Here is a 72,089-nt window from a genome sequence, read left to right as displayed (position 1 = left end):
AATATATATATAGTCCTTTTTATAAGTTTAAAACCCTATAAAACTATCTATTGATAGCTATTGATGTGTGAAATTTCTACCAAGTCCCTACAGGCTTCCTACGTGTGTGCCATTTGCCCGAATCACTGCTGTGGCGTTGTATATATTTTCAGCGATGCGTCAATGCATGTTCGCACATTATTAGTTCATAATATAAATATATTATAATATAGGGTGATCCTTTTAAAAGTAAACACTCATTTTATCGAAAAATTTTTTTTTTTTATGATGATGATGATTTAAAGTAATAAAAAAGTACAAAAACATAATTTTGGAAATTTTTATTTTTATATAAAATATAGGTAGCGTATATGATTAGTGTGACTTCTCTAGTTCCCTGGTATATTTAAGTGATAGACGCGTCTATTACTATGTTTTGTATTTATGGTTTGTTCGATGCTGCGTGTTTTGTCGTTTAATAATCCTTGTATAGTCGCTACTCTGATAATATATTTTATCTTTTATCTGTTGTCAATATTGGACGTTGTATTGTTATTTCGACTTGTGATTTGTGAAGTATTTAATGTAAACATATATAGTGTCAACGAATAACGATACTGATTGCATTCGCCAGTCGGTAAAATATCCCTCATTTTTGTTTTATTTTTCAGTCACATATTATTTGTGTTACTCTCTTACCCTATATTCTATGTTTTTTATTTTAGTAAGTATAGACATTATTCTTCTATTGCTACCTATATATATATATTTCTAGAGATAATTATTAGGTACAAGTTTAAGCTGGTTAAAGGTAGGTGAGTATCTATTTTATAATATATAAAAATATATAAGTTCAATATACCTATACTCGTACATTACTTCTAATTTCTATACAACAATCATAATGTCACATGGGGGTAAATATTGTGTAAACGATTCATCCTCATGAGGCTATATCACAAGGAAAAAAAATACAACAATCATAGAGAGGCGTCTGAATAGAATTGTCTATTCCGATAAGTCATTACCTATACATAACCTATAAGACGTAACATAGTTACCTATGAATAGACTTACTGCTTTCTGGATTTTACCTTGATGCGTTGCGTACCTGCATGTCTAATAAGCAGTTCGTCTTTTTGGCCCGGAAGTAATCAAGACTTGGCTTTCACAGTTCCATTACACATTATACCAATAGGTATACGATCGACGGCGCGAAAATGGTTGGTTGTACATCGAGATTCGGAATTTTGTCGAACTGAAAAATAAAATATTATATAAGCATTATGAGTTCAGACAACTAATTTAAAAAACTGATGAAAGTAAAATGTGTTGACTAAAATAATTTCGTAATATGTTATTAAAACTGTTATTTAATAAAAATAAATGTTTGATATTATGATAGTCATTTTAATAGTCTCTTATAATAATAATATAGTTTTCCCCGGGGCCTATGAAGCTTAAATATATCGTTGAAGAGTTATAGTACTACACTACTACCTACTATATTATTTTCAGTTGATTATCATTTTTATTTTTCTATGGACAAATAGTAAAATTGACAATGCTTTAAAAAATAATCATAATACATTAATACCTACGCAGTGCATAAATTACTACAGTATGCAGAAATAGCCGAAATAGGTATGCATGTTTATAGAAAATACAATAATTTATACACACAAATTAGGCATTTGATTGAAGTCTGTCTGTAGTCAAACTGTAAAAAAACGAAGGATTTATAATTTAAATTTTAAAAAACCTAAATATATATAATAATGGTTGACCACCTACTACCTAGCTGAACTTCTTTGCCTTTCCACCTAAACCAGTCCGCTCTGGCTAATCTAAGATTAGCAATATATATTAATTGTATATTAATAAATCGGAGAAAGTTTTTACAGCATTTAAAAATCTGCAGTGGCGGCGCCAAGATACTTTTCTAGGTAGGGCCAATGGGAGGCCAAAAATTATAAGGTAAGGTCACAAAAAATTAAAAATGAGCATACTATAATGTCTAAGATTATACTAGTGGTAGGTCCACTGGTAAGGCCAGGCATTTTCAAGTAGGGCCATGGCCCTACCTTGCCTATCCCTGGAGCTGCCACTGAAAATCTCTAAAATAACTAATAACTTACAATACGCTGTTTAATAATGAAGATTACTTTTAATTTATGTATACTTATAAATACTAAATCAACAATTTTATAAATCTATAACTGCAATTTTCCGTACAATTAGTCCAAACAAATTTGAAATTCTCCAATGTGATTTTTTTTCAATGGGTCCCAACTTGTTTTGCCTGATTTTTAAAAATTTTGCTCTAACAGTTTCATATTTTAGGTAAAATATCCGAAATATACCCCATCCGTAACGTTTATATACCCATGCGTCAGGATATTACGTATCACGATTTGCAAATCTGATAAAATACTGACAAAGGTTAAGTAGAAAACCGTTGTTTTATTTAACTCAACTCAAAATTGTTTTTTGGACGATGGTTTGTAACTATAGCTAGGTACCTACCTATTGAATTCCAAATAAAAAGTTTAGCCAGTTAAAGTAAGATCTTTACTAAGTAAAATCTTTTCTACATCTCGTTTTATTTTATATTATTTTACTTTCTCAAACAAACAAATTAGATTATTAAAATCATTTAGAGTAAGTAAGAAAACACTTCTCTTTATTTTGTAAAAAAAATAAAATAAAATTATAATTACAAAAAAAAAGGATTAAATTTCGCTAAATATGTTTTATATTGTAACGACTTTGGTAATTAAAACATATTATTTTTAATTATTACGAATTAAATAATTAAGTAGTATTATTATTCTCTCACAATTGAAAGTATATTCTTATACTGTTTTAACTTGAATTTTGTTTTGAAAGTGTAATTTATACTATGTAATGTAAGTATACCTGTACACCATACACAATACGCAAAGTAAATACAACTTACTATACTGAGAATTAAATAATTACCTAGTTTAGTTTGTTTTCAGGTTTTTCTCTTAGTAGGTCTAATAAACACCTCACTAACAAATTAATAAGGATTAATACCACAAAAAATGATAAATATAGTGGTGTGGTAAGGAACCAAAGCACATTCAGAACCCTAAGACACACACATAAAAATTTTTTTATTTTTAAAAAAGAATTTATAATTTTTCCGTTTATTTTATATAATATATATATACTATTATTAAACACTATACAGTGGCGTATTTATGATTTATTTTAGGGTGGAGATATAATTAAAATTGTCGATGTCAAACGTCTCAAAATTCTATTACCTACTGATAAATAGAAAAAACATAAAAAATATCTAAAAAAGGGGGTCAAGACTCAAGGGGAAGAAGATACATCTCCATTACCACCCCTCCCCGTAAATACGCCACTGGTGTCATACAATGATTTTTTTTTAACAATAAGATAAGCATATACATTGATAGATTTTATACTCATCTACATCACTGCAGCGAATCAAACATATGAATATTATAATATTATTGTATTCATTTTTAAATTGTTAGGTAATTAGGAAATGTATGTATAATATAATAAATGATAATTAGATAGGTACACATACTTAATTATGAGATAAAAAACAAAACGATTGTTTATAATTAAAAATCTTACGACTGTATTAATTAAATGGGCTGGTACAATTCTATATCGTTATGAAATTGATTATCATAATATGCATATTATACACGTCATTTAAAAACCATTATTAAAATCGATCGTAGAAAACGTAGGTATATACTTTTAAATTGTAAATTTTTATATTATTATCTATTTTTTATGATGAAATTCGCGTTATACTTGCTATTATACTATAAATATATACATATTATCACTGCACTTATTATAGACTTATTACGATATAACCACTAAGTCATTTATCGATAAAATTCATAGGCGTTTGTTTTCTTTTATTTCTGGGTGTATAACATATATAGGCATAATATTCTATATTACTTCCATCACAAATTTTGAGAAATAAAAGAGCTCTTTTTTTACAATGCAGATTCGACGAATGAAAAAAAGTCTAAACGACTCTGCTGATTGTTATTATAATGATGTTTTTCTCTTTTGGCTCCCGATCGCGGAATCGAACAATATGATGAATACATAATGTAGTGGTTTATTGTGCGTACGCGCGTGCGTGTGATGGCGTTCGCAGAAGACAGCTATTGTAAGCAGTACCTCTACAACGGTCGAGACCAACGTGTGCCTATATATATATATATGTATATGTTTATTTATTTATTCGATGGTCGTGGCGGAGGGTGACATATCGAGTATCCATCAGTTGCAGCAGTAACAATTTGCTGCAGACGAACGGCCCGCGTACACTGACTTTTGCTAATTATTATCCGAAGACGGCGGTGGTGTGCCCGGTCGGATATATGCACCGCATGCTGAGCGGTTCATTCGATAATATTATATTCCCTTCATTAGCTCATCACGGGCAATATCCGTTCTCTGGCGCGACGGTTTATATTTAATCGTTGTGTATGCGTGCGCGCGCGCGCGCGTGTGTGTGTGTGTGTTTGTGTGTGAGAGAGCGAGGGACAGAGAGGACGAGCGAGAGAGAATAACGGAGCCATACCTATAAGCGACGAGAGGGCGAAAGAGGAGACCCGCAGAGGCGGTCTTTCAGCCGCAGACATGTCATTTGCCGAGAGAGACTCCTCTGCTCGACGATTGCAATTATTGTTGTACGCGCACAAAAGAGTCTCGCCGGTCATCACGGGACTGGTCGAGGGACGAGGAGGAATCGGCGGCGTCGGTGTCAGTGGCTTCTGCAGTACCTCGCATAATAAAATATATACATGTACATCTGGCCATTATAATAATAATAGTAATAATATATATTATATGATATTATTATTATGTAAACTGTTATTTTAAACGTTCCTGTCAAACTCGTCCAACAAACTTCCAACAAACTTCATCGAACCCTCCACCCCTATACCAAACAACCAAGGAAAAAACAATGAATACCTATAAAGTAGTGCTGCTGCTGATGTTATTGTCCGTGGTTAGAGAAATATATTAAATTTATTTTTCCTTGTGGGATACGGACGCAAACCACAGATAAATTATATAATGCATAATAGTAACTACCTATAATATTATATACATATACTATTATGCATTGTGCATCATATAATATCAATACACGTATAACGAATTATATAAATGAATATACAGGTATTAATTAATTACAATTTTAATATTATGTCATATTAACTAATAATTATAGTTAATACTGACAGACACCATCCATAATGGTATGAATAGGTTATTGGTAATATTAAAATCAGTCTAAATACTTTTTTAATTTAATTTATGTATAGAGAATTCAAAATGTTAATATGAATGTAGAATGGTGAAAAGTTCTGAAGATTAATATTTTTCGAATGTTAACAATATAACTAAAACCGTTAGAGTAAAGATTGTGCAAAGAAAATTTATATTTTTAGATTTCTGTAATAATAACCTATGTAAAGAAAGAAAAAAAAGTAGAAATAAAGTATGAACTACATTTTCAAGCTTTAGTTACGAGGAACAAAATAATTTACAAATTTTGACTATGTATTTTTGATATTTTTTTGATTTCTGTATGAACAATTAATAATTATAGATGAACGTTCTAAAAATGTCCAAGCTTTCTAACTTACAATATTATAAATATTATTAACATATAAATCGAAAAAAAATAAAAATATTTTACCTTTACAAAAATGTCAGTGAATAGCACAAAAAACAAAAATATTTTGAAAGCTCTCTAAATCATGTCTAGAAGACTAGGAAATAGTAATATAAGTATTTTATTGAGATTTTAAGTTAAAAAAAAAAGGTAATTTTGACTAAAACTTGTGTTGCGTAAATATTTTTTCGTTCTATAATTTTTTTTTTTTTAGTTTATTTTTCGGCTATTTTAAAAAGAATTGAAAATTAATGACTTCTTAAAGTACAATAAAAAAATAAAAGCAATTTTCTATCAGAAACTACCCTCAACATTTTAAAACATTTTCTGCTTTAAAGCAAGATAAAAAATACCATAATTATTATAATTACAATATATTCGCCACTCAATTTTAAGTCTAAAAATGAATCAAATTTTAGAGAATTTTCAAGAAAGTATAAATAAAATTGAACATCAGATACAGATGTATACAGTGCCAATTAATTTTGAATGTAACAATAAGATAATAAATTAGGGTGAATTTCATTTTAACCCTTATTAACTACACGCGCTGGTGTATTCTGTACACCAATATTTCTATTTATCTTGTTCTACTTTGGTTCATATTTTTTTTTTAGTTATTCTCCTAATCTAACCTTTATTTATCATACATAATAGTTATTAATCTATATCAGTCGTCATTCATTATTTATAGCAGCACAAAAAAGCATCGTATCAAATTATTTTTGTATTTGTGAACGAAATTTTATATACAAGTATATAAAAGTATATAAAATTTCGTTCACCAATATATTTTTATAGATCATTATAATTAGATTTAAAACAAAATTAAGTAGCACATTGAACTTTTATAAAAAATAATCTCAAATATATAATATATATTATACAATACGACATTGATTTTTGTGTAAACCAAATTTGTGTATAAAATACACCACGCGTGTAATAATTGAAAAAAAAATTCCGCGAGTAGTTAAGGGTTAAACATTGAACTATTTGCTACGAATATATCATTTACGGTTTTTGATATTAAAATTTCTTTTTAATTCCACACTAACACAGTAATAAGACACCCAAGTTGTAGGAAGTATAAGAATGTACATCTTGATATTATTTCAAAAATATATCTTAAAATTACTAAAATACATCGTTATGCAACAGAAAAAGCTGAAATAGCATTAACCACGGCAAAATATTCAATAGAACTTTCACAAGGGGACCAACAGAAATAACTCATCAAAAAACGCGGAGAACATTTTCCGGATTTATTATATACACACATGACTATAGTAACCAGAGTCACATAAATAAGTTATATAGATTCGTTATTATTATATGTAATACACCTTGTAGGTTTTCGCCGTATCGCCGTGTCATCGTGTCGACTAGCAAACAGTAAACCGTTACAGACGCTAAAATCGTTTTATTAAAACATTTCGTGCTAAGCAAATAAAATTCCTAAGCCCAAGTTTTTATATTACACTGAATGGAAACTGTATTTTAATAAGCCAGCACTGACAGTGCTTATGTGTGAGAGATGGCAACGTTTTGATGTCACGGAATCCGATTTAAATTGAAATCCTCGAACCCCGCTACGCCAGCAAGACAGATGTAGTTATTGGTTTTCTATGCGTTTAAAAAAATCGCGGTAATACCGAACTTCTGTAAATACGTGCCAACTGTATATAGTAGTTAATCAAGCATCATATTCACCGTTGCAGTGTCTTTACGTGTGTGGTAACCTAACGTTAATGTTTGTCATTCTTTTTTAAAATAAAAATTCACACTGGTCAATTATTTGAAAGATTTTCTAAAAATCAATTTTTATTTTATTATTTAATAAAATAAATTCGGTGAAATATCCAGGTTGAAAAGATGTCTTTCGATTAAAACCTAATATCAACATAATTTCCATTAAATGAAATATTGTACATGTATCTGTTGAAGTATAGGCATGTAGGACAATAAAAATTGACTAGGAAATAAAAACCTAAGTACCTATATACAAATATAAATTTTAAATAATAGTGTACCTACTACGTTTACATTATTAAACCAGAGGTATCCAAACTTTTTTGCCCCGTAAACCACTTGCCAACTTTTTCCATTTTCGTAGACCCCTAAGATTAAATTTTTACAAATTTATCTAGGTGTTTTTCATAGCTTACAGTGCTTACACGGAACTGCTCACCTGAATAGGCTTTATTATGGAGTGCATTTTTTTAAAATAAAAAACGTGTTGTTTTTAATAATAATAATACCTTAATTTCTTTAATAATGACAATATTCAAATAATATTTTTAGCAATTAAAACGATAATAAATGCAAATAAAAATGTAGTAATATAGAAAAACAATCAAGATTAGTTTTTAAATATATATTTAATGGGAAGGATGAGCCTGATGCTTTGATAGTAAATTTTCAATATTTGGATTCAAATTAGTTGTTGCTTAAAACTTTGTTACATAAATGATACATAGGTAGGTTTTTGTACGGCAATGATGGAATTAAGCCGAACTTCAAATAATCAGTGCTATATTGTCTAAATTTCCTTTTAGAATTAGCCATAATTAATAGTAGTTATATTACACAATATATTATAACCTATATATTAGTAAAACAATTAACCGATTTATGAATTAGTAAAACTTAGAAAAATGGCAAACGAAGTATGATCGGCTGTCACGAATGAACTTAATTACTAAACGCACAGTAATATATTATATTTCAACCATCGGCGTTGACCGTTATCATGTTTATCGTACTTATTAGTGAGACCAAAAAATAAACGTAATCAACTGTAATGTGTAATATTTTGATTTATTTTGACATTCTGATATTCACCTTCGACTCCGTTAGTCGAAATCAACAATGTTCGTTATAATAATCGCTATCGTTCGCATCGTCACACACATATTATAAAATATATATAAATATTTATAAATTTTTTCATAAAAATTACGACACTCATTTTCGACATAACTTTCTTGGACCCTTATTTACACATGATGCACCCCCAATCTTAATTTTCATTGATATAGATCCCATGGGGTCGATATAGACCACTTTGGGAACCTATGACTTAAACAATATTTATTTTTGAGTTATTACGTTGAATTTAAGTTTAAATTGTACCTTGTCGAAATAAATGATAATGAGCGTATTATATTATTATAGGTAATATGCAAATAAATTGAAATATTTTTAATAAAACTCACATTATTATATAAAATATGTAAGTAGAGGTTTTAGATTTATTAGTTTTTATAAAATATAAATATTATTAAAACAATTTAAATGTTTCAAAAATCGTTTCTTTTAAGGAATATGAATTATAAATTTTATTTTAATGTGATTGTTTCGATATCTTACATAACACTATCTTGCTGAACAATAAATTATTTATAAATTTTGATCTACAACATAATATGCTATTGATGTGTAACTTAACATAATTGATTATAGGATGTTATACTAGTTAGACTTACAGCTTTGTAGAAAGGGGTTACTTGTAACTATATTCGTAAGATTATAAAATATTTTTCAACATAATACCGTCTTTCAAAATTGTAAAGGTTCATTATAACTGAGAATCAAAATATTTATATAATTTAAAATAACAATAGATACAAACGTAAAAATAATAATTAAATATAACTCAGATTTTTGGTAGGTAGAAATAATACATATAAATGAGATTAAAAAAAAAAATCCATAAACTATATTAATATTTAAAATAAATCCTATGCCTTTGAAGTTTGAATACTATGGAAAATATCTATATCAAAATGTATTACATGCAAAATGTTCCACAAAAAATATGTAAAATCATTAATTATATTATGATTGGTTAAGCTCTAAATGTTTATAGTAAATTTACTGATTTATAAACGATTCAATAAATCTGTAGTATCTACAAGAATTAATTTATATTTTGTAAATCGTTAATAAATTAGATTTTATAATAAATTAATATATACATAATATAAACGATATTTAATAAAATAAAAAAATGTTATTGTTTTTAATATTGTATAATATAGGTTTTGTCTATGAAATGCGTACCTCTTTATATAGTTCAATGAAGGGGACAAAGGGTCGAGTTTTTGAAATGTCCAACTGCCATCTGTTGTTAAATATCGTGTTCAAAGGGTAGTGATGTTTGTAGTTTTAAAGTACCTACAAGTCGAGTACTTGAACAATTTTCCTTTAATTTTCAAATGTTACGCATGATTAAATCCTGAACATACAGATTAAAAAAACAATAATCGAATTTTACCAGGTGACACATTATTAAAAATATATATGATATACCTACTACTATTATAATAAATGGTTTTAGTTTATCGCATCAATATTTTTTGACACAATACAATTTATGTTTCAATAAGTATTAATAATTGTATTTGAACATTTATCAGATTAAAAAATAATAACATGTACTCGTATATTAGCCCTCATAAAATAGGCATTAACAGAAACAACTAAAATAGTTATATTTTAATCGATTTGGTTAGTAAACCACTAAACCTAAATATTATTTTTTTATTTGTCTGTGAAACATTTATTTTTTAAATCATATACATATTATAATTTTTAATAGATATGATTATACGAATATTAATAGTATTAAAGTATATCTTTGAAACAATAGCCTTCTGGCTTGTTTCGTTAAAAGTGAATGACAACTCTCTGGTTAATGGTATCACTTTTTTTATTTATTTTCATATAAATTTATACAAGTATGTACAGACGTATGGGGCTGATACGCTAACGCGGCACCCAGGCTTGAATTCGGGCTGCTGCCCTGCCGGATACGGCATATGGTCACGATGAGCTGGAAGCTCCGCTCTATCGGCACTTTAGGGTCATATGCATAGAGGATGTACAGATAAGGGTACGGAGCCGACTACGGGTAGTGTCTAGCTATGAAGCGACTGCTATCGTGAATCTGACCCGAGAAGGCAAGCTCTCTAAAGCGGCCGTGGGTGAATTGGTGGGGGGAACTACCCGTATACTATGTTGTTCGTGGTCCGTCTGGAGAACGCGGACTGTTTTCTTGTTGTCTGGATCGCCGATTGCGGTGTCGTCCTGTACGGAAATTGTGTAGCGATGTCCGAATGGGATGCTCACGGTCCGTATGAGGAACGTTTGTTCGATGTACTTGTCGATGTTACTTTCGGACTGCGGCTGGTCGTTGTGTCGCTTCGGTGTTCCCTTTTTTCTTCTTTTCTTCGTATTAATTGAAAATACATTCTAGTAGAAGAAATTGTATTGGTTGAATACTGTAGTATGTGGTCGGAAATCGACCGGTATATAACCCGTGCGCCGTACCGACTAGTAAACTATCGTGTGTGCCGCCGTGATGTTTGTACTTCTCGTCGGTACGGGTCTGCGTGCTGTTTGCTGGGTTTTTTGGTTGCAGCCATAGGAGGGGTCTCATTATATTTGTCCTGACCTCCTCTATCCATGGCCGTATTTGTCAGGTTGTTAGTGTAGTTGGAAGAACTTATATTTTGTAAAACGGCTCTGACTACTGTAATTTCCTGTAGGGCGTGCTCTGATTGGCTGATATTGTGTAGTCCTGATAAGGAATGTTTTAGTGAGTGATATACTGTTACATCTTATATAGTTGAATTTTGAATGGTTTAACAAGAAAATATACTACCTTTTTAAGTGATTTAAAATATTTAATGATAAATTACAATACGATAATGAAATACAAATAGATATAGGTACTTTAATATTTATTTAAATATGTACATTCTTTATTTTAATTAAAATATTTAATTTAGTCGAATGTAATAACAATATTATTTAAACGATCATTATATGGTTTCTTATAATCTTTTATTTCATTCTATTTATAATTTCATAACATTTAGCTTATTATTCAAATAATAATATACAAGTGTCACTATAGTTTACTTGTTTATACGATCAACTTTCTATCATTATATATAAATCCGTTGATTTGATAGCGTTGCTAATCACGCGCGTAGCAACACTTCGTGGTTACATTCGATAAAAGAAAAAAAATAAGAGGCAAAATAAATAAAAACAAAACATAATTGACACAAAACGAACGGTAATCTGTGGGTTGAATGGTTATTTTGTGGACAAGAACAGGCGTGAGGGGAAATGACGACGTAGCAAATATAGATCTAATAAAGTTTTGCCGATCCGTCTAAGGCCCCGGAGGTGTTTGGTTTGTCGGTGTCTGGTTCGGTAACCGTTGTATATATACAGCGAGGATAGAGGAAAGAAAGGGCGAATAAGTCGTATCAAGACGAATCATTTGCCAAAACCTCGAGTGCAATATAAAATGGCCCGAAAAGCCTGTGCGAGTGGGTTGGTGTGGTGCGTATGTGTGTGCTCGTGTGTGTGCGAGCGCGCGTGTGGCGGCTGACAGACAGTAGCAGTGGCGAAGGGTACTTATTGAATCTGCAGAGAGTTTATGTACACAGCACCCAGGGGCCTATATACCATTCGTCGTGTAAACTTTAATGAAACCTCCCCGACGACTATATATTTTGTATTCTTTTTTCATCAACTCGCTGCCGTTAAACCCTTAAACCATTCGTTTATTAAAACTTCTTCATCTTTTATTCGATAGAAAACCGCTAGTCATTCGAGAAAAAAGTAAACAGAACCAAGTATAACTACCCTTTCCTTTTCCGGCTCGACTGCGGGTTCTCTTTTCTTTTCTCCTTGAACGTCCACCCTACCCCTACCACCCATTTACCGTTTCACCGCAATTTAATAACCATAATCTACTATATATTGTAAACTTATTGGAATTTTTTTTTCTTACGATACATATTTAACGGAGAAAATTGCTTTAAGGTATTTCAAAACGTAAACAGATTCACTGATTACCTCTTATTGTAATATCTTTTCTTATAATATGTCGTTTACAGTGAATATAATACAATATAATTTTATTAAATTATTATTAGATTAATATATTTTTTGAATACCTACAAATATTACATTTAATTATTTGATTGCATTATAATTTTTTTATGACTCATGGTATATAATAATATATTAGTGGCTTAGTATAATACTAACTATGCTATGACGTGGCACGCAAAGTATGTATTTAAGGGGCGCTATATTGTTTTTAGTTTATTACGTTTTATAAGATTTGATTATAAATAATGATATGGCTTATTATTAATAAATTTCTTTCAACAATTATAAAATGAAATTATTTACATGAGTTATATTCTATTGTTATAAATAATGGGTAGATGGCTGTTGTAAAAAACGCCTTTGTTAATTTATTTAATTCCCAAAACCACTACAAGGCTATAATAAACATTAGTTCATATAACTATATTATGTCTTTGCACTATTTTATACATTCCACAAAAATATTTATTTTCCTATTTTAAATAATTGTAACACCCTACATCTATTAAACATTCAAACATATATTCACGAAATGCTGAGCTACACAATAAGAAATCCTACAAAAATATAGCTTAGTCGTATACTAGAACACCTTCACAACTGGCGCCTTGGTCCTGATGAAAGTACTATAAAAAGCTATATTATTCATCAAACATATCAACCTGCAGTACAAATTAGTATAATTTAAATAATAAAAAACTAAAATTGTACTATAAAAATTAAATTAATATTCATAGTAATATTTACTTAAATTAAAAAAATTAAAATAATATAAAATATTGTTTTTATCTTTGTTTTTGGCTTTTTGCTAACATTTATCTATTTTAAATCTCAAAATAGAAGATACCATTTGAGAGTAATTGTAATCTTTTTTTTTTAATTAAATATATATTTCATTTATATATTGTGTATTTACACAATAAGTCAAAGCCCAAAATTAAATTAAAATTCAACACATTTTATAATAAATATTTAAAGATTTACTTATTAAACTATTATTTACAACTAAATGAGTAGTTAATTTTTCTGCTAAATAATATACTAAATGTTTTGTATAAAAAATATTGAGCTATTTAATATGTACAGACATTTTAGAAATAATACCATTAAACTTAATAACGGGCATGGGAAAATCAAAGTATTAAACCCTATAATATAAAAACTATTATAAATAAATGAAATCCCCCCCCCTAGCCACAGCATATAAGACCGAGATTTTCGCGCTAAACGTACCGCTTTCCTCGATCTAAATAATAGGTATTAAATTTACACCTGCCGGTTTGATCGCTTACAAGTTATAACGATTGAAAATACAATATAAATAAACACTTATTTTTATATTGATATACACATAATATACCAATATATTGTGGGAGATATTACATATAAATATATAATACTGACTATATTGTTCTATACAGCTGCATCGTCTGCGTTTACATCTCCTAAAAGAATTGAAATTTTTGATCGGTCTTGAGCGTAATATAATAAAATATTATTAGTAGGTACCTCATCAAGATGTAATAATATAAATAGAACATTTTTAAAAATATTGTTCATTTCAGTAGGATATATTTAATATTTTATATCATATCCATTAATGTCTGATAATATATAATAAAAGTACTTATAAAAGTTATCTCTAGCGCAAACAGTACCAATTTAATTTTTATAAGGTTTTTTTATTGGTCGCCCATCCCCTCTTGGAAATCTTGGCTCCGCGACTGCAGCACGGCCGTTTATAATTATATTTGTATCGAACCCCCAGACGATGGTTTAATTTCACGTCAGATTACTATATATACACGTAAGACAGACTGTGTAACACTGAAACAACGATGTCGCCGCCGCCGCCGCCGCGCCCGGCTCGCGCGAAAGTTTGCCAATTCGACCGTCGTCGGTGGCGAGTGTATCGGGGCGGGTATAGAGGCGTACGAATTTATTTTAATAAAATATATTGTAAAGAATTGACCCGTTGTCTCGTGTCGAAATCCGTTCGTCGGCGAGTCATGTAATCAACAGAAAACTTATTATACCTATTGCACATTATATGTGTGTGTGTGTGTGTGTGTGCGCGCGCGCGTACACAAAGTCGCAGTCGACGGTCGTTTTTATTATTATTGCAATTATTATTAACAAAAAAGGAAAACAGCGGCGCGAAAAACGTTTTCGGACGTGCCGTTTATTGGTAAAGTTGTGCGAAGCGGGGAGCGGGTATAAACGTAGTCGCTCTTTGTACAATATATATTAATAATGTACACGAGACTGCAAAGAATAAAAGTGAGATATATATATATATATACATGTAATAATATAATATATAATATTATAGATATATATATATATATATATATACACCTACCCACCGTGATGTGCGGAGAATGAAAAGTGTTGTGCGCGGCGCCGCGGCGGCGGGTGCAGCGTAGAATATTGTATGACGCGCGGAGGTGGTGCACGGCGGCAACACTTCGTTGAATATTAATAAATACACGACCCCCGTTAAATTAATAATAACGAGTTAAAAGTTACGGCGGTGCGGCTCCATTGTTGTGTATATAGCTCGAGTTTGCTGCAGCAGTCGCGGCGGCGCCGGCGATCTTCGTACATAAACCGGCGGCGCGTATATCCACTAAAACGCTGCTACAACTACACCGGTGTGGGTATAATAAACACACCTTTTACACCCTCGCGCGGCGTAATATATTATTGCTATATATATATATTATACGTATGTATACCGGGTGATCCGTTTAACGCGAGAAGCTCATTGCCGTTTTTGGAAATATTATACTTTGCATGGATTGTGCGGATTCTTCTTAAAAATCTGTACATTTTTTCTACTACTTTATCGTTACAATTGTTTTTATTTACAACGCGCGCGTATTCGTATCAAAGCAGAATATTTTCGGAGTATTTTTCGATACTAAAAAATCGAATTTTGGGCGAGTATGATACACCCATTGACATATTTATGTCTATGAATATACTTCATGAACTATGAGAATTTAACGCTTGTGCGACCGGCGTGCGGGGTGATTTGATCGGGGAAATATACCATGGAAAATGTCGTTATGATAAACTACTCGTGCGATATAATGTGCGTAGAATGTTATCATTCTGCAAAAGCGACGCAGAGAAAAACTTGAGAAATCTTAAATTCCTAACGAAACCAATGGCATATCAGAGATCTGGTCTGTACCCCTCCCATTGATTGACAGAATTTAAAATTCTTAAGGTGTAAAGCACTGATTGTATAATACTTTTTTATTGTGTTATAAACATTTTTATATGCTAACAAATTTGGATCCCCCCCCTTGTAAAATTCCTGGATACACCCCTGAACAAGACGATTGGCAGTAAGTCAAGTTAGTCAAGTAAGTAATTTTTTCCTTCCAAAAATGTCGATTTGTAACGACTTCAAATCGTTTGAAACAATTTTTTAAAAACGCGTTATTGGTGTATTTTTTTTTGCGAAGTATTAAAGACGAGCCGTGTGTTACGTTAAACGCATCACCCCGTATTTATGCGTGTATAGCAATAATAATAATAATAATAATACTAATACTAATAATAATATGCGTACCTATAATGTACACGGCGAGACACTGCAGCACGGGTGTGCGCGCGCGGATTTCAGCGAAAGGGTTAAACGCGCGCAGACGAAATATAATGAGTTTCGCATTGCCATTGTGACGACGAGCCTCACGCGTAGTCTATATATATATACGTACGTATTATAATATCCGTATACCGGCAAGTATATAATATAGTATCGCATCGGTGCCCTCCGCCGCGGCGACTTGACATTTCCTCTCGTCGTCATCTTCCGTCGCGTTCTTTGCCGGTGCGGTGTGTACGCCGTCGCACCTGCACCGCCCGCGGGTCGTCGTCGTCGTCGTCGTCGTCGGCAGCGGCGGCGGCGGCGGCGGCGGCGCTTTCTGTGTATTTTATTCGGCCCGGCCCGCGCTCGCGTTTAGTATATTAATATTACACCCACCCACACCTCTGGCGGCGGCTTGAGATATATACACCGTCTGCGGGCCGCCCGCGTACAACCACCGACACGCCGCACGGATCGCGTATATTTTAAATACTTGCACACATAATATTATATATTACCTACGTTTCATAGTTGATTGCATATGATATTATATTTGCACACTCGCAGGTATCTCCTATTGCATATTATGTCGCATTATTATAATATTATATTATATATACGTAATATGTGAATGACTATACGGCGACGATTATATTAACACTTTTGAACTCGGTGTCGGAGAAACTTTACATCACAAGAATCGCGATGGACGCGCGGGAGGATAGAGACGCGACGGGACATCAGACAGGACACAAAACGAACGGATACGCGTATGTACCTATTGTGTGCAATATAGTATTATAATATTAAAGTGATGTGTGTGTATGTGTGTATATATATATATATATAGGTAAGTACTATGATAACTGATGCGCGAGGGCATTGTGTCCAAAACTATACGACGCGTCGCTTATTTAATGTTATATATTATTTATGTATAGTAAGTCCAAATACGCAAGTCAAAATAACGTATAATATTATGACACTGTTGTCGAGAGACCGTTTTGTAATTATTGTATGACTCGGCTATAGGCGCCTTGTTCCGGACGAATTATATGATATATTATTATGCGTAAAGAATAATAATACACGTGCGACTATATAATAATATAATATACTAACATATAGTGACGTTCACCGAACACGTGACGTTAACGGTTATTATTAATATTATACGCGCGATAAGTCCGTGAGCGGAATGCTTATAATGTACGATAGGCATATAAAATTATTCGTCTGTAACAGCATTCGAATATGCAATTATATCATATTAGTGTAACATCGTGTCATCTTGAAGAAAGTTTACTGAAATGGGTTGTAACTAAACGGGACGAGTGTATGAGATATTAGCGCTGAACAGTATTTATTAATCGCGGAGTAGGATCATCAATATGTATTTATTCCTCAGGGGTAGATCCAGCCTCGTAGCTACGGGGGGCAAGGGGGGCAATACCCCCCCCCCCCCAAACCCAGTCGTTGTCCCTCCTAAAAATAGTTTTTATGACATTGTTTTTATATATATAATGCCCCCCCCAAAAAAAAATTTGGTTTGCCCCACCTGAAAATTTGGTCTGGTTACGGGCCTGGCCGCCTGAGCGGATCTAGAATATTTTTTACACGGAGTAAAATATAAAAATAGCGTATTAATAAAATTAAACTGATAATTTATCCAGTTATTATTTGATGAAATTGAGTGCCTCCCGACTAAGACTTCCGGCACAAATGCCCCGGTTTGGTTCCATAGATCTGCCCCCGTTTTATTCGTATGGCATTTTGTTGTCAATATTGATTCACCCACACTTATGTTTAATAATTATTAATAATACACCGTAAAAAATTATACCTGGTATAATATTATAATAGCAATTTAATAACGTCAATAACATAATGTTTTTTAATTCCTTTGCACTATTGCTCATAAATAAAATTGCATTATACCAATACTCATTTACTTGCATTCCTTTCTCATTTTAAGAACTCCTATTTATTAATTAACTTTGTAAATGTATATCATATTGATTATTGGTAGTTGGTTCATCTATAGCCTATTATACATATAAAGATGTGATATATATTTATGATCTATGTATGTATATATATATATATATAATGGTTTCGTTCGTATAATTACATCCAAATTTTAAAATATCATCAAAAACGAAATGCTGCTTCGTCCAGTAAACAATTTAACAATTATCTTAATAATAACGTAAAATCAATAAACAGAAAATAATCTGGAAAATCATTTATGATTTTGTAAATTTTTCATTTCTAATAGCCTATACTATCAAAAATATTAAAATCTAATGATATATGTATATATAGCATATTAATTATTATAAATTAAAATAATGACTATTTATTTTAGTTTTTTTGTTTTATTGAAACACCAGTAAGTTACAAATATTTACTATTAAGTATTTATATTATATATATATATATGTATTTTTTACGAATATAGGTAGATATTAAATATTATTATGTACGTATTATTATTATGATGTCTTCCATGACATCTAATGGCATATCCAATTACTGATGGCTTAATTTATATTTTGTTGTTCATTGTTGAGTTATTATAAATTTTCACAAGCCGTATAACGTAAACTATATTCAAATGTATAACTATAATATCGATAACACATACTATTTCAATTTGTATTATACCATATTTTATTATATTCTATACCAATACCAACACGCGTATGTGAATTTTTTTTTATTTAATTTGTTCACGTGTTATGTATTAAACCCAAAATAAACATACCTAACTGGTTACATCATTATACTATTAATATTATTATTAATTCATTAATTTTAAAATGCCACGACACTATGGTAGTTTAAAAATCAGTGTTCATTTCTAGGTGGATTTAATATTTATGACTTGAGTGATTTGAATTATAATATGCAGACTTTATAATATAATATAATTAGTGAATATAATTTTGAGTGTCAAGACTACTTTCAGTAACAATATGAACTTGACTAATCGAAATACGTACATTTTAATTAAAAAGATCTCAAAATGTAAAAAAATACAAAACTCAGAAAACTCAGAAAAGTTAAAAGTTATAAAACAATATATGTTTGAAGCTATTGTTTTACTTTTAATTTTTGTCAAGTGTTCTTCCTTAGTGATCAACCCCCTTGGTTGTTTTGAAATAATAATACTTCATTTTACCTCCATCCTGGACGGTTTTTGACCATTCTTTCGAGTCTTGAACATTTTATGTAGCTACTCTACAGTACAAGAGGCTAATTAGAAATAATATAATTATATTTCGCCATATAGGTCTCCTATAAACACCTCAAAGCCATGGCTGGCGTACCTGACGTATTTGTCTTTTATCATTTATAATATTATTAAGTACCACATATTTTGTAAATTTATTCTTATTTCCTTACAATATGATCCGTAATGTCTACATTTATTATTGTTTTTATTGCTAATCATAATACATTTTTCACCATAGTTTACTTAACAATAAACTTATATAATTGCATACAACATACCTATCTACATAAAATTATAATTATCCGAATAAAAATGTATAATATTAATTAGGGCATTAGGGTTAAATGAAATATTTATTTGACTTGAAATTGAATTTTCAAGCAAAATAATACAAATTGAAAAATAAGATAGTAATATAACTGTTACTGATATAGAATTATAACATGTATTTTATATAAAAGAACATTTTTTTATTCCTCTCCAAATAGTCTAAAGTAAAATTATTAATAATTGTTTTATTTACTTATTGCGTATTATTTTGTTATTACTTATTAATATATACGTTATAATAAGTAGGTACTTGGAAATAGTTGAGCTTTATTAACTTATTTCAAAAACTTATTAAATAATAATTAAAAAATCTCTTTAATTATTTTTAATAGCATACTATGTTGTTGCTATTATATTTATAACTATAATAATAATAATAAATTAATCAAATGGATTTTTAAAACGTTTAAGATATTACAGCAAATATATTATATTTACTTTGTTATTAATGTATTAGATATTTAGTTTTAATAATATTAGTATATTAGTTGATTGCATAAGTTTCTTTGAATTAATTTTAGTTTAAAGTTTTTTCGCATTTAATCATTATGTAATTAATTGTTAAATGACCGTTTATAATAAATCACAAGTACACTATATTATGAGTTATTAAAATGCACGAGAATAAAAAATAAATTTTAGTAATACAACAAAATATTCTTTTTAACTCATTAAGTGGAAAAACCCCTTCGTGTGTGATAGGTTTGAATTAAATTTGCGATTTCAACTCGAATAGTGGCCCTTGCCCCTTGTTAGCATTGTTTTCGCAAGCTATTCAGTCCCCTTATTAAAAATATTATAATAATATAATATAGGGGGATAATGGGGTATATTATAGTACATTAATATGAATATGAACTAAATTATTTATTTATTAACCATGATTCAGCAAAATTTAAAATTAAATGAGCTTTTATGACAAATGACTTATATATCTAATTTTAAAAGTAAAAGCCTATAGATATTCAAAGCCTAAAAGCTAATAAAGTTTTACATTTTACACACACAATTTATCGAAGTATTATTTTTAAACTTTCAATATCGTAATTAGGTGTATACTTCTTAATCCTCGGCATTCAGGAATGAAGTGTTTAAGAAGTAAAATAATTAACATTTTAAACAATAAGTATCTATAGTTTTCTATGGATTACTACAACATAATATATCAATTGTTCTATTCAAAATCACATTAACAATATTTCTCTCTTGTTCCCAGTAGCATTTTCCAACCGATATACGAGTACAAAAGTAGGTTTTTGCTAATTAAAATAATAAATCTATACATTAAACATTTATATCTGTATAATAAATGTAATATTTAATGGATATAATTAACACGTGTAAAAACTAGTGAAACTACCTATGATGAGTTAACCATGTGTCCATAAAATGTATTATTGTGTATTTTAAAACTTCAATTATTAATATATGATCAGTATTTATTATGTATGCTTAATTTATGTTCAAAACTCAATGCTAATAGCTATAGTAGGTACGTATAACCAATCTAAATAGTTTACTTAATAAGTAGTTAATATCTATATTATTATATTAGGTATTTATTATTAATTTATTATTTTATATTTAAAATAATTTGCCTGGCATAGATATTCACCGACATTTTTTAATTTAGTAATGAATTTATTTAATTTCTAGTTTTTGGAATTTTTAAATATACTCATATAACGGTTATAATGAGTTTTACGGTATATAAACTCAACCAAATAATATCGGTAAATCGTTTTTTGGTAGTCGCTACAATCAAATTGTGTTTACTTACCGGAAAATCATATTATGTAGGTAGTCACAATAACCAAAGACCAAAGAGTATCATTTATTTCATTAGTACCTAAATAATGGCCAGAAATCGCATATACATCCTTTTAATCATTACATATGTAATACAAAATCACACATGACTCACGTATAAACTACGTTCAAGTTCTTATCAAATTTAAAAAGACAATATAATGTAAACTGCGCCAATACAATTTTAGCTATATTTTTGCAAAATTAAATAAAATTATAAATCTAAAATTACTAATTACAGTAATTAGTAATTTTAGATAATATTAATTTATACTTAATTCATTACAGCCATATAATATGAAAGATTAATTGAATATAATTAAAAATTAAAGAAATACATAATTTTATAAAGTCAATATTTAGACAAATAATAACATATTGTTGATACATATTTATCTATTGAAGTTTCATCACTATTATATTTATTGATTAAACTTTGTAGTTTTTTACATTTTTTACTTTCTTGATTTTTAATCAAGTAAATAAGTAAGTAATTGAAATGAAAAAGTCTCAATTTTTAAAACTTTAAGAATTTTTGTTAAATAGGAAAATGATAAAAATATAACTCAGTTGTAATGAGTAGGTGGGTAATTAAGCTAGCTTTAATATAACATATTAATGAAAGAGATCCGATATCATACCCAAGCAATATAAAGATTTGAATCCACAAAAACGTTGGCGTGAACAGTCTCAAAATTTCTATTTTTAACTTTTCCCCAAAACTATTATAGCTGAAAAGTTGGTTGATAGCTCATTAAAAAGGGACTATCAAGTAAATATAAAATGTGGGATTAAAAATTTTCAAAAAAAAATTATACAAAGCTATAAAGCTGAAAAACATAAAAAAAAACGCCTAATAAAATGTGTTTTAATTTTTTTCGAAACTCTGTAGTGAATTTACTATAAAAGATATAAAGTTCTGAAAGTCTTCATTGCACTTTTCCCAGCCAATGTGAGTTTAACAAGTCTACAAACAACAAAATCCACTCTTTGGTTTCAAAGATCTATCTTACTAAATGAAAATGAAAATAAAATTCATTATACCTACATACATATTGCATACAATTAATACATTTCTAAAAATTGAAAATCGAGAAAGTTTACATGTCGATCTCTGACTTGGCAAGCGTTTTTTTTTGTTTTATAATTTTGATATTTAAAGGGTTTATTTATACTATATAATTCAATATATGTTTCTATTTTAATTTATTTTTTACTTATATATACATATCTACTAATAATTCGAAAATCGTGTCACTCTTTTTTTGTTAGGTTTTGATTTCATTAAATAGTTTACAAAATACTCGGTTACACTTTCCGGACTTAAGAATGGTATACCGTACGACCGTAGCATTAAAGGGTGCAGTTTACATTATACCTTTTTGGCAAACATAAAAATTGGAGGGCGATACCCATTTACGTACATTTACCCTTTTTTGCGACTTCTTTGCGTACAAATGCACAGCTCAATTGCGCGCACACGAATTTTTAATATCTGCGATAAATGACCCCATACGTAGAACTCGCTTGCGAACATAAACTATAGCAATACTGAAAAAGTCTACGAAAACTCAAAAAATATTTTCCTTCTCACTTTTACAGGCTTATAACTGTCTATTTAGTATCGTTAACATCACACGTTCAACTATACCATACGCATAATAGTTATACTGTAATACATATAATGGTAAATAATAACTCAAAACGTACCTGAATTATCACCGGCTAAAATTGTAACTTGATTGTATTAAATTCAATTAGTACGTGATAAATGATAAATGGTATCTACTATCTTGCTAGCACTAGGTACTAAGTTACAGTATAAGTATAAATTGAGTACACAAACGAGTCGTCATTTGACAGGTCAAAATGTGTATTAGCGGGTATTTACATTTTCCGTTGTACGCAAACGAGTTATCAGTTTACAAGTAAAAATTTATGTACTGTGCGCAAACGAGTATTACTGAAGTTGGAGCGCATTTTACAAAAAAAAAGGCCGTTTGGGGCATTAGGTCACAGTTTACATAACTATATAACTTACTATACCTAATCCCTATAAGTTCTGATTTAAGCATCTACTTGTTGTCGTTATTTCTATAAATTGAAACAAGTATCTAATAATATAATAGACTATAAATGAGTATTGTATGTAATAATACATTATTAAATTGTTTCTCGAAAATATATTTATTCATAGAATTTTACAATAAATAATAATACATAATGTTTGATGTTTTAGTGTTTATAAATTGAAAACGTATTACCATAATGTGGCTTATTGGTAATTGGTATATTAATTATTTGTATACGATATGAGCGTGGTCCAATTCAAAAATAGGTACACATTAATTAAAGTAAATACTATGATATTTATGACCTCATAAAACATAGAAATAAAACAATTAAATAATTGTTAAATAAACAAAAACAGATTAAAGAGACATGTGTTCTTATTAATATGTTCTATGTATCTATTGGTTATTGAATGGAAAATTTAACTTATTAATTGGCAGTGCAGAGAGGAGTAGTAAAAACGAAGTTTATTCAGCAGTACAAAAACCGACATGTACGTTTCGACGAAATGATTTCGTCGACTCATTGAGTTGGTAGTGTCACATTGTTGGTATAAATCAACTGCGTTAAATAAAATTGTGTACAAAAATGATAAGTTAACATAATTTTATCTATGATGAGTAGTAATTAGTAAGATAACACAATTTAAGCTGTTAAAATAGTTACCTATACTCACCATTGGATTGTAGTTTTTAGTATTTTATACATTAATTTAAGATTCTATGACATATATACTTTTATTATTATTACACAATGAAAAATCATATTTAAGTATATGGATATTTGATTATAGTTCACTTTTCAATTATTAACATTGATTATGAAAAATTAACATATTACAATAATATATTTTATGAAAAAAAGTCAAAAACATTACAACAACATATAATATAGGTATTTAATTTTCAAATACATGAAAATATTTAAAAAAATAAATAATAATGGAATAGTCGTCTTTAAAAGTATGAGAATTAAATAAAAATGCAAAATATTTATCAGTGATATATTATAACCGAGTTAACCTATTTGATAGACTAGAATATTATAATTAATATGTATTATAATTTTACCAGAGTAATTCGAATTTTGTATTGTAAGATCGTCGTTCATTGATTATTGACAGTTTTGTGGTAAACTGAAAACATATATTTAAATACGACTATTTAATTATTTGTTATTCTATTATAATGTATTATTATTATATTATTATTATAGCGTTTATCATACTAGTAGCACGGTCATCATACGGGGCGCAGGGCATGTGGGTAGGGCGAAGTGTACAATGGGATTGGCAACTGTGGCTACACGCATCCGCCCTCCATCCAAAACCACCCCAAACGGTTGGCCACGCGGGGGGTGGTTGGGGGCGCGCGCGCCTGCCACCGGTCCTTTCAGTCTGGCAGCGCCGACACACCATGTGTCATTCAGTAGTCGCGAACGTGAGAGAAGGCCCACACCATCGATCACGGTGAGAATTCTATGCTACACATTTAAAGTTACGATCACGTCGACGCAGTGATTGTCGCCGAAGTCATCAAAAGTGATAATATACGTCAAACAACAATAACAACGGTTATAATTTAATTGTATACAATATGGATACCACCAAATCGGCCAGGAACGTATACAGCATCGATCAAATTCTCGGAACAACTCATCGGTCCAAAAACGGTAAGACAATAATATTTTTTTTTCATCAAAAATTTATGTTTTTTGGTTTCATAAAATATTAATTAATTTATTAAACTGTATATTTATTTATTACATTTTATACATAGTAAAGTAAATTATATTGTCGAAACCAACGTGATAGACGTGGATTGTACTGTTTATCTATAGTATTGTATCCTTTTCTCAAAATGGATAATAACACGATATGGATACTACAAATATATATATTTTTTTTATCAAAGTATTAAATAGTATATACACAGATGGGTAGTATTTTAATTTAACCTACTACTATAGCTTAGTTAAAAATATAAATAATGTAAGCCCCTTCCTTTTTTATTATTAAAATACATTAAAATTAGTTTGAAATAAATTATAAATAGTATCGATGAATATATCAAACTTGAATTAAGAATATCAATTTGAAATTCAAAACCGTTTTGTAGAATGGATAGAAATGGATATTTTTACGAAAAATACCTACGGAATTTGTTTTGTAATTTATGCATCCGCATAATAAAACAATGATAATAATATACGTGCTAAATTTTTAAAAATAGAAACTAATTAACCATTTAATATTTAATGTTTATTTTATTTTAATTTAATTTTTATTTTTAGTACATAGATTCTATGTAAAAGTGTAAAAATATAATTTAATTTGGACACGTATAAAATATTCAAAACCTTGATTGGGAAAATTTGGCACACGATTACAAAAGCGTTCGCCACCCCTTTTTGACATAAGACATAGAAAATATCTACCAGCTTAAATAGACTAATAGGTATAAATAAATAATATGATACAGAATTTATAATATTAAATAGGTAATACTATCAAACTATTAAACTCAATAAAACGTTATCTAAAAGTTATTTAAAGGAAATGATCATTCTAGTAAATTATTAAGTAGATAAATATAAAATATAAATTAGTAATAAACAAAATTCAAATATATGCAACAAGGATACTGCAGACAAATAAAACAAAACATAATCATTCTATAAACTCTTAATTAAGTAAGAGCATACATTATTAAAACATATACCGATAGTTAGGCAAGTGCGTACCACTCTGTTGTACATTTAATGTTAATTGGGCCACTATTATTATGTGTATGTTAAATTTGAACTCAATGATTATAATATATACGAAAAACGATCCTGAACGAAAACCGTTTGTCAGTTTATAATATCATTCAGTATATTTCATGATATGTTTTATTTTTATATAATTATTATACTTGATATTTCTACGTAAGTTTATATAATTTTTTTTTTTTTTTATAATGTATAGTATTTAATCGCGTGTACCTAGTGAAATTTAAATTAATATAATATACGTAAAACTCCCATGAATAATGTTTTTAAATTGTAACAAAATTATTAACATCTTTATTTACCGTTTAAATAATAAATGTCGTCCAAATTTGAACTTAAAATATCGATAAAATAATTGCTCTTATATATTTTTTATTTATTTTTTTATTTCAAAAAATACAATTTGTACTTATACATTATTTATATACAATAAGAATTTATATTTACAATTTGTATTTTTACCTTGAATTTTCCTAAGAAGAAGCCTCTCAGCGAAAGCACTTCTATTAGTTTCAAACTATAAAATAATTTGCACATTTTTGCAATTTTGTCAAAATTCTAACTTTAAATGCATATAAAAAAATTATGTCCATGTATTTTTAATATTTTTTTATACAGATATAATAACAATACAATTTATTTATTTATAAAAAATTCTCTTTTTCTTTGTTATTCACAACTATAAAAAAAAAATGGTGGTCATTTTTAATTTTGACCTTTTCTTAGTACAAACTAGATCTAATTTTTTTTTTTATCTAAAACCACCCTCAAAATCAATAATCGAAATATTTTGACATATCAAAAAGTAATGACAGATACAAAAATAAAAAAACATATATTATTGTAAAATTATTACATTTATCGCTTAGCTCAAAATCCAAATGGTGAAAACTCTTAAAAATTGTTTTTATACGCATGATTGATAAATATATACCATATTATACTACATATTTACATAATATGATATACAATAAAAAGATGTATCTCTGCCGTGTTTGTTACACACTATTTTTAATTACGTATCAATAAATATAAAATATACCTACCTATTTAAAAAATATTAATGGTTAAATATCCATCTATTTTTACCATTTTTATAATCATCTATGCTAAGAGTATTATTATATTTTAATTATTATTCAGCTCTAGTATTATTGTTTACAATGAAAATCAATAATTTTTCGAAGAGCGCTTCAATTAAATTAAGCACAAACAATTTAATTTTAAATGGATTAGAACAATAAAGTACTTAATGTCTTGATGATCGTTTTCAAAGGTTAAGCTTAAAATACAAGTATGATATTATACATTTAATTAATTATAGGTACCTATATAATATACTAGATATAAATGAGAAAGTTAATATTAACTAAAATAAAATGCACTATACATTGGGAATTAAATTTTCTTTTCACATCAAAAACTTTTTAGATTAACTATCATTAGTGTTATAATTTTTTTTTACATTAAAACAATCTTTAATAGGTTTATTTATTTGTATATCATATTATTTATATTATGTTAAATGCATAATTTAAATCTAAATTGTTAAGATATATAAATAAAAATATGATAATAATGAACTGCTGAATTACGATAAATAACTCCCATTACGATAGGTCAATATGTCATTATAAACTGTTGATTCAATGACATCGGTAGACTGGCAGTCGTGATAGTGATGACTAGACAATGCAAGGGTGAGAAAACTTTTGCTCTTTTAGTGTTTGTATTTTGTAGTGTTATAAGTAATATGGAATTTTACGATGAATATATTTGAAAAAAACTGTGAAAATTATTATCATTAACATCTTATACATTATATCTATCATAATAAATATCTATGAAATTAAAAACTAAGGCTGCGCATTAACCAATCAAGTTAAGTCAAATGAGTTATCATTATCTTGTAACAGTTGTAACTGATACTTAGACTTGTCATTCACTCATTTGTCTCGGTTTAAAAGGCATGTCCCATTGTCCACTGTCCCGGCCAATTATACAGTTTGTCCCGTTAAATAGAAACTGAGCGAAAGTAAAATTGAATATTATATTTTTAAAACATAGAATGCTGAATAATATTGTACACTGCTGTATCATTATAGATTGTACTAAAATATTAAATAACTATAAAATATCAGTGACACTAATCTGGTATAATAATATGTATATATGTTTAGCTTTTGTGTTTTTAACCCATGTACTAGGTAGTAGGTACCCGTACCACGCCAAATTATCGGAATTAAATAATAATATACTATTAAAAAAGTGCCTCTCAATACCTACTCTTGATGCATAAAAACATATCGTCTGTGCGTATGATATATGTTCCGTGAAATCGTAACAAAATAAATAAGTAGTAGGTACCTGCAGCAATTGTCAAGTATTACTCGGTATTAGATGATATTTAATTTGAACAGCAATAATTTATATATTTCGCATATTATGTATTATATTATATTTCTGTTTATGCGCGAAAAACTTGATCATAGAGCGGTGGAGGACCAGCTGAACGGTGGCGGCGGTGATGGCGACTGGTAGAAAATCCGAGAGGGACGGCGGGAAACTCAATGGATTTTAACGAAAGTCAAGTGAACACACACCCGAGTGCGCGCGCGCGCGTACGGATGTGTAATGTGCACGCCGACTACAACAATAGGCGTAAAACGGACGTACATTTCATATCTGTTGCACGCACATTGAAATTTCGTACTGCAGCCGAGTTCGTAGATTTGGGGTGTAAATAATATAATAATAATATAATATTGTACATCATATATCGTATTAGGTATATAGGTATATATGAAACGTGTACGAACGGAGTAGATATTATATACATACATACACGTAGGTACACGAGCGATCTGGAAACTGATCGTTTTGTAAGCCGATTATTATTACATATATTACACACACTATAGGTGGGGGCGAGGGGTGCATTATACAATCAACGCGCAATAACAAAAACCTCGTAAGCGGCTTATAATATGACCGTTTTAATACATGATTAATATTATGAACCTATACAATGTGCGTGTACGCGCCGCCGCCACCATTCCGGACGGGTCTTACAGCCATTTACTCGTAATTAGGTATAATAGGTACCTATATACTTGTAGTACGCACATGGTGCTTTAATGGGGTGTGTATGGAGTGAAATCATAATAATAACGTAACCGAGTAATAATTAATAAAAAAAAAGTTCATATCGTCGTTTCCCGGAAAACGCTGTACATTATGCACTACTACGATATTATGTAAATTTCATAATAAACAGTCTAATTAAATCAGAAAAACGTTTACAATACATTTTGTACTGACAATATAGCGATACTTTCTATATCTATATAAGCATACTAAAATACATTAAGTTTACATAGTATGCGTAATCCATCAAAGTGAAAATAATTTTAAAAGAATAATAATAATAGATACAATATACTATTAATATAGTTACCTTCATACCCAAAATACTTTTTACTTTTAACCTATGACAAATTACATAGATTAATGCAAACATTATAAGTTATGATTAAGCAGAAAATCCGATGATATTTTCACGATTATAAAAATGAGAGCCAACGTAATATTTATTTCTATTTCAACGAATCATACGATTAAACTATAATATTATATATTTAATAGTATAAACACTAAAACAATAATAAAATAATACAATTAATACTTTAGATACAAACAATTATATTCACATGGTTATTAGAGGATTTAATAGAATTTAATTTATGTTTCATTAGCTAATGTCATTATTCTATCGATAGAAGAAGCTAAAGTATTATAGTACGATTTTTTGAGAAAATTAATAAAAAATAGTAGTTGATTTAGTTAGTTCTATACCTAGGAACATTACTATAAAAAAAGTTAACTTAATTGTAAAACCAATAAATTCATCGCTTTGATTAACATCTAAAAATAACAATAAAAATTTACTTTTATTATCCATAAAAATTCTATATGCATTTTTTTTTTTTTGGTAATAAATCTTTGGTATATAGTATATATATATATATATATATATATATCCATATTTTATAATTTACTTTAAATTTTACTAGAAACGCATAATAAGTAAATTGGTATACACCGTGTTTTACTGTGGGTCCATTTGGATTTGGATATAAAAAACTGAAAACCTTCTAAAAAATTGACTATAGATTGATAATGTTTATATTTTATAAGAATGGCACGACAGTACATGCGTTGATGTGTAGCCATCATAATTAATATTATAATATAATACTTGTGTTAGAAGCAATAAAACTACATCTGAAAAAAGGTTTAAGAGCGTGTACCGAGGGTTGTATGACAATATAATAATAGGCTGACACTATTACATAGTGACATGTTATTTTACCATTCTCCGCTACAAAATGATATACAGGACGATAAAAGAATATAGGATTCTAATTTTCTAAATGATATTTATACTCTATGTTTTTTATTTTTATTTCAAATTGTAAGAAATTGAATTACGTTTATCAAATGAATAATTTTCAAATTTGTAAGGATTGATATCATGGTGTAGACTTTTGCATCAACATATTATCACAGTATTTAAGTGACAAATTCAAATCTGCTGTTTATAGAATTTTCATAACTTAATTACATAATTTAGTATATTGAAAATGCAATTTTATATTATGTCTGGTTGTTTCAAGCGTACGAGATATCTACATAAATTTTAATAAATAATGATTATAATTCGTAAGTTGTTACACTAATATACTATTGCATACTGCGTAATGTGTATTAAACATTCAAATTCCTATACATGCTACCAATGAATAACCATTTTTAATTCTTATAAACACCATAATTTATTTAAAAAAAAGAACATAATAATTTAAAACATGTCAAAAAGGTTAAAATAATAATTAAAATGGGTAAAATATTTAATTACATTGATTTAAAATTTTAGTAAAAATATATTATAGTCATATTGGTCACATAATTATATCACAAAATGATGTATTGTATGATTTTTTTTACAAATTTGGCACCATTAAGCATCATAGGAAACCGCAATTATATTGAAATGGTTAAAATATTAATGATTAATTTATAAAAATTTTGCCCTCAATTTTGAGGTAATGATAGTTTTTACTAAATAGTTGTTAATTATCATCAAAACTTGTGCAGTTATAACCGAAAAACGTATGTTTTGAGTAAAAAAATACCCTCATTAAACGAGGTATAGGTACTCAGTACGAAATACGTATATTATCATATGACCTTAGGGGAGACCATCTTTTTTCCACCCTGTATACGAGTTAAGTAGGTACTTGATGACGACAACGTTTTTCTCTCCGGTTGTTTTAACACCCTTTATTTCCGTCACAAAACACCATCATCAAATTACATTTTTTATTGCTGTATCTCATACCTAACTACAAATTTTGAATGCCCTTTTTAAAATAAATAATCGTTTTATGAACTTTGTAGATGCATCAAATAAATGTTTATCAAACATGCTGAAAACTACAATATGATTATGACTTATGAGTTTATTATTTTTATTATGTAGGTAATTGATCATTTTATTGCGAGTTTCAACGGTTTATGCATTTTAGATAATAACTCTAAAGTGAATAAAGAAACATATTTTTTACAATTTTTTTTTTTTAAATATCGTTTTTAGAATGATACCCAACCAGCACTAAATTTAATAGTTTTTCTCGTTCAACAAAATTTCAACTTTATCAATGGTAGGATTTTAAGTGGTTTATTTAAGTCTTATATCACATTTTTCCACCAAGGGTTATAAATATTAAAATAACCAAATGTAATAAAATGTACGATATTCCATTAACAAATTTAACTGTGGGATATGTAGTAGATGATTTATAAAATAATGATCCCGGGGAAAGTTAATTAAATTAAGTATTAATAATAATTACAAATTTAAATATTATACAGATAAAAACTACAGTAATTATAGTACCTATATGCATATGTATCATATCATCGATATTTAGGTTAGAGAACAGATTTACATGCTTAATCCATGAGTCCAATTCAAATTTTTTTTTTTTTTTTGACATTAATATGTCTTATATCTAGAGTTCAAAAAAATTTGTGTGACTGTAACATTTTTCAGTTTATCTAGCAACGTATTATTCCATGAAGTAAAGATTAATGGAGTGACATGTTATCAAATGCACACTCGAATATTTCCTGTTGAAAATTTACAAACACAAAATTATATTTCATACGTTTTCTATCATAATTAATTACTTAAAGTTATTTGTTGATATAAATAAATGAGCCTCAAAATTAAGACACAAGATTAGTAATATATTTTATAGTTTTCCACAAGACATATTATGATTTATGATTTTCTCAAAAAGGAGAAACTAAAGATTCTTAGTAATACTTTAAATTGTTTTTGTTTTTTAAGCATTTGAAATTATAATTATTTTGCAATTATTTTTAGAAAATTTGAGTGTTCATTGCCAATCGAAATTGGACGCATTATATGCAGCTAGTGGAACCGATCCATCCTTACATCGGTCCGAAGAACACGATGACGATAAACCCCGAAAAGTTCGTCGTAGCAGAACAACATTTACAACATATCAATTACATCAATTAGAAAGAGCTTTTGAAAAGACTCAATACCCTGATGTATTTACTAGAGAAGAACTCGCTTTAAGATTGGATCTCAGTGAAGCCAGAGTCCAGGTAAAATTTTTTATGCTATTCAAATTTATAATTTTATTTTTAATTACAAATTTATGTATAAGTGCTTATACTACACATAAAAAAACAAATAAATAAAATAAAAGTTGTTGTTTGTTATCGCTCCACCAACGCACCATGTATAATGTATCGTTCCGCTGCTACCAGATGACTGTTCATTGAACTACTTATACTATTTTTTATATAGCGTTAAAAAAATTTAAAATAGTGGTCATTTTAGCTAAATATATTTTATAGTGAAATTTAAATAAAACAGCTTTCTATTGATAATAAAATGTCATACATTTTATTTATTTTAATAATAATTTTTATTGTAAAAATTGAATATTATAGTATTAAATATTGTAATAAATAACTCATTAAAATTAATAATAACGTTGTAAATTAGATATGCATTTTACATTTTCAAATAATAATTACATACAATTTAACAATAACATAATAACATGATCAAATTATAATAAAATACAATTTTAAATTGTAAAAGAAATATTTTATCCTTAAATATATCACATACTATAGATTAAACTAAATTTAAGATAATATAGAGATTCAAAGAAATATTGATCATAAATATCGAAACTTAGGATTTTAGATTGAAGTAAGGTCACTGTAGTTATATACTTTATACGGTTTGGTGGTGGAGCGATAACAAACTGCAAGTAAGTACCAAAATAAACTAAAGAGGCGATCAGTTATAAATTATAATAGTAGATATTTAAATAAATTGTACTTTCAGGTATTTTTTAATACTTAAATTTATAGTTAATTTGTTACACTTAAATCACATGGATAAAATTAAAAGTATTTTTATTACTGCATAAAAATATATTTTTTGAAAAAAAAGTAAAGTTAATAATAGATTTCCTAATCAAATTGGATTTTTAATATGTACATATACGTTATTAATGATTTATATATTACAATTAATTAATGTATAATATTATGTAATAATTTAATTACAAATTCGTATGTATTTGTCAGTATGATCTATAGTAAACACACTAAAAATTAATAATTATAGTTGGGAAACAAATGTATTTAATATTTATACACATATTATTATTTACTAGGCTTTTAACTACCTAACGCGTACAATACTTCCATTTCAATTAAGGATAACATAAATTGTTTTTAACGGTCCAATGACTAGATATAATTTATATATGTATAGTGCGTTATAATTATTTGTCTTTTACGGCCGCCTTTGCAGATATTCCGTTATAGGTCTTAATTGTGTGTGGTTGCTCGTATGGCTATATCCTTTTGTTCCGGAATCGCATGCGGAACAGCTTAATTGAAATCCACCACATCGACTACGCGAGACTTAAATAATATTCCAAAAGCAGTAGAAAACAATGGAAAGAGATTAATAGATTTTTTTTTCTTTCGAGTTTACAGCCGCACTAAAACACACCGTGCTAATTGTGTACCACAGAACACTTAGCGGACACACAAAGACGGTAAAAAAAAGAGAAAGAGGCTACAAAATCTCTACATTATATACGTGTAAATCTCTCCTTTCTGTAAGTCACCCTCTCACTCTCTCATTCTCTCTTTTTCTATTTCCTAGGCCTTCCGCCTGCTGCCTGTACCGTAGATTGTCTCGCTCTTTAAACGATTCAATAAACCAATTGAGATGGACTTAAAACCCGGCGCGCGCGGTCTCCCTGGTAATGAATTACAAGTTAATTGGGGTGCAATTTCTCGACAACCGATTTAACATCTCCCTAATTTCCTAACGATCATTTAAGTGCATTGTTCGTGTGGCCTATGTGCATAGGGGGAGTCCCATTGTGTTGCACAACACACCCTTGTACGCGCGCGACGCGCACAATCAACCCCAATCGGACGTCCAAATAGAGCATTAACCCTCTACCTCCTCCTACACCATTGCCGTCGACGTCGCCGGATCACTCTACAATGGCCTTCGGGTGCCGAAACTTCCACCGACCCACCGGTTTATTAAACTCCCGTTTTAAGTGTATTGTCAATATTTTAACCTAGCCAATAAAAAAGGGATTTTTCCTCCCTCTCTCCGTATTTATTGGTATACATATTATATATATATATATATAATAAACATACTCTCTTACTTTTAGTTTCCAAGTACACGCGCCGTTAAGTCAAACTAAATTAATTATATAATACGCGATAAACAATATCCAATGGCCATTGTGAGTTCGCATGGTATACGGTATTCGGTACCTACTTTAGTAGGTTGGTAGGAGGGTGTAAATGGTATCTGAAATATAATCGTCTATAATTGGAAAGAGAATTAATAATATCATATTTTTTTTCAATATACATACATAACATAGGTACTTACATACATAACTCATATCTAACATACAAGGTGTAATTTTTAGTTGTTAACTTTCTTGATTTTTAATTTTTAGAATTTTATTAATTGTATGCAATATGTTTGTACAATTTATTTTATTTTCATTTTCATTTAGTAAGATAGATCTCTGAAACCAGAGAGCGGATTTTGTTGTTTGGGGTCTTGTTAGATTTACATTAGCTAGAAGAAGTGCAGAACTTTATCTTTTATAGTTAATGCACTACAGAGCTTAAAAAAAATTAAAACACATTTTATTGGGGGTTTTTTTTATGTTTTTCAGCTTTATAGCTTTGTAATGAGTTAGCGATTGAAGATAAAGTTCTAAAAAAATAACTATTTTTTTAACTGTGAAAAATTAAATAATTTTTTTTTAATTTTTTATTTACTTGGTAATCATTTTTTAATGAGCTATCATTCAACTTTTTAGCTATATTAGTTTTGGGGAAAAGTTAAAAAATAGAAATTTTGGGAGTGTTTACGCCGACGTTTTTGTGTATTCAAATCGTTATACCACTTGGGTGTAATATCGGATCTTTCTCATTAATATTTTATGTTAAAACTAGCTTAATAACCCACCTACTCATTATAATTGAGTTATATTTTTATCATTTTCCTATTTAACAAAAATTCTTAAAGTTTTAAAAATCCTGACTTTTTTTATTTCAATCACAATACTTACTTGATTAAAAATCAAAAAAGTAAAATTCATGATTTTTATTTTTAAATATTTTTATCCGCTCAAATGATAATTAGTTTAATGGGCATACAATAAATGTAAATACTTAACACATTTACACCGAAAATTTACTTTTTTACTAAAGTGTAACTGTCAGTTTTCCATCAAAATTATAGCTTGTTTTTTTTCTATTAAATTGAGTATTGACTTATTTGACCTATAATTGTACGTTTACACTAAAACAATTTCTATAAACATAATACTAATATAACTATTATGCAGTAAGTTGAATTACAATTTAAAAATGTAATAAAATAAACAACGTAAGATGCATTTATTGCATTTTAATAAATACAATAAGCCCACATTAAATAAATTAAGAAATATATAGGTATATATTATAATACATTATAATATACAATAATAATAATAATAATAATAATAATAATCCATTATTTTACATACAATTTTTACTATGTAATACATGTATTATACGGGTTAAAAAAAAATTGGTTCGTAAATCATGGTTAAATTATAATTTCCTATCATTCATCGTAATAATCAGCATTATTATAACAAATATTATTACTTAGTGCGTAAACATTTCAGTGCAAAATATCATGTTTTTATGAAATTTTCATCAAACATTATAATCAGTGTTGGGAAATTTCTTTTTTAAATGGATCTCGTTCAGTTCCTAATATATGAACTCGTTCCACATCCCCGTTCCTTATTCAAAGAAGGAACTCGTTCCAATTATCGTTTCATTTTTTTAAACTTAACCAATCTAGCGGTTTTAGAATACTACCTTTTTATTTTTGATGTCAATAAATGAATGATAAAAATGATAAATGAATTAGAGTTTTAAAAAATGAATCTAAACAGGAACTGAGTACTTACTAAACTATTGAATTAATATATAAAAAAATAAAAATGTATAATAATTAATAATATACATTTAATTTATCTGATTATTAAAAACTAAATTGAATAAAAAATTAAAATAAAAAATTTATTTTTTGAAATTTCAAGAGGGACTGTGATTTTCGTTCACGTTCCTCAATATAAAGAATTCGTTCATATTCTTTTTCCATTCTTTTTAAATGAAGCAGTTCCAAGCTTCGTTCCTACAAAAAGAACTCGTTCCAGGAATCCGTTACTTTTGGAATAAGTTCCTTCCTAACACTGAATTTATAATTTATAACACTGTGATCATATTATTTTATTATATTGATTCTTAATTTAAAATAAGGATTCCTCTTTTTTCGTAAAAATTGTCCAGTCACAATCTACACACGAGTTAGTATTAAATAAATTTGTAATTTTAAGACTCAACTATAGAATAAAAATGTATCATGTATGTAAATGCCAAATATATAATAATTATGTCTTTGTTAAATATAGGTATGGTTTCAAAACCGTAGAGCTAAATGGAGAAAACGAGAAAAATCAATGGGCAGAGAATCCAATCCATACATACCTGACCACACGCGTGAGTTACCAATAACTATATGATTATAATATGTCATAAAAATAATATCATTTATAAATACTATATCTAGGTATAGCTTATGTATTAGAAATATTATGTCAATAATATAAATATAAATATAATATTTACTGTTATTTAACAAAAATATTTTTGAGAACAAATTTAAAATTGATAAAATATTACATTTTTATTACCTAACCTAAGAGATTTGTAATGGAAAAACTACCATATATACTATATAGGTACATGAATACTATTACAATAAGTGTATATTATATAAATTAAAATATAATTAAGAATATAAAAAATTGACCAATCAAGAGACATTCATAAATATGTATGGAATAAAACACTTAAAAATATACTTTAATAATAAATAATTTATACGTTCTAAAGAGGGATTGTCATATTACCCATCATGCAGAATCATACAGCCATTCATTCCTTTATATACTCCACTGTTTATTGCTCTGGTTAAAACTCCGTAGCTATGGGGTTACTTAATAAGTTGTAACTTACGTCTTATACTAAACTAACTGCATTAAAACATTTAAACTCTTAATCAGATAACATGTTTTCTATTATATTTTAATTTTGTTAGTTTCTTCGTTTAAAACAAATACTAAAAAAAATAAAAATAATATTGATTAGTGATTTTATTTCAAAATTATTGTCTTAAAATTAAAATTCGTCTTTGATTGCATTAAGTGTAGTATGAAACTTGAGTTAATGTTTAAATAATGGGTATAATAACCGTATCTAATTTACAAATCAGCTAAAAAATTTTATACACGAAAAAATATAAAAATATACATCATTCACATCATTGTAAAATTATTTAATTTATCGCTTCTATTAGAATTTAAAACTTAGTAGATGACGTAATTTATTTTTATAATAACGAGTTTTGTAACCTATAGTATTTGTAACAACTAACAAAATATAGGTTCCACATGCACAGTAAAAAAAGAAAAAACATTGTAAAGTTTGCAATATTTAATACCTAAAATGGCCATGTTGAAAATAGATTAAGAATAAAGATATGTATAATATTATAATAATATTTATACTATAATTTTGGATGATTAAAAGGAATGTTCGATATTATATTAAAGATTGAAAAAGCCACTAAGGAAGGTCATTAGGTTAATGAGAGATGAATAATCGCTCCTAAATATATCATAATTCATAATAGTTATATTATAAGTAATAAAAAATAATTAATAAATATAATAATATAACCAACAAGTCAGTCCCCATAAGCACTCATTAATATATATATATATACATAAAGTAGAATATAACTTGATCACCTCAATATTTTTTAAAGTCTTTACAAGATGGCTTGCGTGTGCATAATCGTAAGGTATAATTTGTAGTACGGTAAATTATTATTATCAGATAAAGCAGTGTTGGGAAAGTTCCTTTTTAAATGGATTTCGTTCCGCTCTTCGTTAAGTTCCTAATATATGAACTCGTTCCAGATCCCCGTTCTTTATTCAAAGAAGGAACTCACTCCAAATTCAGTTCCTCTATAATAGGAACTCGTTCCAGTTATCGTTCCACTTGTTTTAACTTACCCAATCTAGCGATTTTAGAATATTACCTTTTTATTTTTGATATCAATAAATGAATGATAAAAATGATAAATGAATATTAGAATTTTAAAAAATGAATCTAAACAGGAATTGAGTACTAAATAATTGAATTAATATATAAAAAAATAAAAATGTATAATAATTAATAATATAGATTTAATTTGTTTTTATTTTATCTGATTTTTATAAACTAAATTAAATAAAAAATTTTTTTTTTAAATTTCAAGAGGAATTGTGATTTTTGTTCACGTTCCTCAATATAAAGAATTCGTTCATATTCTTTTTCTTTTATTTTTAAATGAAGCAGTTCCAAGCTTCGTTCCTACAAAAAGAAGTCGTTCCAGGAATCCGTTCCTTCCCAACGCTGAGATAAATTAGGCACCTATATTTTTATTTATTTTTTTTAAGAAATAAATTAATATAAATTCATAAAAAAAAAAATGTTAAATTTGTTAACAAAGTTGAAAAACATAAATACTTATTTTAAAATACACTAATATTTAATATGTCTTAGATATATTAATTAAAACTAATTATATAAGTACCTATATTTAAATTGAGATAATTGAACCAATTGAGGAAATGCTATATAAGCTTCTCTGAGCAGTTGTGCACTAACGCTAACAATTGGTGTACATATGATTGATACGAAGGTGGGAACATCGACTTATTTATCCATAGTATTAAAGATATGCGAAAAATAAACTTTAATAGCCAATGTTCAATGTTGTGTACTTGATGCCTGATGGACAATGTATAGAATATTTCTTCCATTTTCTAATTACATTTTGGCATAATTTTATACTTCGATTGAATGAATTATTTTCGTTAAATGATCGTATTCTATATTCCTATACATAGCGTTTTAAATTGTATTTAAACAAAATAATATAATAATATAATTCAACTATTGGGATTGTTTCGTATTTTGATATAATAGAATAAAATATAATGTACCGGAGTACCGTCGTTACTGGATGATTTTCCCACGCGTATGACTCCGTGATCCTTTACTTCCGTCAAATTTGTTTATTGTAAACTTTCATAGTTAATAATTAACATAATACAGCATAATATTATAATAGCTTACCGTTGTGTTATCACAGTGTTCAGAAACGACTGTTTGTCCGTGGCACCCACGCTAGGAGGTCCGCTACCGTTCCTCACGCCCGAACAGTTCTGGCCGAGCATCGTGTTCAACCCGGCGGCCGCGTCGGCGTTCCTGCTCGGCTTGCCATGGCACCATCATCACGCTGCCCAGCCGTCGGCCACCGCTGCGGCCGCGTCGTACCAGTCGTCTGTACACAAGGCGCTGTCCGAGCGAATCATCACCGCCAACCAGTGGCCGGCCGTCGCGCTACAAACGTTATCGGTTGAACCGCACAGCCCGTCGTCCGCGGGCACGTCCAGTCCCACGGCGTTGTCGCCCGTCTGCGAGCCGTCGGTAGACGCGGCCACGGTCACCGCGGCCGAAAACCGGTCGCCCTACCTGAACGACGACGACGACGACGGTGACGGTGACGATGACAACGAAGCCGGCAGGTGTTCACCGCCAGTTTTGATGGAAAACGTTTCCTGTTAATATGTTAGGCTACGGCGATACATATAATATTATATTACCTTGCCTAATACATGCATATTATACCAACCGTTTTAAATAGTTATTGTTTCACTTCGAACCCCCCCCCCCTCCTCACACAATCATCCACCAACTTGACGTGTGATTTTTTTTTTTTTTTTATTGTTGTTATATGACGGGAATTTTTGTTCAGACCTAAGACTTATAAGTTATAATGTATACAATCATCATCTCGGTGAACGAGTTTTAAAAACAAAAATAAATTATAAGAAATAATTTTACATATACCTAAGTTATTTTGTAAATGCCTCTATCGATATTACCATTATGTACGATAATAACACTACATTTTTGCAAACATTAATTTTTTTTACCATTTTATATCGCAACAAACATCTTAACCATTTTATTTTTGGGAGCGTAGACCCCTATACGCGTTGAAACCGAATTTTAAACTGTAAATTGTAATATTAAATAACGCATTAAATATTATATTAATATTATACTATATTAATAGTTGATCCATTAAAACTCGAATATGGTGAAGTACCGACGTAGTTCCCCGTTATAATATCAAACGATAGATATTGATTCAATATTTATACACAGGCATGTATACAAAATAAAATTTTGGGTGGCGGGGGGTGACCCTCCGCCTTTTGTATATGCGCCTACGTGCCTGTTTATACACATCAAATTGTCAAAATGTTCAAAAAAAATTTCTATTTCCATGAATGATAAAGAAAAACCCTAAATGAATCACTGTTATGACATTTCACAATTATGAAAAAAAAAAAATAGTAAATATTTAATCTTCGTAAAAATTTAATGTAATAATAGTAAATACTTATTTTTAAATATGTTAGGTGAGTATTAGATTATTTTTATTGTAAAAAATGTAAATTGTATAAAATATGATATTTACCTACATGTATCTTCGATCCCGGTCAGTCATTCGGTCGTATACCAAATGGCAAATTGTTTTTCCATAAAATATACATTTATTATTGTTTAACTACACATGGAAATCAGTATTCTACGTATGTAGGTATAGATAATTGACTACAATTAACAATATTATTGTTAAATTAAATTGCTGTATAGTATTAAATATTTATCTCGTATTATATAAATGTATATCATCATCCTCTTAACGTTTGACTTCAACCGATACTACCATTATTATATAATAATATATAATAACTATGTATTAAACATATTTCACTCGATCATTAAGCGAAACACAAATTAATTTCAACTTAAGCGAAGTGCGTTGTAGGTAGTTATTCGATCAATTTATAATTGAGTTTGTAAACTAATAATATAAACAATATATAATAACATATACCTATTAATCGTTTACTACACTCTGTGTGTAATATATGCGATAAATATGTATAATAATATGTCTATTGAGTAACGTGGTTTGTATATCACATTATATTTCCCGAGATTATAATATAGTTTAATGTTCATAGAATTTTTGTAATGAAAGTTATTGGTTTTGTTCGTTACATGGTTAATACATAAAAAGTGTAATTACCTATACTCGTAATCAAGCAACAGACAGTAGCATGCGGCGTGCCATGAATATCCCGGTGTTTATAGGTATACGTTTACGTGAGTTTGTACTGTTTACTGTTTATAGGGAAGTGCAATTTTAAATATTAAATAAACACTTTAGGTACAATAGTCTATTTACTTATAAGTTAAATGTAAATATATTTCGTAAAAGTACTTCATATTATAATAGTTGTATGCATTATATCTAACAATATTATAATTTATACTGTAAAGATGCTAAGGATTTTTATAAAATTGTTTACTGAAACTATTAACCATAATTTTACTGATGTAGGTACATATTCAATACAGATAGAAAATATTTTGTAAAACGGCGATCATCCTTCTCTAAAATATATATTTTAAAGTAATACTTTTGATTTTAATTGACATTTATATTTTGCACATTAAGTATATTGACAAATTTCAAAATGTTACCATTTTTTTTTTTTTTAATTATAGGTTTATTTACTATAATAGATACGTAACCGATAAAGTTTAAACAAACTATTGAACAACAAATAAAATCATTGAGCTGGTTAAAACATTTATAACTACATTTCATATTATGTGGACGCTCCTGCTTTGGTTGTTATACTAAATGTATAAATATTTGATACTAAAAGGATGTCAAAATTACCAAATTATTATTTTATTACCAATCAACTATGGTTACTATAGAATTATTTTTTTCTTTTATATGAATAAAAATGTAATATTGTTGACGGCTCAATAAAATCAAAATCAAAAAATGTCGCATAAGATAATGTATGTACCTACCCATTTGCTGTTTTAAAATATAATTATATATGATGTTATAGTTATAATGATAATTAATGTATTACCGATAATAATATTATGTGTTTAGTTAAAAACCTAAAATACAATTTATTCAACATTTGTAAGGCAAAATACAATAATGAAATATTGAGAATTATAAAAATAATTACGTGGTCTTGAAATGACTTATTATAGTATTGACCTAATTTAATTTTAAATACATTTTTTTAAAACTTATTGTTCAAATCGTATTTTGTTGTGTTACGCTATGTCGCTATTCTTACTGTTAACAAATATGAAATACTATTATTTTGATATTTTCTAAAAACAACTATAAAAAAGGTATATTCCTAATAATATCTACCTATATTGTATATTACCTATAGAATAATACATTTTATAAGCATATAATATTGTATTGTGCTAATATATGTTATACTAACCCATACTCACAGTCGAAGACGTGTGTGCATATCCATAAAGGCGCCGCGAGGGGTTGCAAGGCATACTTGCGCCACGCTTGTTTCTAAAAAAAAGAATACAATTAAAAAAAAATTCAGTAGTATTAAAAACATCTTATTTTATATTAAAATAAAATAAATACTTATTTTTTAAATAATAATCGTAGACGTCTAAGTTTTTTCAAATCCCTCAATTGCATTTTCAATAAATTTGGTATCATCTTCTTGTCAAAAAATATTCCTATGTATTTAACTTATATAATTTAATCATTATTTAGAAATCAGCGTATACTATGCACAATGCACCCTCTCCCCCTAAAAAATTCCTGGCGGCGCCTATGTGCATATTATCCTTGCATAATCAGTATGTTATATGTTAGGATTATTGAACAATATTAAACAATACCTATAAATTATAATAGACGAAGAACGGAAAAAATGTGCTTTTCTGTTATTGGCCTAAATGTAATTCAAAAAATAAAAAAAATATGGGCGAGTATCATATAATTATAAAAGATTAAATGGCCTGTAAATTTGAGCGATAATTAATTTGTATACTATTATGTTTAGTGTAGACAAATAAATGGGATAGGCAACTGCCTTCCTTGTCTGCAGCTTTGACGCATCAATATTTAATATTTAATATTTTTGTTCATTATTATAATATTATTTTAATAGCATGGTATACATTAAAGAGGCATTATAATGTGCATAAAGCTGATAATTATAATCGTGTTAGTTAAATGTTGTAATGTCTAAAACGTCTAAAAACACGTCTTCGGGTTTGAGAAAGATAAGATTGCTGTAAACATACTTTATGGAGCAGGGGTCTGAAATGATATGCTCACACATCATAATTTATTGTATATTTTATTATTTTATTAAATAAATAACGGTAAAGTTATCGCACGCAGATAGCCGTCAATAAAAACCAATAATCCCTATTGATCACTGATGAAAGAGATGATTTACATTGTCTGGTCACGTAAGAACTCACACGTTATTGCGATAATATGGCGCAAAGCGTGTGATCTATTTCGTATGCTGCCAAAGACAAGGGATGGTCCAATGAGGCTCTCCGTCGTCGGGGAGAAAGCCGATTTCTCTAAGGACGCGGAGGCCTTTGATGGAGCCGTCTGCGACGCTGGCAGGACATAACTTACATAACTTTATAGGTTAAATAAAAATGAAATTCAATTAACAATTTAAAGTATTAAGAAATTGTCATTGCTTTATTTTAAATCACGATTTGTTAAAAATGCTTTATTCAAAAATCTTAATCGATTTATAAGTTTATCACAAAATGGAGAAATCAAAATGAAAATCAACGAGTAAAATAGAAGCAGTTTAACTCTCACTTCCAATTTCTATTAAAACCAAAGTTCAAAACTATCAACCAAGTATTAATTTTAGATCAGCGTTTTCAAAAAAAAAATGTATTGCAGTAAAAATAGCCGCAGACCCTTTGATAAAAATAAAAACATTCATAAATAATAAATTATATTAATAATTGTATTACTTAATATTCTAAATTAATTATACGTATTTTAATGACATAAAATTAGCATAATAACACGAAAAAATATATAAATTAATAATATTGTTTAATTAATCCCGATGGATGGTGTTATTTTTTTGATAATAAATTGAATATATATTAGGATACATATTAAATACGAGTATTTGGGTTCATAAATGTAAATCTAATTCCAGTTTCAATAGTTTTTTTATATTTATTATTAGTGTACACATGAATAGAAAATATTTTTCACAAAAGTACATTGTTTAAAAAAAGCATCAATTGTCTTATCGGTGCTTCTGATATTTCTGGATACTCAATATATATATATATATACTATATATACTTAAACACTGTGTATTTATATCTAATTATATATTTTCTAGTGCAATACAAATAATATATTGGTATTTTCGTATATAAAATAATATATAATATTTTAAACTTACGTTCGCGGTGTCCACCTGGTATACATGTTAGCAACCAGCAATCTACGAATCCTATTTTAGAAAATACTGTTCTAGAGAATACTTGGATTTTAAAATTGAAATGATACTGATAAAATTATTATTTTTTGTCTATAGAATTCAACCATTAATTGTGATGACAAATTAAAAAAATATGTTAATATAGTAAAACAAAATACTACTCGTCAAATTGGATTATATGTGAATGCAAGAAGCATGATAGAGTTTAATAATAATGCAACAGCTACGGGTTGTGAGTAGCTTAAGCAAATTTTTAATATATTAACATATAATTAAGTTTATTTATTATTAAGTAACAATTTTATCCATGAAAAAATTATTTTCGTTTCGTTCGATAGGGTTTGATTTTGAGAAGTTAAATGGTTATATGGAATATCATATAATTGGATTTGAAATGTTTAATCCATGTAATGATCTGTATAAAGGTGGAATCGTTCCATTGAATAATGTTCAAAATGTTCACCTATTCTTTGGTAAAGTCCTTATATAAGTAGATACCTAACTTCACCTTATAAATATTTTATTTTTCAGACAACATTTTCAAATGCTTTGAACAACTCGAAGATTGCCAAGGACAAAATTTATCTACAATTTTCAGTAACTCCAACAATTAATGATACAACGATAGAAACTCTGACCGTTTGTGGTGTGACATATCAAAAAGTATACAAACAATACTAATTCATTATTTTGATTAATCTATTTAAACGTAATGTAAAATTGAATAAAAAAACGATACTATTGGAGTTGGTTTTTACCTACAATCAGTACAACCAGTGATAATATAATGTATTTATAATCAATGGTACAACCCATGCATTAGGCAGGTGCAGTGCTCGATTTGGGGGGGACACAGGGGGACGGAGTACCCCAACTAATTTTTCAGAAATTTTAGCGTACCCCTACTTTTATTTTTAAGGGGGACGCAGGGGACACTGCATCGTCTGCATCATTCTTAATTTTTATAAAAATACACATATCAAATGATAACATCATAATAATTTTTCTTACCATAGATTTAATAATTATTAAGATATTTATAATTATTATTTAACTAATTATCTTAAATCATCACTACAAATTGTGCCACCAAATATTTGTTCCACGTTATATTTGTTCTAACTACTATTGCATCCTAAAATATACGTATTATGATAAATTATGGAACTATTTAAATAAATAATGAAAATGAATTGTTTTTTATTTAGTTAGTTTTGAGTTTGCTATAATATAAGTTATAACTAAAATATACAATATATTTACAGTAAATTTTTTTTTAGTTTGAATATTTATAAATATTTTTCATATGATTTAAAGAAGGGTATAGGGAGTGTGGTGGTGTAGCCCCCATGGCTTAGTAACGTTTAACAAGTGATGGGGACGCTCTTTTTTTAAAAAGTTAACAGAGTCCCCCCCACTTTAATTTTGCCAAGTCGAACACTGGGCAGGTGTATAGTGTATACAAGTATAAATATGTTACATATTTTGCTAAACATATTCTATGTGTAGACACTTTTACTTTAAAAATATTCTAATAACAATTTTTGAAATATGTTTTGAAAAATTTCAGTATTATGAAAATGGTCACTACAATACATTTTTGTGTGCTGATAATGCTGATTCATTGTATCAAAAAGTAATATTTTATAAAATATATTGAGTATTATTTATGTAGGAGTTTCAATATTAGTCTTTTAATTTATAGGGTAGATTTGCGAGATACGTACATGCAAAAGGAATAGTAGTAAAATATATCGATACAATTGACCCCACTGCAACATGCGATTGTAATAATCAAGATAAGTTTATAACATTTTCAATGATGTTATGTGGTTATTTAAGTGAAGCCCTATCGAAGACTGCACCAAGTTAAATACTATTACTGATACATAAATAGTAATATTTATCTATTATATTTATTAATGTTTTATGTTCATTTAGTAATGAATTTGTTAAAGCTAAATACATATATTAATTATTTGTATAATAACCTATTACTTTTTTCAAATGAGTAGTAAATAAATTTATGCTCGTTTTTGTAAGCATGAGCGTCATCGTTATTTATTTATATAATATTATATAAATATAATCTCAGTCGTCTGAAAAATTACTCCAGAAAGTTTACGAACATGATGCGTAACATTGCAGGATTAATTGTTTTAAATAGAATAAAAAAAAATTATAAAATTGTATGTGTACATAAAATAAAGTAATTAGAATATATTATTTATTTATTGCACTGATTAATTTATTGTAATGGAAAATGGCGCTAGCATATTGTTGAACTTAAGTATCTAAGTCCTAATCGTTAAAAATGTCTATCAATTTTCAAACTCCCGTGTACATGGTGTATCACAAATTTCTGACAAATGAAATAACTTGTGTGCTAATCAATATTATGTATTTTTATTTTCATACAATTAATATAGACACTTATGTAGTTATGCTACACATATAATATAAGCTTTTTTTTTTTTTACAGAATATAAAAAATTCCAAATTTGATTTAAATTATTTTGAATAAATTCAAAATAGCCAATTTATAAACACATTAACAAAAATAGTTTTAACGTTTACAATATATGATTTGAGTAATCCAGTGATCAAGGACATACGCAAAATAAAGTTTTGGGGTGTGTTTTTAAAAATCGGTCATTGAAAAGTAGAACTTTTTTAAATAAATATACAAAAAGAATTTATGAAAATTAGGTATACTTAAAATACTTTTCTAAAATACAAACATCGATATAACAAAATTAACATTAAAATTGATTAAGTAAATAACCATGCAAAAATCCAAATATTCCGGGGGGTGTTTGAACACCCAAAACACCCACCTATGTACGTCCCTGCCAGTGGTATACAAAAGGGTAGGGTTCAATGGTTTTAGTCCTCCCTAAAATTTCTTCTTCCTCTTAAATTTTTTATTTTGTTAAATAATGTCTATTTTTCTATGGACCATGGTCTTTTGTACAAAAAACTAGCTGAACCATAAACTTATTAAGATAGTGAGCATGATTGAATTAGCTGACTCGATATTATAGATACTGACGCAGCATTATTCAATTGATATAAACATACGTTTAAATTTTTATTTCGATATGACGATATCAATGAATATCATAAATTAATATATCATATTTTACATAATCTGTTGAGCAATACATCATAGATACCAAATAGCTTGAATTATATTTATGCATAAATCACATACTCGTATGTGATTCCAATAAACATAAAACTAATTATGTTTTTATGTATTTTGTATTGTTCACTATACATTGTATAATAAAGTAAATCATTTTCATGCCCTTATTATATATAGTATATGAACTATAATGTATTAATTATAAGGTACTTCTTATTCTTAGATTCTGAAATTTTTAATTTATATTAGAATTTTTTATTTATAAGTAGTATATAATATTCAAAAGATTTTGTCTGTTTGTTTGCAATTTATAGACAATTGAAAATGTATAATCTTTCCTCTATATATAATATGATATAATTAAATATATCATTTAAAAAAGGAGGAAAGTAAAACCTGTTGAACAGTGAGTGTCAAGCATTCGTTGTCATTTATTTAAGACATTATTACGTTAAATTTGAATTTAATGATAAATCATTGCATACAAAAAAACAATTTTGCATTCTGTTAGCCTATAACAGGGATGGGTAACTGATGTATCGCGTACTATTTTTATTTGACCCGTTGGCCTGAGCTACATTTTAAATTACTTTATAAAAATATAAAATGTTAGTATGACATCACATTAGCATAATATCTTTGATAGAAAAACATTAAATTCTATAGATTCTAAACATTAAATAAGTAATATAATTCATTATTGTTTAGGCTGTTTGATTATAGAACATTTGTCATCTAAGTAAAGTTAACAATAATCAAAGTAATATAAACTAAATAAAAATATGAATAATGTAGTAAAAAAAAAAATTACATAAGTCTAGTATAATATTTTATAAATAAATAATAACTTAATATGTATATTTTATTAAAGTAATAACAATGCAATTGCCACAACAAATAACTAATAGAAATAAATAAATAATTTTAATTTAATTTAAAATGTATTTTGAATAATCATAATATTTAATTAAACTTTTTTTTAGTATTTTTAAGAAATCATGTTTAACTGCAAACAAATAAATAATAATTCAATGAAAAAAGAAAGAATATTATAATAACTAACAACCCTAAAATACATTGAGCACCTTGTATGACAAATACAAATATTTGATTATAGCTTACTAATATACAACTTAATCAAAGTAAACAATATGTAAAAAGCAAAATGTATTAATCACTAACACAGCCTATGTGAGCTTTTAATCAGATTGTACAAAAGGCATATTTACTTAAGTTTTATACAATTTGAGTTTAATAATACTAATTTTCTTTTTTCCTTTCAAATTGACTACATATAAATAAGTACTTATTCTTATTCTACATAATAGCTACACAAAATTCAATCTTCAAAATACTAAGTTAGTCAAAGTTACTTATATAGTTATATGTCATAATTTTAGTACAAAATTAAAATATATGTTTATCATTAGTTGATTTAATTCTTATTTTTAAGTAAGCATCACCAAAATAATATATTTTGAAGATTAATACAATATAGTAAAATTAAATGTATTAATTATTTCATAATCGTGGCACAAAAGTTAAACATAAAAAAATTTAATTAAACTAAGGAAATTATATTCTATACTATTGTAAGGTTAATAATAAATAGAGTAAATAATACAATTACATTTTAAATACATTATTTGTTATTAACCTATATACAGTAAAGTGATTAATTATCTTCATGTTCATTTTATATTTTTAATCGTTGTTTATCTACACAAATTGATAATCTTCACTCCTCACGGCTACAAATATTGTGGATATTATACACCCTACTGTATTTTTATAAATATTAAAGCACTGAATATTCCTTCAATAGATACTCGTTAAGTATGCCACCTGCATTATGAATTCATTTTATTAAGAATAATACCAACAAACTTTAATTTTTTTAACAATACGTTTTATCATACATAACAAATTATTATTAATAAACATTTAAGTTGACTTTGTTTAAAATTTAAATTAGTAAGCTTTACGTCATGATAAAATACAAAAATTAGTTAAAATGATTGATCACAATCATTTCAGTTTCAACTGTTTCAAGTTTTTAAAGAAGTAGACTTGCAATTCTTTTTTTAAATTCTATTATTGTTTTGTCAACTTCCATAATGACTATATTTTGAATATTTGCCCTTGTTTACCTGATTAATGATGTTATCACTATGGTTTATCATTTAATGTTAAAAACCAAATTCCAAAAAACCAGAGACACTGTACACATTAACTATAGTTACAAATTTCAAAAGATCATTAATTAAATCTGAATCTAAATCTTCAATGAGTTACCAGATAAAATTAACTTAGTAAATGACCTCTTTTATATTTATCAGTTTTATCTATTTTATTATTTGACTCTTAATTTACTAGTATATACTCCATTAGAAAATAATTTTGTAAACTAATTGATACAATAATCAAAAAGTACAATATTATACTTAATTATAAATTGTTTTAAACTTTGAAACACGTAACTACATAAGTAGTAGGTACTAAGTATCCAAATACAATAACTGATCACACTTAGTTAATAATATTGTCAAAATTAAATATTATTATAATATTTGAAGGTATAAAAAAAATTGTAATTTGTAAGTAACATACTTAATGAGTATTCTTCAATGCTATTACCAAGATTTGTACACTGTACTAAATAAACAATATTTATCAATACATTGAGAATGTTGTTACATAAAAAAAAAAAATCAATAAAAATAATTCTTTGATTAACAATAATGGATAAATAATATCATATATCAATTAATAATAAATAACAGTATATCACAAATGTATTAAAATAATAACATGACAAGATAAAAAAATTATTTTTATTATACTTTTGATTTTTTCAATTAGTAGGCACTTAAATGAATGTTTTTTTTAAATATTTAATTCAGTCGATATTCTATGGCAAACAATTTGGAATTATATTGCACATTTAAAATGTATTGTTATACTACAATACATAACTATGAAAATAACATTTATTTTCATAAAGTCTACTAATTGACAACCTATAAAAATAATAAACAAATAAAATAATAACAAATGTATTTTTATTTACTTAAGTGTTTCTAAATTATATTTTGTCTATAACAGCAAAGATGAATTATAAATAACAAAATATTAACAAATATTAAATAAATTATTTAAGCTGTTAAGTAAAATATATCAGAAATATCTTACCATTAAGATAGTGAACAGCTATTAGGTGATTGCAAGCTTACAACAGATGTTGTATCAAAATTAGGTGTATTGTCTGGAGTTTCATCACAGCTAGAATCTAGTGCAATAGCTGAATGACAATCTGCTTGTAAGCTGTGATCAGTTATTTCTGACGTAGTATGACTACCACCAGTACCTTCACTTGCTGATCGTGATCTAGATGATTGTGTAAGAACACTGGTCAGTGAAGACGATGATGCTTGTGGAGTTACAGTAGGAGCTGGCTGTTTAGATGCTATAATTCGGTTTAATATACCCAATTGAGCTTGGCAAGTAGACATAAATGGTCGATAGCCAAAACTAAAAATAAAATATATAATTATTTCATTGAAATTTTTAAAATTTTTTTTTCAAATGTTATTTTTAGTGATAAGAATAAAGGTTACGTTTTTGTACTTCTTTAAAATACTGTGAATAATGTAATAATATGATTTGATAAATTAATTATTTAAAAAAATTATAAATCAGTTAAATAGATTTTATACATTATACTGATAAATATCTTATCCATATAACCAGAGTAACAAAAAAATTGAAAAATTTGAGTAAGAACCTAAAAATTGTTGTTTGTTAATTGAATTACTTTTTTTTCTTAATGTTAGAAACTTTTTTTTGAATAAAATACATAAATAATAATAAATAATTCATATTAAATTTAATATAAATTGTAAAAACTACCATTCATTGCAGCTCCATTGATATAATAAAATAAACGCTTGTTTTAATCTAGATACAGATTCATAACTGTGTTCCGGTGACCGGGAAATAGATATAAGCCTTTGTACAGCTAATGCATCACGAAGAAACACTGATACAATAAAGCTCCATTCCAAACAACCAGCTTCAAATAATAATTGCAGCAAATATCTGTAAAATATTTTATATAGTATTATATTTATAAAATGAATAAAAATATATTATAAGAGGATGCCATACTCACATGTGTTGTTTATGTCTCACAAATATATAACATAATAAAAACCGTTCCATAAAGGCAAGAATCACTAGGACTGTAGACCAAGTTAAATAATCTAATTTTCACTCTTTAAAAAAGGAAAACATTAGCTATGCAACATTGTTTTTATTTTTTTTTGTTTTACTAATACAAAAAAAGTTATAATTATTTAAAATTCATTATTTTTGTATTTTTCAAACTTGAATAACTTTTTTTTTTAAGTTCTAATATCGAAAAAATAAAAATGATGGCACACAGTTCAAAATCTTTTCTTTTTAATGTGAAAGTTTGATTGTTTAACTTGAATGACAGCCTAAGTGGCTCTTGCCAGCATAGAACAATTTTTACTATGTTATACATTTGTAAGAAGGAAACAACATATGCGGGTGTGACTTAAGAATAAGTAATAACCTACCTAAGTTGCACTTCAGCTTTTGAAGTGTCTTGTGATAAATGCTCATTAGAAAGTTGTTCTAGCATATGTGCATTAGGAATAATATTCCAGTTGTCAATATTAGCTTGTGTTCTTTCTTCATTCCACAATAAAGCATCTTCAGATTCACTAACAGTACTAGCTTCATCTTTAAATTAAACCATTGGATTACGACAAATAGAAAAGATTAAATCTTATTATAAATTATTTACTCACCAATTCCTGTAAGGAATCCATCTTGTGGATATTGAGAAGAAATCTGAGGAACATCTTGACAACTCATATAGCCACTATCTCCAACAGCACTACCTCCATCTACCCATTTAGGTTTGTCTATGTTAAACAACATACCAGATGGTGGTGGAGAACGTTTCTGGATAGGAGTTAATGGTCTTGTTATGGAAAAATCAGTATAAAGACTTCGCAAGGCCACAATATAGTTATCAATCCTAGCTGCTCCATTACGTTCTTTTGCTAACCATTCAACTAAATGAAAGTCTAATCGAGCAGCAAAATATCCAAGTGCTCTTAGCTTATAATTAAATAATAATTTAGCAGCATGTTTTTGAAGAATTGTATCAGTGAAAAATTCTTCAAGAATAGAATTACAAGTGACCATATCCTTTCTAAAAGAAATTATAAATATTTGAATGTAGAGAATATAAATGTATAGCATAAATAGCCAAATAGACAAAAAAAAACACAAACCCATTTTCTGATTTTCCATTTGAAAGTACAGATCTTTTTCTTTGTGAATTATTATGCTCTGTTCTACTATCAGTTCTTACAAAAGTAGAATTCATATCTATTTTAGGAGTAGTGCTAGTACTAATACTTCGTCCTCTTACCTGAAAATGATAGTTATTTAATAATTAATTAATGTATTTATTGTAACATTAAATACTTGAATGTTTCCCATTAAAAATGATAAGTCTTCCTCATTTGGATTTACTGTGCTTGCTTGTCCCATCATACTGTATTTTGCAGGAAAAATGCATGATGTTCTTGGGGAATCTGCATCATTTGGATCTAAACCACAATTAAAGTCAAATAAACAGTTAAATTTGTATACTAAAAAATGACTGAGTATTTTTTATACCAATTGCTTTCAAAAATCTGACAAGGTCTTTAGATAAATCCCATTGGCAACTATCTAAGGCTGAATCCAATAACAAAGTAGCATATTTACAACTGACTGAAGATGATTCTAAATTCTAAAAATTCATTAAAAAATATATCACAAAAAAGACGTATAAAGATAAGTATTTTTGTTATAGCTAATAGAATTATATGAATCAATTTATGTAGCAACCTGAAGTATTATAAGATATGAAGCAGCAGTATTTAAATTTTGTCGTTTAAGACATTCTTGAAAAAGATCTTTAGGTTTACCGGCTGCAGAAAATAAATAAGGCCATAATGCAATTTCTGTTTTACGAGCACATTGAACCACAGTTTCTAAATACAGATTTGGAAATTCCTGTATAAATTCTATAACACTAGGTAACTGAGCATCTGGTATAGGTTCTTTGCTGGTAGCTTCTTCTTCTAGAACCTTTAAAAGTAAAATAATTAATACATTATTATATTTTTTCTTACATTAAATAAAATATTACAAACCTCATGCAACAAGAGTTCCAAAGAATGAGAAAAATATGGTAAATTTGTACAACACCTAGCAACTTCCCAAGCATGGAAACCCAAATTACGTCGTATCAATTGTCTCAAAATTTGATGTAAATATACTTGACTCTAAAATTTGAGTTTATTATAAAAATTTGATTAATATAAAATAAATAATATTATTTACCGTTCTTTCTACTTGACAGAATGGCAAAGAAAAAACAGTAGTAGTATCTGATGTGTACAGTAATGTATCATTTTCTGCACCCAATAAAATAGCATCTTCAAAAAGTATGGCTGAAATGATTTAATAAGTATATGAATTATATGTATCTTAATAATTGCTGTTATCAATTTATCATTGATTCATAATAATAAAAATAACAAATAGTCATAGGCGCCGCCAGGAATTTTATCAGAGGGGTGCATCGTGTAAGTAGGTATTAAACGCTAATTTCTAAATAATGCTTAAATACATAATAATAATAATAATATTAATAGTTAAATACGTAATATAATATAATGTAGATAATTATGCAAAATAAAATAGTTTCAATATCATTCAATTTTTTTAATTTAATTTAATTTTTGAAAGCCAGGGGGAGCAAGTGCACCCCCTTGCACCCCCCTCGCGGCGCCCATGCAAATAGTTTTCTATTTTAAGAAAAGTAATTTAATTATGTATGTTTCTAAAACTCTTGTTTCAAAGTCAAATGGTTATTTTAAAACTGTCAGACTAAATAAGCATTGCTTTTTTTTAAACCCTACCAGTAAATTACAATATCTACTAAAATTAATAAAGTATTTATACTTTGGTCAATTGGTTAACTGAAATTTAAATCATACCTAATGGATAAATTTTAAGTTGAAATGGCAACATAATTCTTTTTGACATAAAAGTGTGTGACTTATCTCCATTTTTTGGAAACAATGGAAGCCAAACTCTCATTCCATGAGCACCACAAAATAACCAAAGGGCTTCAGTCAAATGAGGCTTATCACGGCGGTATTGGCTTGAAACCCAAGCATTCTCAACACAAGATGCCAATAAAATTGGAGATGGAATAACTTGTGACTGAAACATGATAAAATCATTATTGTTATACATATTAGTAGATACTTGAAAACTATTGTCAAATGTTTATATAATAATTTTCTACAATTGGTATAATTTTGTAAATATTTTATCTTTTTGAGCTATTTATACTTTATAGACATTTAAAAAAAAACCATAAATAATATACACCAGTATAAAACTATAATATAGATTAAATATGACTTTGAATAGTTTTTTAAAGATTAAGATAATTTAACTATCTTATATATAACTTGAATAAACTTATACATTTGTTGGTTTTTTCAGTATTTAATACATTTTTATGAAGAATCATATTTTCCCAAAAAAAGAATATTTATACACCCAAAATATTTTAATGAAACTATACAGCATAAAAACATCTTATTTTTAAGATTTTATGCACATATAAATCTGGTCTCTAATTAATGTAATTATAACAAATGTTCAAATTTTTTTTCTCAATTATTTTAAAAAATACTGAGAATTTTAACCTCCAAAAAGTAACAATTATATCCAATTGACCACCAAAAACTTCCATTAAAATAGATAATCAAAACATTTTTACTAAAAAAAAGTGTCATCAGGCACAACAGAATAAAATCTAAAATTAAAATATCAATTTTAAATTGTATATCTATGTTTAAAATAATAAAACTAAAACAATACCTGATCATCACAGCTTTGCTGATTTACTAACAGCAAATTCCCATTAATATTGAGTAAAAAATTATCTCTTACAGTAGAACCTTTAATTTTTGGTTCAATACGTAAAGTTGTAAGTAAAACAGAAACTACACAAGTAGGATGTATACATAAAGCTGACATATCAATAGTCTGTACTCTATCCAATATAGCTAAAATAAAAATAAAAAATACGATTAAACAACAAATTGTACAAGTAAACAAAATAACTATGTTAATAATATAAGATTTAAATTTATTTTTGTGATTCAATTTGTAAATTACTCAATTATAATCAGGGTTCAAAAGACCTAACAAAAACATATTTTTAATCACATCCAAAATATGATACAAATTTATTTCACTCTTTCCTTATGTTATTAATAAAATTTTATTTTACTAATTCATCAGTAAGCGTTTTTAGAGCTATTTAAGGAATGTATGAATAGAATCAAACACATTTTATTTTAATGAATTGTATTAATATTTGTTAAATGGAAATGTCTAAAATATAATTATAATTATTAGAAACACATGTTGAAGAGAATTATACATATAATTATAAATAAAAATTGTCAAAATCATAAAAAAAATTACTAATTATTTTATAGTTAAAAAATGTATAAAAACTTTTCTTTTGTATCAAGTTTTGAAAATTTCACACAAGATTTTTCATAAGTAGGTCATACTGAAATCATAAAATATAAAAAAAAAATATAAAGATAATTATTTTTGATGGATATTTTCAAGTTTTAATTTGGAATTACAAAATTAATTATTTAAATAATAAAATATAACAATATATTTAATTATTTTGTTATAATTTAAAAAATTATTGTTGGGAACTTTTATGTGTTTATATCATTATGAAATTTACTATATGTAATAACATTTTTGATTTATTTTAAAATATCTATTTATAGGTACTATTTCCACCATTTTACGGTATTCACAGAAAGATGTTATTAAATCTTATGTTATATATTAAGTTCATATAATATAGTATAGATATATATAACTGTTATTATTATAATAATTAAATATTAATAATATAATAAATGTAATATTTTCAGTAAAAATTATATTAAATTACTGTAATACTAAAAGTAAAATAAATTACTTTAAAAGCTATATCAAAAATAAGATATCATTTGATGATACATGTTGAAAGAATGTGTTTAATCAGAATCATTTTTTGTATACAATGATATATCATTGAATTCAAATGTAATACTTTTATAATAGTGACTTACACCTACTCATCCTAATCTATACCTAATTTACAGCAAAGCAGTACCCACTTACCTACCTCTTTTTAATTTAGTTTTTTGTATTTTTTAATTTTTAGTACTATTCAAAGCCCATTCAAATATGTGTTTTTAAGTGTGTATTAACATTTTAGTGTTTTAACATCTTCCAAACACTAATTATAATATTTCAAAACTTACAAGCAATTAGCATATTAAGTTTTTTTTTTTTGATAAAATGATAACTAATAATAGGTTAATTTTAAATGCTAGTTAAATTGTTATTAATAATTGCTAACTGTTCAATCAACATAATATTAAAACAATTTCAACAAATAATGTAATTTTAAACAAATCTGTTAATATGAAGGAATTGTTAGCCCAATATTTGTTTCCTCTCTGGCCTAATCGCAACATAATAGAACCAATCTTGTATTGTTATCATTAATAATAGGTTTAATTGACTTATTATTAAACTACTCAAACTTTAAGTTTAGAATATTAACTATGCGATATGTGCATTATAAATTGTAATATTTTATGTACTTATGATAATCTAAATACAAATTGAAATATAATAAAAAAAATCAACGTACAATCACATACTATGTTTTTGATTATAATTATTAAAATATGTCAATTTACTCTAATGCTGAAAGTAACAACACAAGATTGATGCAGTTGAACAAAAAATTGCTATTTTGTGAATGGACCCGAGGGATAAAACAAATATTGTCTAAACTTTTTCTTAATAATTGTATATATGTTTAAAATTACCCATATTGTGATTAGGTGAAAGCTCAATGTTAAATAAATTAACAATCCCATCAGAACAAAAAACAGCTAATCGGTTTCCCAAACAATCAAGTAATAAAGCTTGTCCAGTTAATTGGTACGAAATCATATTATCATTAGATAATCTAGAATCTCCATTATATATTCGCACTTGATGTTCATCAACGGGCACGCTGTAACATCCACATATAATATAGCATCGCCACCATAAGACTCCACCAGTTACTATCATATCTTTTTCTTGTATTTCATTGCCAAATAATTTCCAGCGATGGGTAATTAAAGAATAATGAGCAATACCACAACGCCCTGCAATTGCTATATGTTTTCCATCATCATCTATACAAGATGTCTGAAATTAAAATAAATATATTTTAATTATGTACAATTTACATTTCAAAAATTATGTAAAAATTTACTCTAATTGGCCAATTGGTTCCCAAATATGGAGAAGGTGCATAAACAATTATCCATTGTTTATTTTCAACTAAAGCACTGGTGATGGTTAATTGGTCTTTAGTTTTGTTATTGGATTGAGTCATTTTATACACTTTGGTTAAACCTGATGTTACATTCAGATACAATTTATCTTCACCTTGGAGATACAAATGTGGACGATGGCTCTAAAAACACATAAATTCCTATGATATTTTTGGTAATAAATTATTTTTTATGTTTCATTATTACACATCAGTATACAATTATTTAACAATGATTAAGAAAACAATACTCAAATCCAATATTTGGAATTAACTAAAATAATAATTTACTAAAAATAATTACCATTGTGGGATTGACAGCAAGAGCGCTTTTTAAAAATGACATTTGTAGTACTGTATCATCATGTGTATCTTTAGAGGCTCCATTAATCATCCATAATTGATAGCCTTCAATAGACCATTCCATAGAAATAATATTGAGTGGATTTCTAGAGCTCAAATCAATGTTTACACTGAAATTCCACGCCAATGAACAAACTAACAGAGCTCCAAAAGTACTCCATACGGCGAAGCCACCATTCTCCCAAGCCATTACTAAAGCACAGCCATCAGGTGTCCATCGAGTACATCTCACAAAACCTAATCCTCCACCTGGCCATACTTGACTAGGAATCACAAGGTTGTGAGATAACTGTAATCCACCAGTATGTTCATCGAGACCAAACACTATGCCTTGGGAACTACAATTTCAAAATATAAATTTTGAACGATTATTTCAAAATTAAATTAACTAACTAACTTTTTTAGTCCATATGCAATCAATCTATACTTGTGATTCAAGCTTGTACATGTAGCAGTATCAATACTAGGAGCCCAAATGCCTTGAACTTGCTATTTTGATAAAATTAAATATAATGTTATTTTTAAATGTTTAAATACTTTATTTTTCAAGTATACGTTACATTAGGGTCAAATTTTAAAGATGAAGCTGTAAGTAGTGCTGCACGACCATCATTCAAAATAATTCCAAAACCTCCAACTAATGGTGAGTATTCCATATCAACAATAAAAGTGTCTTTTGTAGTTAATGGTGCAGCTATAGAATTGAAACACAAATAATTGTATTATTATACATATTATTTAATATTTACATATTTATAACTTAATAACTAATCATTTATTTACCATTAGAAACATGTAGATCAATAGAAAATGGTGTTCTACGAAGATCTAAACAGTAATCTCGATTGATGGAACCATTCCAATGATATCGTAATACATGTCCTTTACAAGTAGACACCATTAATTCATCACGAATACAAGCCATACATTCAACACTACCATCAACACAAGCAATTTGATCCTACACAATTTAAACAAATATAATTAATATATTACTCATTTAAATTAAATACATGTATATATTACATATTATTTAATTTTAAATATTATATTACTTGTTTAATATGTAAAGATGGTATGGTCTCCTTTACAAATAGCTCATCATTTTCTCTTTTTAGACTAGAAATGTGTGAATCTTCTAAATGATATAAGCTTCCAGGATCACCAATAATGCTCAAATTGTAAAATATTAAATAACCTTTTGTAGTCTGCAACACAGTTAAGTACATTTTAGCTAATAGTTATTAGGTAATTATAAAATAAAATAAATACTAACCACTATGACTAACATACTGGAATCTGGTCTCCATTCTACACGTAGATTAAAACCAATTTCATCAAGACTTTGTGGAGATCTTGTGTAAGATGTGATTTTTACACATGGCTAAAAAAAATGTTCGTTAAATTATATGTATTTTATTAAATTAATTTAAGAAAATAATTATATTATTAATGCTTGAAAGGTAATAATATAAATAATTCATTCTTCTAAACATTTTTAAAGGTTATAGTTACTATTGACACAAATAATTATTATTATTAATATTTAAAAATAAAGTACCACTTGAATAGTATACAAGTATAACACATGTTAAATTAATTAAATAATTAGTTTGGTTCTAATAATTATTATTTATATGTTTACATAATACAATAATACACATAACTTAAGTCTTACCAGTCTTATTAATATAATTTTTTTTTTATGTAAGCATACATATATTATATTGGAAGTAATTTATAATTTAATTGATTCGCATGAATAGATAATAATATTACTATTCTGTTAAGCTTTTGACAATCTACGAATAATAATTATTTTAAAACAATTGACCTATTTATAAAATGATATTTTTAGTTAATTATTATGATGTTTCACAAAATAATAAAAATTTACATTTAAAAATCTTTAAAAAATCAAATTTCTGTATTAGGCAATTTTTAAATCAATTGTTTAGTAAAAACAATGCAGTCATCATAGCATGATACATTTAACGTTGGTGACATTTCGTTAATAAGATCTTACAGTGGCATAGTTTGTTTATTCTTTACTTCATTAAATACATATTTCAATTTTCAAAACTAGCATTAGTGTCTTACAGTAAATATTAGTAGAAATGTTGAAGGACAAAAAATTTACAAACTTTTAAATGGGTGTTAAAACAAGTAGAAGACTTAACTAATACACTAATACAAGCAATGAGGTGCATTAACATTACTTGAGGATGTTTATTGTTTACCTTGCAAAACCATATTTCTAGTCGCTCGATGGAAAGTATAGCAAATAGAATTTTGTCTCTGTTGCATATCACTTGGACAAGGGTGCCAGCAGCGTGCGCTGAAGCCAAAACTTTTGGCCAGCCTAACGGAAAGTACATGGTTTTAGTTGCACTAGGATAAACGAAATACGAGTCGCTGCAAACACATTAATCCCAAATTTATAACTGACGACCGTTAAACGTTGATATTACCGGTACAATTAGTTGTCCACTGCACTACAACGACTACAAGTTACAACCATTGAACCATTTATAAAATTATACTATTGGATAATAATAACATAATATTAACGTCGACAAATTGTATACGTTATCAGCACGTTTGGTGTCATCTTAGATCATATACTATGGATGGAGCCACGGCGTATTATGTCCATACAAAAAATTGTTACCGATATCAGCGACGAGTCTCTTGAATAGATGCTTAATCTGCGCATGCGCAAGGTTACTCGTTGCATGTTTATTATCTGGATCATTAATGATATTAACTTAAATCATAAGTCGAGCACCTATAATCAAGAGACTCGTCAATGATATCGGCAACCTTAGATCATATACTATGGATGAAGCCACAGCGGATTTTTTTGTTGCCGATATCATTGACGAATCTCTTAATTAGGTGCTCGATATGCGCATGCGTGAGGTTAATCGTCGCATATTTACCAGCTGGGGAATCAGATATCAGAATACGGTATTTTATTTTATTTTTTCGTGTATTATACGTGTAATTTGTATTTAAGACTTAAGTATGATATAATAATTTTTTGTAGTATACCGTACTGCTACCTTGCTGTTATTTGGGATCCCCACACTGACGACAATGCTTGCCAGGTCGAAAGGATACTGCGCAGGTTCTTGCGATTCATCAGCTTCTTTTTGGCCATCAAATGTCCATCGATTAATTACTCCCCAGTAATATGAATCGCCATTAAACTTGATCTAGCCTCAGAGCGTAAGCGCATTATGGGTGGTAAGTTCTTAAAAGAACTGTTGGATGATAGTGTTGATTCCCCAACTTTACTAAGCTCAATTAATTTTAAAGTACCCCAACGCACCACCCTTTCCAGTACTACAATTCATATTCCTTTTTGTTCCACCGACTTCTTGCTAAATGAACCTATTAGACGTATGATGCATAATACCAATTTTGACCGCACCTTTCTCTTTTAGATAGCTCTTATCATACCTAATAACTGTATTGAAATACTCTTAAGATTTAAATTAACAGATTATTACTAATTATTCACTTTAACTTCTTCATGTATCTTTATCTAATAATAGTACCTATGTATTTTTTTTTCGTTTTTGTTTCTTTTGTAAACCATAGTACCTGTTTTGTGCATAATGTACAAAATTACCCAGCCCGTATATTCAATAAATAAATAAAAATAAAAAATAAACAAACAATATATTATACACCACTTATAATAGTTTTAAAAGTTCAATGAATTTTAGAAGGTTATAAAATAAATATCATAGATGAAAAAATAAATATTTATGAATGAATAACACTATTTAACTTCGTACAGTGAGTAATAGGTTCTAAACACTTAAAACCATGAAGCATCATCGTAAATGTTATAAACTCATTTTTATTATCACAATCACATTTTGCAGTGGGGTCGATTGTATCGATATACTTTATTACGATTCCTTTTGCGCCTATATCTTTAGCAAATTTACCCTATAAATTAAAAAAAATAATATTGAAATCATACATAAATAATATTTAATATATATTTTATAAAATATGTATTACTTTTTTATAGAATGCATCTGCATTGTCAGCACAGAAGTAAATATTATAGTGGTCAGCTTCACAATACTAAAATTATTCGTAACATGTATTAAAAAAATTTTGTAGGTGTTAATTTATATATTTTTGAAAGTAAAATTATTAAATACCTAATACAAGTACCTACATAACGTGTAAAATGTTTTTAGTTATAATATAACTAATTATTGTGTTTAAAATTACTTTTTTATACATCGCAATTGCGCTCTAAACATTTTAGGGTCGATAGACAAGTTACGCTCTATACATTTTAGGGTTGATAGACCAATTGCGCTGAAAACATTTTACAATACCTAAGGAAAATATACTAGTTATTAATAATAATTATTATATAATAAATCAAAACACTACCGATTTTTTTGTGAGTATTAATACATAATATAATATAAATAAATAAATGATTTTTTTTTCACATTTTACAATTTATCTTTTGATCGTCAATTATTCAAAATGAAATACCAGTTACATTACATTTTAATACGTTTCATAAAATTATCGATACTATTATAAAATACCCAGTCACTTTAACCAGTAATCAATTGATCAATAAATAAGTTTTAATTTTCAGGCATTTTAATATGTATTATAAAATCGCAATTGGTATACTTATCCTAAAATATAAGGAGCGCAATTGGTATACTGGCCCTAAACAAAAATTCTGTGTTAGGCTCAATTATTAGTCCATGCCCAATACATAATAGGTTGTATGGGTAACTATTATTGACACTATTAATGGTGCTGTTTAAATTTTAATTAGTTTAGGGTCAAAAATTTTTTAGTAGTGAATATTAAATAGTAATCATAACAATTAGTTTTTTCAGTTGATGGCTCAAAATAATTTATTTATATACTTTTTTATATGTCACGCAGCATGTGGGTAGATGTTCAGCGGAGGTTGTATTAAGTGTAGGACTCGCTGAGAACTCTAGATACATTTTGTCCTTTGCAATTGTTGAACAACTTAAAGCTTTTTCGAATGTTGTCTAAAAAATAAAAATAATATTTATGTGAAATTCGGTATCTGGGTGCTTGGTATTTTTACCAAGGAATGGGTGTGATTTAAAACATCATCCATTGGAACAGTTCCGCCTTTAAAGAATTCATTACACGGATTGAAATTATTAAAGCCAATTATATAATTATCCATAACATCATTTAAAACCGTAAAGTCAAACCCTATTAAACAAAAGAACATATAACATTTATAATAAATAATAATTAGATGAATCTAATTATATAAATTTATATATTATAGTCTATTGACGTGAAACAATAACTTCAGTATTTAAATTGTATTGTTATAATATATTAAAGTATGGTTAACTGGCACATACATCCACAATAATCTTGATTGATGTGATAGGTAGTTCGAATAAGATATACACACATTTAATTATAAATACTAGTATTAACACTTGTATAAAGTACTAAATTTATTTTTCATAGTTAAGGTATAATTCAAAAACTCATGAACAGACTATACATTTAAATACAAATATCAAAAGAGTAAGAAACACAATGGATCACGGATGATTTGAAATACACTTGTCCCATAGATATTGACATTGAAGAGATAATATACCTTAATAGATATTACTCGAATATCCGCTTTTCTACTGTTAGGTTCATTTTGATTTCCACGAGTTCTGTGATTATTTCTATTATTTTTTTTTTTTTTTTTGAAATGAATACCTACATACACTGATATAAATTTCATCACCAAAGCGGAGTTAACAATGGACACTAGCTTTGCATTTTATATGAATACTGATTTGAAATGCCTATGGTCAATAATGGCTATTCTAGTAACTTCGTTCTTATAATTTCACCCAAACAATTTTTTCCCTCCCCCCTCTGAACATGAAGGCTAGCTCCGCCAATTATTATTATCAGGTTATCGATAAAGTAAAATAATATTATATAAATATATCTACTTTAAAATGTAATCGATATAATTAAGTGTTTTGCCTTTTACAGTAAATTCCCGTTACAACGAATATCAATAAAACGAAAAATCCCGTTATAACGTATAACGGGACAAGATCGCGCACTTCACAAGTTTCGCGCTCTTGTGCCGTACATTGACGCAACTCACAAACAAAATTGACAAAAACGCGCCGACGACCACAAGCACTCATAGTTAACGCAACCTAAATGGCGCGCACCCCGCCGCCGTCGATGCAAACAAGTTTTTCATTCTCTTATTTATTTTTTTTTCACCGGTCACAATTCATTTAAAACAAAAACACAAAATACCTACTTCAAATAAAAAATATCAAGAAAAATATAAAAATAATAAGAAAGCTCAAAAATCATCAATACAATATTTAAAACGTCAAAATTCCAAATTCAAGATACCAATGTCGCAAACTACATATAAGGCCGTCGGAGGAGCCACCGCCGTACTACCTTCGCCCCCATTTCTTCCCATAGCTGGTTGACTGGTCACCAGAAGGTATTAAACGATCTTCACACGGTGATTCACAAAATGACCATACAGCCACCCGACTAAAGTATGTCACCACGAACCGTGGTACCTTCTTGAGATTTACTTCAACAAGGGGACAACACCCGGTTGAATGGGGCATTATATCGTATATTCACTATGCATCACATACTCGTAATACATGGTAAGGTAGAATATACGATAAACCACCAGTATACCGCCGTGTTTTTTTGTGCTATCGTGTTAAATACATCGCCAAGGAGCCGAAGCACAGCCGTCCAACAATTATCAACAGCAGTCCAAGGAGCAGTACGAGCCAAAGAGCCGACGCCCAATCATACACAGTGTAGCTAGAGCAGTACGAGCCGTAGAGCCGCCGCCAAACATATAGAGTGCAGTCGGCAAATCAATCCTGTGAGTTGTCATATTATTGTAACCTCTTGTAATATTTTTATTGTATTAAAACGACACTAAGTCAAAAAGAAATTATTGTAAAATAATATATGCAAAACATATAATAATAAAAAAATACGAAGCTAACGTTATATCAAGCAAAACAAGAAGGACATGAAATTCGTTACAAACGAAAGTCATAGAAGTCCCCTGCTGAAAAGCAGGGCTTATATTATAGAGCTTATTCGAATTTCCGTTACAACGAAAAAAAAAATTCTGTCCTCTAGAGTTCGTTTGTAACGGGATTTTACTGTAAAATAATATAAAAGTCCTCCCGTTTAATTTATTATTCTGGCAATTGTTTATAGTCACTTCCACATAGAACAATCATTATGGATTATTTAATATAATAAATACATATATAGATAAATCGTAATAATTAAACTTTACTTGAAACAATTTAAAAAAATTCCATTTCGTTCATATTTCAAAAAAATTATAATACATACATTTTTATTAAATTCGTTTATGTTAACTTATATACTTACAATCTGGAGAATTTGGTTTATCACTATAATATATCATGTTGCTTGCGCTCACATATAATCCAATACTCAAATTGGATTTTATTTTTTTTAATTCAGTTATGTATTCTATTAACTTCTTAAAAAAATTTGGATCAAAATGAAAATCTGCATTCTAAGAAAAAAAAAAGAAAAAATGTATCAGTACCAATAAAATTTGAACTACTTATATATACATTTATTTGATTGTTCTAAATAATCAATGAACATGTTTGAATAAATATTTCATTGGTATCCAAGTAGACATTATTCATAAAATATTAGGTAATACCTATCCTTTTAGAGAATGATCGATTATATTTAATGTATAGGCACAGAAAACTAGATGAGGTTATTATTCCGTCAAGATTATTGAGATAAAATAAGGACAATATAATAAAAAGTAACATAACGGGTCGAATAACAATAGATTATAAATAAATGAACTAATGGGGTGGGTTACATGTCTTCGAATGTCATGTGTTCGAAAGTCATATTTTCGAATGACAAGTGTTAAAAAAATCATTTATTCGAAAAGTCGTATGAACGAAATAATATATTAAATATTATTATTTTATTTTTAAACGGACATTTTTACAATGTATCCGATTATCAAAAAACGTGGATAATGTTTTTACCTAAAATAGGTCAATTCACTCTAATATCAAAATTAAAGCACACTATTGAAACTAGTGAACAAAAATTTACTATGTCGTACGTGTATAAGACGGAGACAACAGTTATAACAAATATTTTTCAACAACTTTTTAACAGTCTATTAAACGTGGTAGTGACAAAATATACGTTGCGTTATTGTATTGTCTACTAGTTGGAATAAATCAATCAATATACAGTGAAATGTTTAACTTGATTAATCAATATTGGGATGAAAATGACATTGGTGTAACGGAAAACACAGATCTTGAAATTATTATTGATTTTGAAATAGTCGCAATCAACGCAATTAATGCAGTTTATGTATTTGCTATGCATTCAACATGTTTCTTTCATTTCTGCCAAAATATTTATAGAAAAATAAAAAATGTCGGTTTATCTATGAAGTTCTCAAATGATGCAGATTTTAATATTTTAACTAGACACATCCCCGCAATTTTACAAATAAATATTTTTTTATTTTATTTTTTATTAATTTTTAAATATTAGATAGCTTTTTAGTTTAAAAAATGATTTTCGTTCACACAACTTTTCGAAAATATACCTATTCGAACAAATAATTTTTCTAACACTTGTCATTCGAAAATATGATTTTCGAAGACATGACCCGCTTCCTATAGATGGTGAGACGCCTAATGGTAAATTTATTTCGGTCTACCAGAGTGTCAAATTTAAATGTTATACATTATATTAAATAATATACTTTCATTTGTTTTACTTATTAGATAGTACCTATGTTATGTCATATGTATTGTTTGTTTGTTAAAAAATGTTTTTAATTGATTAATGAAGCGTTTTAAAGAAGGGAAAACGCATCTAGACATTTTTGCATAATTTAGACGTAATTTTAATTTTTAGTAAGATATTATAGTTGAGGTAAGTATTATTAATCTATTCGTCCTACTAATTTTTCACAGTCTCTTTATAATCGTACATATTTGAAGAGGGATTTCAACTATTAACACAGGTATCTAAAATTACAATTCAGTTGAAAAAAGAATATTGCACCACGACACGAAACGATGACGTTAATACGTTTATATGTAAACTATTTGATTATTGTTAGGCTGGTACTTACACAATCATTGTAATCATAGTTTAAATTCTTTAGTACTAAACCCGATATTTTTGAATCCATTAAAAATTCTCTCATTTTGGTCAATTCTATAGGTACATTTTCAGCATCAACTGCTTGTGCCCAAGCTTGTAGAGTTGCATAACCGTAATATAAATACAATGGTTTATCAGAGGATTCAAGAGCGCTTACATTGTCTGTAAACAAAAAAAAACTAGTTTAAAATATATTGTTTTTACCATTTACCTATCTATGATAATTGATTATAATATCAATCGAACTTACATATTACGTATTTATATTACAATCATATGGACATTAGACACCCTTCTTTTGGTCTAGAATACTTTAAATATTTAATAACTATACAATAAATGTATTGAAAACAATATCATTTAGGTTTTAATTAATTAAGTAATATTATGTTTGTTGATTGATAGAAACGACCCATTGATTATTGGTTCTTATATTTATTTAATGTATTATAAATTCCACACGATAAAATTCTAATAATGTAGGTATTCTGTGCAGAAACACGCGCACTTATTTTTTTTTTTTTAAGGAAATTCAATCATGCTTATAACGTTTTATGACATCATGCTGATGCTTGATGCACATAATACAATTTAACAATAAAATGAAAACATGATATGTGTGAAAAACTCAATATTGTGGTTTGAATTATAGATAATACATAATTAATAATATGAGTTGCCTTGAGTCACAAAGCAATAGCATTTAGGTTATGTAACAAACAATATTAACAACCAGCTCATGATGGTGGCAAAATACTATATTGGTGTCACTCCAATCTTAAATTTAAATAGCTCACCTTAATTTCTCCGTAATTTATATAATAATTATTAGATTAATAGTACCAATAATATATAGTATACACATATATTTCCTGTTTACAATTACAATGTATGGTTATTTGTTTTCAATACCTAATAGTTTTTACTTACTTTCATCCACTTGAGTAAAATTGACAGTTAAATCAGCAGCCATATTTATTCCATCATAAACTAATGATGTACACTCCTGCAATGGTAACTTATCTATTGACATGGGTGTATCTGGACAAAAGTATCCATTAGGATCAAAATCACCTGAATACATACATGGCGCTATTCCAAGCACTGAAAAGTAAAAATAATAATTTCATAAATGGTTTTTTAAATAAAAACTTTGGCCTGATATTTTAGATCCAGAGTGTAGCGTCGCTTTTAGATTTGTTTTACAATTACGTATTTTTTTAATTTGTGCGACTATTACAACATTTTAGAGCAGATGATTTGATACTGTAATCTTTTATAACATCGAATTAGATTTCCTGTAGCATATTTAATCTCTCATTTTTTTTTTTTTTATATTGAATAGTAATTTTATCACTGGCCATTTATTATAAATATATAACAATCAAGATATTAAATAAGATTTTTTTTTGTTTTACAAGCGTCAGTGGAACAGTGTACAATACCTATAAATTACAAATAGTTTTTTAACTGCCATTTGTGTTATCAATTCTTCTTTGGTTTTGAATTTCATGATTTTTATTTCACCCAACTAGGTACGTTAGATTCTAAAAAATATTGGTTGACAAATAATAAAAATTATGATTATTGATATATTTTATCGACTTTCGTTGATGGGTATGTATTAAGTAAATAATTCATTTTTATTTTTATATAACATAGAATATAAATATATAAGTAGGTATCTATTTATATTTTATTAAAAATATTACCTTGCTCAGCATTGATTGTGATCCATTGATTTTGTAGAACAAAATTTATCAGTAATGTAATAAAACTTTTCATTTTATTTTTTAAAAATCATACAAAATAATAAAATTTAATTATAACATAGAACACAATATTGTTGGCATTAGTTTGAAATTAGATTAATCAAATTCCTATAAATAACGAGATATTTATAAATTATACCATATCGCAGCTGTACTTGAATATAGTAACTATTTGATAATTTTAAACAATTGTACAAATAAATAGATAATAAAATTGGCAACAATTAATTATATTTTATTCACGTAGATATTTTTAAGTCATTAAATAAAATACAATAATAACTTTTTATAGCATTTAAATAATCAAATTTTATACCTATAAATTTAATTTTGAACTGAGGATTCACGCCATTCCACAGTTGTATTTGAATAGAAATAATATGACAATTGTACACATAAATTAATAAAATAAATAGGAATTTAATTATATAGGTACATTGTATAATATTATATCTCCAAAAAATAGAATACACGAAAAGAAATAGGTATTATAAAAATTATTAATCGTTCGATTATATTAATAATTATGTAGTTAGTTTAGTAATAGTGTGTTCGGTAAGTTACAAGTAATAATATTAATAACAGTATCGTTAAAAATAATAGTAAATACGATGAATTTTAATATAATATGGATAGGGCATACAAGCGTACCCTTGAAATAAAAATGTCTTTATAGTACTATCAGTTTCCGGTTACGGTGCAAGTGTACGGTAACAGTGGTAAACCGTGTACAGACCGACAGACAGCGTATTTATTATTGAGTATATGTAACTAAAAAGCAAGTATTCATGAGTGTAAATTATATACTTGTATATTTTCAACAAAAAATGTATTCAGTCTTCAGGCCGGAAGAGTCTGCATACTACGTTTGTTTGTGCGTGACCGTGTTTTTCTGATTCGATACATTTTATCTTTAAGAGGACATTATACCCGCATGTGTTGTCTGTGTCTTACTAATATAAATCATAGCAAATTTGCGTTCAGCAGAACACATTTTATGATGTTAGCTTTTATATTAGAATAAATTTCAAGGCAATCATTATTAATTTATTATATATTTCTTTTCGAATGCTATTTATTAGTTGTTACCTACTATATTATTATTCGAAAACATTTTTCTAAAATATCCTTTATTGTTCCCATTTTTTATGTATTACAAGTGTATACTAGGTAGCTGTTGAACGACAATAGACTATAATCATTTCGTTTTCGACATTTCTTTCAAAATATTGTGTTTTATCGTTTTTTTCGTTACCTTATTGTATATAATAATATATATATATAATAATCATGTATGGAACATACTCCTCATTAGTATAGAATACCGCAATTTTTGAACATTAACACCTTAACATTAAAATGCTATT

General features: G+C 27.6%; 3 protein-coding genes and 1 pseudogene across 3 annotated transcripts; 2 read left to right on the top strand and 2 right to left on the bottom strand.

Annotated features, from left to right (window-relative positions):
- Positions 1 to 25,116: 25,116 nt before the first annotated feature.
- LOC113557175 (retinal homeobox protein Rx3-like) lies at positions 25,117 to 42,511 on the top strand. Its single transcript, XM_026962527.1, has 4 exons — positions 25,117 to 25,338; positions 32,891 to 33,138; positions 37,581 to 37,668; positions 40,373 to 42,511. The coding sequence occupies exons 1-4, from the start codon at positions 25,263 to 25,265 to the stop codon at positions 40,846 to 40,848; spliced, it is 888 nt and encodes a 295-aa protein (XP_026818328.1). The 5' UTR covers positions 25,117 to 25,262; the 3' UTR covers positions 40,849 to 42,511.
- A 3,340-nt stretch (positions 42,512 to 45,851) lies between these two features.
- Positions 45,852 to 47,549, top strand: LOC113558159 (annotated as a pseudogene).
- Positions 47,550 to 51,636: 4,087 nt separating this feature from the next.
- Positions 51,637 to 62,067, bottom strand: LOC113555740 (guanine nucleotide exchange factor subunit Rich-like). The gene is made up of 22 exons (XM_026960261.1): positions 61,930 to 62,067; positions 60,966 to 61,073; positions 60,745 to 60,897; positions 60,473 to 60,650; positions 60,250 to 60,383; positions 60,087 to 60,178; positions 59,631 to 60,027; positions 59,267 to 59,470; positions 58,830 to 59,199; positions 56,791 to 56,978; positions 55,893 to 56,121; positions 55,234 to 55,343; positions 55,044 to 55,175; positions 54,736 to 54,978; positions 54,523 to 54,637; positions 54,328 to 54,452; positions 54,132 to 54,271; positions 53,640 to 54,049; positions 53,406 to 53,571; positions 52,714 to 52,902; positions 51,997 to 52,335; positions 51,637 to 51,824 (listed from the first exon to the last, which is right to left on the bottom strand). The coding sequence occupies exons 1-21, from the start codon at positions 62,065 to 62,067 to the stop codon at positions 51,999 to 52,001; spliced, it is 4,158 nt and encodes a 1,385-aa protein (XP_026816062.1). The 3' UTR covers positions 51,637 to 51,824; positions 51,997 to 51,998.
- A 1,396-nt stretch (positions 62,068 to 63,463) lies between these two features.
- On the bottom strand, positions 63,464 to 70,735 carry LOC113558158. Its single transcript, XM_026963664.1, has 8 exons — positions 70,663 to 70,735; positions 69,881 to 70,054; positions 68,919 to 69,112; positions 67,151 to 67,301; positions 64,806 to 64,939; positions 64,615 to 64,746; positions 63,728 to 63,793; positions 63,464 to 63,652 (listed from the first exon to the last, which is right to left on the bottom strand). The coding sequence occupies exons 1-8, from the start codon at positions 70,733 to 70,735 to the stop codon at positions 63,464 to 63,466; spliced, it is 1,113 nt and encodes a 370-aa protein (XP_026819465.1).
- Between the last annotated feature and the right edge of the window lie 1,354 nt (positions 70,736 to 72,089).

Source organism: Rhopalosiphum maidis, chromosome 4, assembly GCF_003676215.2.
Source record: "Rhopalosiphum maidis isolate BTI-1 chromosome 4, ASM367621v3, whole genome shotgun sequence".
Taxonomy (NCBI): domain Eukaryota; kingdom Metazoa; phylum Arthropoda; class Insecta; order Hemiptera; family Aphididae; genus Rhopalosiphum; species Rhopalosiphum maidis.
This window is presented reverse-complemented; position numbering and strand designations above follow the sequence as displayed.

Excerpts from the sequence above, each read along its gene's own strand:
- LOC113558158 (XM_026963664.1), bottom strand. The coding sequence starts at position 70,735 with ATGAAAAGTTTTATTACATTACTGATAAATTTTGTTCTACAAAATCAA. Across the intron at positions 70,055-70,662 it reads CACAATCAATGCTGAGCAAG|TGCTTGGAATAGCGCCATGT; the intron begins GTAATATTTTTA and ends TTTACTTTTCAG. Across the intron at positions 64,747-64,805 it reads TAAATCACACCCATTCCTTG|ACAACATTCGAAAAAGCTTT; the intron begins GTAAAAATACCA and ends TTTATTTTTTAG.
- LOC113557175 (XM_026962527.1), top strand. The coding sequence starts at position 25,263 with ATGGATACCACCAAATCGGCCAGGAACGTATACAGCATCGATCAAATT. Across the intron at positions 33,139-37,580 it reads TCAGTGAAGCCAGAGTCCAG|GTATGGTTTCAAAACCGTAG; the intron begins GTAAAATTTTTT and ends TGTTAAATATAG. Across the intron at positions 37,669-40,372 it reads ATACATACCTGACCACACGC|TGTTCAGAAACGACTGTTTG; the intron begins GTGAGTTACCAA and ends GTGTTATCACAG.
- LOC113555740 (XM_026960261.1), bottom strand. The coding sequence starts at position 62,067 with ATGTACTTTCCGTTAGGCTGGCCAAAAGTTTTGGCTTCAGCGCACGCT. Across the intron at positions 61,074-61,929 it reads TAGAAATATGGTTTTGCAAG|CCATGTGTAAAAATCACATC; the intron begins GTAAACAATAAA and ends CATTTTTTTTAG. Across the intron at positions 55,344-55,892 it reads ACTTAAAATTTATCCATTAG|CCATACTTTTTGAAGATGCT; the intron begins GTATGATTTAAA and ends AAATCATTTCAG.